The sequence below is a fragment of the Vigna angularis genome, chromosome 3 (genome assembly GCF_016808095.1).
Source record: "Vigna angularis cultivar LongXiaoDou No.4 chromosome 3, ASM1680809v1, whole genome shotgun sequence".
In the NCBI taxonomy this organism is placed as follows: domain Eukaryota; kingdom Viridiplantae; phylum Streptophyta; class Magnoliopsida; order Fabales; family Fabaceae; genus Vigna; species Vigna angularis.
In genome coordinates this window covers 20,238,856-20,295,780 of record NC_068972.1, presented here as the reverse complement: position 1 = coordinate 20,295,780, position 56,925 = coordinate 20,238,856, and the positions used below count along the sequence as shown (strand labels likewise).

At 32.6% G+C, this 56,925-nt stretch overlaps 2 protein-coding genes across 2 annotated transcripts; both read right to left on the bottom strand.

The window, feature by feature from the left end:
• Positions 1 to 19,677: 19,677 nt before the first annotated feature.
• LOC108323372 (CLIP-associated protein) lies at positions 19,678 to 41,650 on the bottom strand. Its single transcript, XM_017555807.2, has 21 exons — positions 40,968 to 41,650; positions 39,478 to 39,633; positions 39,316 to 39,378; positions 38,785 to 38,853; positions 38,494 to 38,659; positions 37,282 to 37,443; positions 36,306 to 36,403; positions 34,974 to 35,048; positions 34,830 to 34,898; positions 34,666 to 34,751; positions 34,476 to 34,593; positions 33,766 to 33,864; positions 33,332 to 33,686; positions 31,398 to 33,178; positions 30,496 to 30,597; positions 30,013 to 30,117; positions 29,777 to 29,851; positions 29,631 to 29,699; positions 29,447 to 29,515; positions 28,729 to 28,830; positions 19,678 to 20,077 (listed from the first exon to the last, which is right to left on the bottom strand). Exons 1-21 carry the CDS (start codon positions 41,298 to 41,300, stop codon positions 19,916 to 19,918), a joined length of 4,314 nt encoding a protein of 1,437 aa, XP_017411296.1. The 5' UTR covers positions 41,301 to 41,650; the 3' UTR covers positions 19,678 to 19,915.
• A 7,606-nt stretch (positions 41,651 to 49,256) lies between these two features.
• LOC108323370 (GDSL esterase/lipase At4g28780) lies at positions 49,257 to 53,746 on the bottom strand. Its single transcript, XM_017555804.2, has 5 exons — positions 53,408 to 53,746; positions 53,195 to 53,322; positions 52,746 to 52,988; positions 51,062 to 51,314; positions 49,257 to 49,706 (listed from the first exon to the last, which is right to left on the bottom strand). The coding sequence occupies exons 1-5, from the start codon at positions 53,724 to 53,726 to the stop codon at positions 49,471 to 49,473; spliced, it is 1,179 nt and encodes a 392-aa protein (XP_017411293.1). The 5' UTR covers positions 53,727 to 53,746; the 3' UTR covers positions 49,257 to 49,470.
• Between the last annotated feature and the right edge of the window lie 3,179 nt (positions 53,747 to 56,925).

The window sequence follows — 56,925 nt, the reverse complement described above, 5'->3', positions numbered from 1 at the left end:
GATCACAAAAATTTAATAGAAATAAATCTAAAGTAATAGTTAGAAAACATGACTAATAAGTTATGTTTTATTTTATCTATTAATTGTTAGTATTAAGTTATAAGAGGTATTGAATCCACGACATTTCTCCTCCTATTCCTTTTAAAAACTAACCACAAATTCCTAAATATTATAACGAAGAGTTAAACTTAAAACCTCACTTTATTTTCCAATTTTATTATTAAATCAATCTTATAATTTTACTTAATGATTTGTGGTAGTACGTCGCTTATATAATACTTAATAATCATAATTTAACCAATGATTTTAAAATTATTTTAATTTAATTAATAATTATAAATAACTTTGGTTTCTTGTTGGAGTGGTGTGTATGAATAGAAGAATTGAGGAAAGGTAATCAAAGAAAGTGATGACATGTGGTGTGAGGACATGATTTGACGGCACAAACAATTTTATAGTTTCAAGATTTAGTATCATTAACTATAATTTTGTTAGGTTTAATTATTGTTGCATCTTGGATTTGGTTTTTGATTAATTAGTACCGTATTATTAATTATAATTAAATTTTCACAAAAATCAAATCACCTATCCTGTGATTAGTGAACACTGAAAGTCTCGTACTTGACATATAGGTCCAGTAAGGTACAGTCTACTTAATGTTTTGTTTGATAGTAATAAAATAAAATAGGAAGAAAAAAAATTGAAAGAGATCTTGATTAGTATGAAATATATTAAAAAAATAAGTTTGAAACTATTTTTCTTACAAATGTTTTTTTCTGATATTTTTTTATATAAAATTTTCATTTTTATAATTTCTCTCTCTATCAAATGTACTTAAAATAACACTTTAAATAATAAAATAAAGTATCTTAAATAACATTTAGATTAAAAATAAAATTAGGAATGAATTTTTTTAAAAATTATTAATCAAAAATATTTTTTTCTATAATTTATCAAGGGGTATTCGGTTGAACTTTCGAAAAAAAACGAAAAAGTGTCAAGATAATATCTTCGACAAAAACACTCTTAAAGTCTAATTCTAAAATGCAAAAGAAAACATAACATGCTAAGCGCTAAGCGTTTCCATAAGTCTAGAAAATACCATGAGTTAAAAATGTTAATTCGTCCAATGATGAAGTTTTTACTCAACGCTTGGTTTCTTTATAAAAGATTAATTGTTAAACACTTTGTTATTTTGAGCAAACTTTAAATGATATTAAATGTTTAACGTTTAAAAACAACAAAAGTAATAAGATATAAGACATATCTGTTGCATGTACAATCTACTATATTATTTCCAGATAACCTACAATACATGCATCCACATACTTCATTTAAAAATACGAAGTGGATGTTAGAGACAAAAGAAATATTCACGGAATGTTTTTCACTTAAAGTTGTGTCTAAAAGGAAGTACAACCTACTTCAAGCAAAGAACTGAAAAAACAAGTCTACTCTAACAAGTTGACTTTAACCAACAATTACACAAAGAAAGAAAAGACACAAGAATCAAGGCTAAGAGCTGAGTCTAACAGACATTTTTCCAAGGGCCTATATATGGAAGATCATTAAGATAAAGAATTAAGATGATAACATACACCGAAAATATTGATCCTGAGAAAAGTATTCAAAAGAAAAACACAGAAAAGCTCAAGAAAAAGAAAACATCTGAGCAGAAGAAGAGAAAAAAAAAGTCTAGCAATACTCTCAAGCTTCATTGTAATATTTGCTTATTGTTGTAAGAAAGAGAGAAAGAGAAAAGAGAGAAACACTTGCGAGTGTTTAGACTGCATTGTATTGTAACTACATCATCTCTGTGAGAGTAATAGTTTGAACGACTTGTAAGCAATCATTGATTGCAATTCTGAAGAGAATTAAAACATATGTTGAACTCTATGGAGTTAAGGAAATTTAAGCAAGTTTGTCTATTACCAGGAGTGATGCGAATACTTATCCAGTTTAGGCTACAGGAAATTATTCACTGACTGAGCAGACCATGAGTGGTGCGAATATTCAATTGTAATCTTGCTGAAGATTATAGTGAAATCCTCTGCAGAGGAGACTAGATGTAACTCAGTTAGAGTAATCCAGTATAAAAATACATGTGCAATTGTTGTTCATCTTTTTGTCTAAAGGTTTTTGTTATAAAATATGTAGCTGCATTTTTATTTCCACATACAAGAAACTTCTGCACTAAACGATTCTTATTCAACTAAGGAAATCCTTATAAACACTACAGTATATGTTCGAATAACACGTTAAAACCAACTATCATTCATAATCATTTACAATGTCGAACGTTTAACTATTCATTTGTTAAATCCAAAACTCGACAGACATGTTATATTAGAGGGGTTGCAAAAAGAATTTTTCCATTAACACTATTCAACCCCCCCGCCCCTCTGTACTTCAAAAGAATAGAAATGATTAGAAATATTAATATTTAATTGAGAATGTACTTTGGTTAAATTTATTATGATTAATCTATAAAGTTCTTATTTTTAATTGAGAATGTACTTTGGTTTTGTTTTACTAATCTTTTGTATAATTTTTATAAGAATCAATTTTGTGTTCGTTGGGAGACGACTTAGGGTTGAATTTAACCTTTCTATTTTATTGACTAATATCTTATAAATACTAAAGTTGTTATAGTTTAATAATATTAATTTGATCATGTCAACGACAGCGTGTTATCAAATTTGGCACTACTGTCGGGAATTAGAATTTTTATCATTTTGGTTCTTATTTTATTTTTCTTATTTTAATTTTTTTTATCACTAACTTTTTCTTTTTCTCTATCAGTTATTTTATTTTATTTAGCTATTTTAGTTTATTAAAAAAACAATTTTTTTTATCATAATTTTTGTTTGAGGAATTTTATTGGGAAATTTGTGAAACCGGTGGGGGAACACTTTAGGTATGGAAAGATGAGGTACTTAAATTGTCCATTGAGACACATCTCTCTTTCCTAGAAGTCTACCAACAAACTTTCAACTTGTTTCTTTAAAAAAAAAAACTCTTTCAAAAATACAAAATAATTTTTCATATAAAAATAATCAAGAATGTGATTTTCAAATATATTACGATTACTATCCACAACAACCACATGACTCATATGGTTATCAACAAGTTATCACATCTACTGCTGTACTTGATATAAGTAAGTTGACTATACATCAACTAAATGATCTCAAATTAGAAATTCTCTTGAAGATATGAGTTAAGCAGAATATTGAATTGAAGAAAATGATTAAGGAATTGAATCAGAGGTTGGACAAAATTGAAGCTAATTTTACTAAAAGATTAAATCAACAACTAACTATAGAATCACATCGCACTGATATATCTATTGATGGACATACAAATTTTACTAAAGGTGTTATTGAATTTGTTAATGATGAAGTAGCAGAGTCACCTACTTCAAGTGTAGATTTTTGCTCAATAGATGAGATTATGAGGATTATTAATGATCCTATTAACCATTCTAATGCACTTGATGATGTTGAAATTGAGTTGAAGTGAAATGCTTCACACATCAAGTTTGTTGACGTGAACAATGAAAATAAATTTTCAGTGGTGATATTTGTTGACTTAGCTGTAGAACGAAAAGAAAGATCGCTACAACAAAAAAATAGATTAGACTTAAATTCATTTGATATCATTATTGATAAAAGTTTAAAGATGCATGCATGTTTATTTTCTGTTTTTAACATAAATAGAAAAATTGCTAACCTCGACAATAATCAAGGACAAAGCATACAAGCAAAATAACACTTTGCAGTACATGCATTAATGAGCATTTAATGTTTTAAGTGTTTATAAAAATTAAATATAATTTCTCATTCAAAAACATTTTATCATATGTCATGTCAATAATAAATGTATTTGATTTAGTTCAACGTTCAAATATTGACAGATGATACAAAGTGTTTATACGCTTGTGAATGAAAAACATTCTTAAGATTTGTTTTTTTAGCGCGCTTTTCATTAGATTGTTTCTTCTATAAGACATTTCTATTGAGAACATATTTAAGACTACATTTCATTGTTCAAAGCTTATATTCATTAGACGATATCTTTGCTTTAGCTCTTTTTCTCTCATTAAAATTGATTGAATATACAATGTTTAAGCTTTCAGTGTTTTGTTCTTATCAAGGATAGATATGTTAGTTTAAACACATGAAAACTTATCCTAATATGTTTGCATGTCTTCCTTAGACGATGCTTGTTGAAATTTATCTTTGTAAAACATATTTGTGCTTAATATCTTTTCACCTTTATTATTTTACAAGATTCTCTTAGACACTTTTTTACTCATCACTTTGTGAATGTGTTTATGTTTTAAGTACAATGTCTCACAATTTTATGTAGGATTTTCTTACTAATCAGACGTTTCTATTTTGTGATGTCGTTTTAACTCGTTTCTTTCTCTAAACCAATACCTTTTCATTTTCTTCTTAATCATTAAAGCCTATTGTTTTACAAGGTGTTCTTGTGAACTCTTCTTATGTTAATAAGACATTTTCACTTGATATTCCTTGTAGACTGGGAAAATATTGTTTGTTTAGATCCCTTATGATAAGACTTTCTAGATAAGTGTTTAAACGCTTTTAAGCTTAAGTCTTCTTAGACTTTCATTATTTTTACTAGACCTTTTTAGATGATTTGAGCCTAATCATTTTGGTTTCTATCTCTTGGTCGAACAATCATATGCATGATTCTGTTTGATAGATGTTGTTGATGATTATAAGATATTGTTTGTTGCCTAATATTCAAACTCTCTCCTTGTGATCACTCAGAGATATATCTATGTTTTCTTTTTGATGCATTTATGTTCTTTTTTCTCATACACCTATTTCCCACAAGGTTTTTTTATCAATATATTGTTTGAGTTTGTTTTCTTAAAGTAAGCATTTCTTGTATAAGAGTAAATTAAGCATTTAATCAGCATATTTAACATAGCATTTATGTTTGTATCAGAGCAATACTTAATTGAAAACAATTTAACGTTAGTTTTATCCAACATATAAGATGATGTATAACTTCCGTAAGTTGTACATAAACATTGAAAACATACTTTCTAATAATATAGCAATTTTAGAGCGTTTAATCATATATCATCAACAATTTCATTTTCTCAGTTAATTTTAATATATTAGATCAAGAAATATTAGAGCAACATATACATAATATATAGTAAGGTAAAGTCACTTGAAGCGAAAATAATAAAATAAAAAATATTATCACCACGTTAAATGTAAGATATTTTGAACAACCTACACTTTTTTCATATATTTAATTTTTTGATATTTCATTACAATAACATATACTCTGATAAGTAAATAAATATAATAAATTATATTTTTTATTTTAACAACATATAGCCTGAGAAATAATAACGTATGGTATAGAGTATTGTCACGTCTCATTTATTACTGTGCTGAATCACCTCTCTGCTTCCATTAATGCTCCGTGCCACGCGTCCAGTGCATTAAAAATCCACCACCGAGCCATGCATGCACGCCACTTGTCAAATTGGAAACTTCTGAAGTCAGTGGTGGGGTGCAGGTGTCGACGAGAGGGACGCTCGTCCGTCTGACAGTGGGATTTGAACAAAAGTGAATTTCTGGAAAAATCTCCCACTCTCTCTCACGCGCACCTTCTCCCCTTCCAAACTCAGAATCTCCATTTCTCCTCCTTCTCTCTAGAGCCCTTCTCCTTCTCTCTTCTGCAACTTACCACCCTTTTTCTCCGTTCACGTTTCAGCACCGTAGGAACGTTCCCTGCACCGTGAGCTTCATTTTAAACCGAACAACTTCCAGTTCTGGTAAGTTTCACTTGGACGCTCGTTTCTGGAGTTCTTGTAAAACTGTATTCCGTTGCATGCAATGGTGTGGATTAAGCCCTTCATTTTCTTTTGGTTAGTTTAGTTGGAGAGCTTAAGAGAAACGTTGAGAGAGCCTCTTTTAGACGAATCAAGATCCACTCATTTTAGGACGATCACTACTGAATCCGGGTAAGGGAAACTTATTAGATTTAATTCTTATGATGTTACTGTACTGCATGTGCGTTATGTGTTGTTTGAAGTATGATTTATGATATTGGATGTTGGGTATATGAGTATGATCCTGAATTGATGTTTGGAAATGATGAAATGTTTTATGGTTTGGTTAAACTGAAATATGAGCTGTATGATGAGATGAATGCATGAAAGTATATACTGAGAAAATGTATTTGATGTAAATGAAACTTTGAATATAAATTCTCATATGATATGGAACGTTCGTTATCGAAACGGTCTTTGACCGTTCGGTATTCTCAATAAATTCTTTGAAATAGTCGAACCCTTTCATTTGGAAAGGATTCTATTTGAGGACGAACGCCCTCTTATAAATATCTTTACGTTTGAGCGTTCGGCCAAACGTAGATATCCTGAGTGTTGTGTGAGGATTTGAGAAGCTTGAGAATACACATTCAGACACTTAGTCATATTGTCAAAAACATAACTTCACCATTTCTACTTATATAAAATCCTATTTCTATGATTTGGAATCAGCAAATGGTCTCGACCCATGGACGTACGTCCCAAAGCGTACGTGATAAGTAGCGCTCGGTCTTATATCGAACGCTCGTCCTAAAAGTGTAAATGATAAGTAGCGCTCGGTCCTATACCGAACGCTCGTTCTTTCCGTAATTAGCAACGAGCTGTAATAGCGTTCGTCCTGAATTCCCATAAGCGTTCGTCCATAAATTTAAATAGCGTTCGTCCAATAGATCTAATAACGTTCGTCCAAGACTTCAGTGACGTTCGTTCAAAACTTCATTAAATGCCTATTTTCGCGCTCGGTCATTGACTGGCGGTTGGTCTCCTAAATTATCTCGTGTCCGGTTTATTTATCTAAATCAGTTTGTGACGTATCTATCCATTGGATTCGTTCCAGAGTTATTGAACTTAAATTATTCTAAGTATTTTCCAGATCGTACTAGATTCAGTTCATCTAACTGATTCAAGTTAATATGAAGTCCGTCTAATAACCTGTATTGGTTTTATTCCACTCGTGAACGAACCTTCTTGGTATTGTATTAACGTTCGTCCTCTATTACAAAGAGGGTTGGACGTTCGTCCTTTTATGAAAGTGGAACTAAGAATGAAAATGTGAATAAGAGGAAAGATTAAGATGTGCGAATGTTGTAAGAGATGAAATTATGATTGTTGAATTTGAACGAGCGTTCTAGGGAGGAACGACTCTTGGTTGGAAATTGAGATTTGTAAAGTATGAATGTGGTAAGCTTAGCTGGCGGGTCATCCTGATATTCCGTGAGTGCTCGTTCTCAAGTAGAGAGGAGTATGTCATGTGTGGGAATGGCAGGAGGTCTTAGTCCATAACTGTAACTTGGACAGAACGGACTAACCTCAGGTGGCTGCTGATGAGTATTCCAGCTATCCCACCTGGGTGCACAGACGTCGTAGCTACACAGAATTCATACAATCCGGACAGTCGGTCTAGTATCAGGATTTTGATTGAGTTAATGGATGAATTGAATGTATGTGTTGTGATTCATTTGATGTATTTGATATATATGAAATGTATGTTTGACTTGAATTAAATTCAATAAGCTTATCCTTGCGTTTCCTTTGTGTTGTCTGTATATGTGTATCCGTCTTGTCCTTGCAATGATCATCCGTGTGGATGTGAGCAGAAGGAGAGGCTTCACTGGAGCAAACGCTTGAAGAGGAAATCATAGCTGAGGAGAATCTCATAGAAGTAGAAGTGAAGGCCGAACTGTAGCGCGTTCGGTTTTTAGTTAGTGTATTTAGGATAGCGGGCCGCTTGTGAGCGAGCGCCCTTTTGCTTGATGTATATACTTGGACGTTCGGTATTTTATTTTGTAAACCGTTCGTCCTCATTGTTTTGTAAACGCTCGTAACTTATATATGCAGGTAAGGCCGTTCGGCCATTCGCGAATTTAACCCCTCTTATTTTAGGACTGTTTTGCCATATTAATACATGTGATTATTCTAAGTATATAGTTGATGACTGTATAATTTTGGGATGTTACAAGTATACATTAAACTATATACTATAATAAATAACAAGCATATGGTGTAAATCATACGCATAATCATGAATAACATTCAAAATGATTAATTTGGTTTGATTGAAAAATAAAGAACAATTGGATATTAATATATTAGGTTTGTTAGTTTATAATGTGGTGCTTAATTTCTTTATTTTAACCTAATATATTAATATATTACTAAAAAATTTCATATTTCCTACATTTTTCTTGCGAGTTTGTAACAATTTTTTTAAGAAAAATACATATTTTTTCTAACAATTTTAATTAGCGCATAGTTTTTTATGGATAATTATTTTTATATAAATATATATAATTCACAAGTATTTTCTACCCAACTACAAAATTTTATGTGAAAATGTTTTGTACAAAATACTTTTTTTAAAAAAATGGTTGTTATTTCTTACAAATTATTTTTCGTAACAAAATTTGTTAGTATTTCCTTCGAAAAAATTTCAAAACAAAATTGACAGGAAATATATTTTTCTTTTAACAGTGATATAAATAAAATTTTCTTAAAATTTGTTAATAAAAAAATAATGTATAAATATAAATAATTTTTTCTTAAAATTTGTCAGTAAAAAGGAACCAATGTATAAAGAAAAATACCACATGTATAAAAAAATTAAATAAAAAAATATCGGTATTCTTCTTCAACAATATATTCTCTAAACATATATTCTTCAATGAAAAATGGAATTCTATAAGATAGAGAGAGAGAAAAAAACCATGTATGTCAGAAAATACTTATATTTAATGTCAATAACTTTTAAGTAAGAGTATAAGGACTGTCCTGTTTGAAATATTCTTCTTAATTAGTAAAAAAAAAAAGTAAAATGAATTATATCTGATTCATAAAATAAGATTAATGCCTAAATTATTTAAAAAAGTCATCTCATTAAAGTATTATTTTAAATCTTGAGCAAACCAATCTTATTTTTTTAAAAATATTTTTGTTTAAACAATTTTGACAATGATATAAAAGATGTGGATGTGCAAGTTGTACCTATCATGATTCTTACAATTGTTGGTGAAGAGGTTAAATGATTTGAACATTAAAGAGAGGATATTATGTTTATTTTTTATTTAAAGGTTTGAAAAGATTGGAAAAGGAAAATGTAGTGAATTTGAATTGGTTGACATTTGTGATGAAAAAGTATTATGATTATGCAATGATAGGTGGCTTTCTGACATTACCTAACAATAGCCAAATGCTTTTGGAATGAAGTGGACATGCCCAACCATTTATTTCACTCTCTCAACTAACCCTTTCACATGTATCATTCATTTGCTTCATAACATTCAAAATAGGAGAAAAAATAAATTTGTTTTGGGACTTTTAAACAAGAGAGTTAAAAATGTTCTTCTTTTTTGTTTTATTTTTTATTTTTCAAAATTTATTATTTATTATCTTTTCATTATTTTAAATTTAATACATTTTTTAAATGTAAATATGTTTAAGAAATAAACGTACTTACATGTATTTCGAATTACATTTGTTTCTTAAAGGTATTTTAAATCTTAAATTGTTATTTTTAAGTGGCTTAATCAATTAAGAAATAAAAAAAATTGATAAATAAAGAAAAAAGAGAAAAGTGAAAAGAATTAATTTAATAAAATATTAAAGGTCACATTTATAATTTTGAAAGTGTAAAATGAAAGAAGAACACTTATTATTTTATACTTTTAAACATTATCATTTTTTTCTAAAAGGTTTAAATGATGGATAATTTTGGGTTATTTGAATGAAAAGTGTATTTATTATGCAAACCTAACGAATTGGCAAAGAGTGAATTGTTATTAATTAGTGGAAAACACAATTATGAATGCAAGGTGATTGTCGTCTACAGAGGGGAAATCCAAATGATTCGAATCAATTCAGGGGCCGTAGGTAGGTTCTCTCAGCTACACTTATTTACACTACTTTCAATTCTTTAATAATTTTTTGTTTTATAAAATATCTTCACCGCTCTCTCTATTTATTGTGTCAAAAAATATTAAGTATCTTCAACTTTTAAAGGTTGTGCTTATTATTTATATTTTTATTTCATACCCTCGTATTAGAAAATTTATAAGAGAAAATGTATTATTATAATATTTTTATGATTTAATTCAACTATCACATCCTCTTCGAAGAGTGTTGGAGGTCAAACTTGACATCACTATAAAAAATGTCACTTGTAGTGATAGAAAAAAAAAAGTTGGAACTAGTAAAATCGTGTCAGTACAACCTTTATTTTTTTACAAATCTTTTGTTTGACAAGTAGATTAAGGAGTGAAAATGAAGAAAGAAATTCAAAAATGAAAAGTTGAATATTTTGAATCAAGAAAAAGTTAATGGACATAAGATAAATAAGTGCAAATGATTCAGTTTCATTTTACTTTTTAGTTACTTTTCTTTAATTTAAATAATATTTTTATTTTTTCTCTTTTTTATTCTCTTGTTTTCCGTTCTTAGTCCAAACAAACTTACATGGCAAATAGTATTTAAGCAATTGAGATTGTGAGATTAGTTTAGTATAATGCAGTGGTTTAGTGAAATGTATAGTATATATTTAAGTACATCTTGATTATTTAGATTGAGATGTACTCAACCTAAATATATTTTATCATAGCGATACCATATTGACCAAATTATTAGTGTTGGTGAAATGAGATTAAGTTAAGCAAAAGCTAGAACATGTTATCATAGTATTAAGCAAAATTAATGAATGTAATAGTAAGGTGGATCAACCTGATTTACCTAAAAGTCTATAAACATGATACAAATAGCACAATACACGAGATAAATTAATTACATTTAATTTATTATGCATTTAATATTATCTAATGCACTTGACTGACTTAAGCGTCAAAATATCTTCCACAGACCTATCTCAGTTTTCGGCTTTAAGGAGATGAGTGCTTGGAACATCCCGACCTAAAGGTATGTAGGTTTAGCTTGGAGTATACATGAATAGTCAAAGGATATCTTCATATAATATATTAGGTCTTCTAAGAACATGTAAAAACCTCTCACAAGGTTATATTAAGAGAAAATTAAATAGAATTTCAAGACTTTTTCGTAGATCGTTAAATAATTAAATAAAATTCCAATGACACAACAAATTTATGTATTCATCAATAATCCTTTGACGATGTCTACTTCTACTTTAAGTTAACATTCAAGACATTCTTCTAATAAAAAAAACATATAATTATAAGAAATGAGTATATAAATTCCTCTATGAAAAGTACATAAATTGTTCTTAATTATATAAACGAGTATATTCCTTCTTAATTTTCTTCCTGAAATTAAGAACTCAAATACTTTTACCATCATTTTTACCGTTATTTTTTTAGTAAGAAATAAAACATATTGTTCTAAGAAACATCATTCTAAAAAATAATGTGTTGATGATTTTCTCATAAATAGATAATTTTACAAAGTGATGATATTAAAGTTTTGCGCACTCTCGTAATAATAAGTATACCTACAAAGCTTTGAAGAATGCCATAAAATGATATAATTACAAGCTTTTATTATATAAATAAAATTTAGACAAAAAATATATTATTATTGATGAGTGAATATTTATGTTCTCATTTAGCTTTTAATCTTAGATTATTAATTGATTTTTGTACTTTAAAAGAATATTTTAATCAAGATTTGTTATAACTGGGTTTATTGACTATGAGATACAAAAACATGATAAAATAGTATTTTAGTTGCATAAATATTTTTTGGATATTTTGAGGTGTGTTAGTGCAACTACAACTAAGTTGAGTTTATTGAGCTGTGAAAATAAATTGGTTAAAGTTCCATGACACCTTAAAGATAAATCTAAGAATATAAAATAATAAGACCAGAAGAAGTCAAACCAAACATTGCATGAAGAAAACAAGAAGAATATGAAAAAGTGGAGAAATTTTGCTAAGCCAAAAACAACGAATAGACAACAAAAATTGAATCTTATGTTTTCTTTTCTATTTTTTTACAAGATGAGCTTTGATAATTGATAAATGTTTATGATAAAAGATAATTTGAGGAAAATATATCTTAAGATATTTTATTTGATATTGTTAAATAATTACCTTATTTAACTATATTAGTAAATATCAAAAGAAAATATTTGTCAAATCTTTTTAATCTAGCAATTATCTTCTTAAATACTTTTATATCTCCATAACAATCAAATATATCTTAAAGATATTGGATTATTTAGAAGAGAATTGGAGTAAATTACATTATCATAAAGAAGATTTTTTTAAAGCAATATTGTTTAGAGAATAGACCGTCTAAGCAACTCAGGTTTTGAGGTTTAAAAAAAACATTAAACGAAATATTGTTGTATCTGAAAAGTTGTTTAAAATAGTACCGTCTAATGAAGATAACATCTGAAGCCAAGATAATAAAATGTTTTCTAAACCAAGCTATCTAAATGAATTAAGAAAATCATAAACCGCGTATGATAGAAAGTATCTCTCTTTGAAATTATCTAATAAACTATATGAGCATAACAAGCTAATGTGTTATGAAAATAAAAGTCTATCTCTTATATAACACTAAAGCAAAAAGAAATTTTTATCAATACAAGTTTTATATCAAACAAAACTTGCTAAAGAAAACATCGTCTTATAAATGATTGTTAAATGTTATAGCCTTTGAAAAGAATCTTATGTTTATACGATATGATGTTTATACATGTTGTATGTCTAACCGAATGATGCATTTATGAATGAAATGACAAATGATAAAATGTCTTAAACAAGCTACATTGTCTAACATTTATCAATGTTCAAAACACTTAATGCATGTTCAAAAAAGTACTTTGATGCTTATATACTTTGTTTCTTGATATTTGTGCAGATCAATAAAGTAGAAAGATATACTCATAATCACTACACCTTAGAAAAAGACATTGTGAGAGAATAAGAAAATTCTAGGAATGTTTCCTTTGAAGCCCTTTACTCAGTCCCATCGTACAAGCTCAGTTTCGATTAAGGTTATGAGAAAACGCTTTGAACCCTACAAAGTATACTAAAGTCTGACTTCACATCTAAAAGCTACTTGCTTTCCTTATGTCAACTTCCATGTCTAACGGTCATCTTTCAAAACAAGCTACATATGGAAGAAAACTTGAAGAGAAAAAGATTAGGATAACGCAAGAAAGATAACATAATAAGAATAGCAACATGAAAATAGAATAGAGAGAAAAGCTTGTTGTGCTCTTATATCATCTAAAGCTCAATATCTTTTGAGAGAAAAGACTTAGCAAACACATAACACTTCATATTGTTTATATCCTCTCCTTGAGAGTTATCACCTGTATATGTGATCTTAACATTGTTTGTGCTCTAAATTCTGAAAAGCACTACAAAAGGGGGGGAGGGGGGGGAAGGTGAATAGTGTTAATGGAAAAATTATTTTCACAACCCTTCTAATACAGCACGTTTGTCGAGTTTTAGATTTATCAAATGAATGCCTAAATGCTCGACCTTGTAAATGATTATAAAAGATAGTTGCTTTTAACGTGCTATTCAGAACGTATTTGCATCACTCCTGGTCTTCTCAGTCAGTGAATAACCTCCTGTTACCTTAAACTAGATGATTATTTGCACCACTCCTGGTACTAGACAACCTTGCCTAGATTTTCTGAACTCAAATGAGTTCAACAAGTGTTTTAATTCTCTTCAGAATTACAATCAACGATTGCTTACAATTTGTTCAGACTATCACTCTCATAGAAATGATATGAATACAATGCAATGCAGTCTAAACACTCGCAAGTGTTTCTCTCTTTTCTCTTTCTCTCTTTCTTACAACAATAAGTCAATATTACAATGAAGCTCGAGAGTAATTCTTGACTTCTTTTCCCTTTTTCTGCTTGAATGTTTTCTTTTCATGAGCTCTTTCTGTGCTTTTCTTTTGAACGCTTCTCTAAGGATGAAAAATTATGTTGTATGTTATCCTCTTGATTCTTTATCTGAATGATCTTTTATATATAGGCCCTTAGAAAAATGTCTGTTAGACTCAACTCTTGGCCTTAATTCTTGTGTCTTCTCTTTCTTCGTGTACAACAGTCATTGATTAAAGTCAACTTGTCAGAGTAGACTTGTTTTTTCAGTTATTTGCTTGAAGTATGTTGTACTTCCTTTTAACACAGCTGCAAGTGAAGAACATTCCATGAATATCTCTTTTGTCTCTAACGTCCACTTCTGATTTTAAAATGAAGTATGTGGATGTGTGTAAAGTAAGTTATCTACAAAGAATATAGTAGATTGTGCAAGCAGCAAATATGTCTTATCTCTTATCATTTTTTTTGAACGTTAAGCATTTAATGTCATTTAATGCTTGCTTAGAACAATAAAGTGTTTTTCATTTCCTACAGTTAAGGTAGCGTTTAACAACTAGGTTTTTTTTTCTAAAGATATCAAGCGTTGAGAAAGAACTTCATCGTTGAACAAAGTAGTAGTTTTAGCTCATGGTATCGTTTAGAATTATGTAAACACTTTTTGTTATTTTGCATTTTCATAACAACAACATTTAACATGTTATGTTTTCTTTTGCATTTTAGGTTTTAGTCTTTTAGAGTGTTTTTGCCGAAGACACTATCTTGATGCTTTTTCGTTTTCCCGACAGTTCAACTGAATACCCATTGGGTATAGTAAGGTTACGCGTTTAGCGAAACTCTCTTAGACGCTTTGACTTATCAGACTTTTAGCACTGCGTCTGGGTATTTGATTTAGGTGTTTTTATGTTTTCTTCAATCCTAAAGGTTTTCCTAAGGTTTTTCTACGTTGGGGATTGTTGAGCCTAAGTTTTATGTTTCATCCTATGATCTTTTTAAATTCTTATTTCGTCTATTGTTATTTGGTTAAACTTCAAAACATGAGAGCGTTTAGACGTATAGACGATTTTGTCTCAACAAAGGCTTATGTTGTGATCTTTTCTTTGAATGAAATGTGAATTATTTTTATGATCTTGTATGTTCTAAAAAGAAAGCAACCATGAATTTATATTGTGAACCAAATTGTTGTTTGTACATCTGTTAGTTAAATTTCAAACTTGTTTGAGGGCAAACAAGGTTTGAAGTTGCCGTAAATCTTTAATCTTTTATTTATAATTATCTTCTTTATTATTTTGATTTTACTAACCGTTTTGTATAGTTTTTATAAGACTAATTTGTTAAGAATAAATTCTTTAATTGTTAGGAGACGACTTAGGGTTGAATTTACTCTTTCAATTTTGTTGGCTACTATCTTATCAATACTAAAGTTGTTATAGTTAGTAGTATTAATTTGATCCTATCAACAACAGTGTATCACGAGTCAGTTGTTCTTACAGTGTCGAACGTATATCCTTCAAAGACTCCAAAAGCACTTCAACACTTCAAGCCTTCAACCTTAGGAGTACTCGTTCTCTCTAAAGCGGATGGAGGTTGTGCCGATCGAAGACATTTCGACGTCCAAATCAACTAACAATAAATGTGGTAACTAATGAATGTAAATCACATACCTCATAAAATGAACTATTTATATTATTATTTATGGGCTCTTACCAAGATGGGCTTTGACCACTTAGCCCAATAAATTGCTAATCTCAAGTTATTGTAGTCAGTGAATGATAAATAATTGATGTGATGTCATCTTGGTCTAATAGATACAAGTCAAGTATATGTTGACTTAATAGGCCAATATGTATTCAACTACAAGCATGTTTTATACTACTGTGATTTAGGAGGCATTGGACATATACAATACACTTTAAATGGGAGGTGAACTTTTCTTCTTAGTCTTTGAACTATAATACTAATAAACAATGCAAGTATCCATGACAAATGAATTATCTTAATCATATTTTTTATGAGTTTCTCGTGCTTTTAATTGATTTTAAGATGAATTTATTTCTTATGGTTTTTTTTTAATACTGTTAACATTGTTAAAATAATTTGTTTCTTTATATGAAAATATGTTACGTTTATGTTAATTTGAGAATTCCACATTATCAAATATATATTAATATGAAAACAAATTAATGTGATTTTAATTAGTTAAAAGTCACCACTAATTGTTTGTAACCAAATATGGGTTGTCTAGGAATAGGTTTGATAATCATATAAGGTCGTAATAATTCATTTAATTTAATCACTTAATTATATTAAGATCCAATGAAGAATGATTTGGTGTTGGGTGAGTTTAAAAGTCTAAAGAATAACTTAAAGTTATGTTTAGACAATTGGGAAATGTAACAAAATTGAGATATTAGTGTGTTTTATGACATTAAAACTAAAAAATGCAGAAAATGTTGTAGTAGATGAATATGCATATATTATAAGAAGCATGGGAAAGGTAAGAGCGTGAGATGTTGGGAGTAGAGAGACAATAAAGGCTTAACTTCCATACTCATAAAGTGATATAAGATCTCACTCTATCTTCTTCCATTCTCACACCACCCAACTCCTCTTTTCTTTAATACTCTCACTCTCTCACCTAAGCTATTTATTGCCTCCTTCTTTCAACCCCATGTTTTCTTTTTCTTTTTAAACACTTTTCTCCAAAAATTACATTATTATTATTATTATTATTATTTTACAAAGTCTTTCATGCTTTCTTGTAACTTCAAATTTATGTACATGTAATTTCATGCTTTCAGTAACTTGTTTTTGTTAATAACATTTTACGTTTAGGACGAATGGTTTGTTTCAACAAATTCGACTAAGGTCTGATCCTACATATAGTATTTTGAAGATCTTGTCCCTTGGATGTTTTTTCATATAGTTGAAAACATGTATCACTGTCACAGCTCATCAAATTGAATAAAACTCGGGGTTCTGATTTAAATAATCACATGTCAAAAAATTAAAACTTAACCAATGCTAAATATTTTAACATTGTATGCACAGTGACGAAAGGGTTCTTAATTTTGAATACATGATACCTATTTTATGTCTGTGCCGAAATTGTTTGAATAAACCTATGGTTTAAAGTAATATCCAATGATGAATTTGTATCAAATAATGGTTGGGAATGCAGGTGAGTCTAAGTCTCACATTGAATAAAAATGAGAAAGTAGAACATTATATAAAGATGAAAGACTCATTAATCTATTGTCTTAAAGTTTTTGGTAGATAGTGATATTAATTCCTTATATATGGTTGAGCTCATATCTTATTGATGTTTGTATCTCCCCAGTGTCTCACCTGTTTCACTCTACACCTCCCAGATGGTTTAATTAAAAACCACAAAAAGACAATAAATTAAATTTAAATTAATAAACTAAAAAAAATACAACAAATAATTAAATAATAAAAAAATAAAAAAGAAATCAAATTCAAAAACATTATAGTAAATCAAAACGAAAAGAAGGAGCATTCTTCCAATGATAAAAGGAAACTCTTTTCAATCATAAGATAAAAACTATAAATATACCACTTTTAAATATAAAGTCCTGTTTAGTTACATTTTTTTCACATAGCAAATAGTTCAATGGTCATGTTGTCAATTAATTACCGTATTGATGTGAGTTTCAACATGACAATTGTTTTATATGGTGAATGAGTGATTTGTTTTATATTTAATGTACAATATATATTTTTGTGTATAGAAACGTCAATGAGAATTTACATCTGTATAAGTAAAAGATGTAATGCATAGTTGGATTACAAAAAGTAATAATGTATGATCTAAATCATATTTTGCAGTTCATGAGAGACAAATATTGTCAAATGATACTCTGATGTCAAGGTTTGATAATGATATTGTGTGCAACAGAGGCAATTGAAGAGTGGTAATTTTGTTGTAAAAACTTTGGAAGGGAGCCATCGTTGTTAATGTCAGAGGAGACTTGCCGACGACTCTACCAACATACATAGACATGGACTCGTGGAGTTGTAGTCAATATGGATAGCAAATATTTTCAAACTTTGGACAACATGTTATGCAATTTTAGGGAAGATTAGAAAGAGCAATACTACGTAGTAGGTACCAACTACTAAAGGAGCAAATATTGGATTACATAGGTCATAGGTCCAGCTTCTCTTTCTCTTCTTTTCTGGAAGAATAGGGTACAACATTTTTTGTGTTGCTCCACAACAGCTCAACACTTCGAACGTGTCTTTCGTTCCTTGTGTGTTTTAGTTATTTCATATCAATTAAGATGATAACAGTTTCATTATTTCAGTGCACCTTGCTTGTATCTGAGCTTTATTCATATTTTTTAAGTTGGCATGTTGCAATCGACATAAGAAATTCGATGAATCCCAGCATTAATAGACTCTTTTGTTAGTTTGGAAAAATATTTTGATCGGGTCTGGTCTCAGACCTGCGAATCTGGCTTGCAAAATTTGAATATATTTATCAACTACTAATATATTATTCTGCGGGGTGGCATATATTGAAAAAGGTATACATATTCATTCTTATGTGGGTCTATAGCATGGTTTCTATTAATATAATTTGAATTTGAATTTTATAAATATTAAACTTTGAAACCTTTTTCTTTTGAAAATTACAGCATGTTTAATTAAATGCAGCAACAGAAAAAAAAAAGTTGAATTATCACAATACATATAGATCCACAAGAACTTCAAGAATTTATGACATGAAATTTGCACTGCTTTTAAAGCAATCAAATTGTAATGTTTGTAATTGAACATTGATTCAACTTGCAAGCTTACAACAAAATTAAAATGCACTACAAACTTTCAAGATTGAACTAGAACAGATTTTAGCTAATTCAGAAGTATAAAAGTTTGAATTGCAATAACATCTAAGCTGAAACAAGTGGCAAACCTTGTAAGGGAGGGAGGTAATCTCAACCTCCAATCCCATCGTCAAATCTATCTTTTGCAAAGCTTTTTCTTCTAGAACAAAATCAGGACTCAGTTATAGTCATATCATTCATTCACGTACAAAATAAAAGTAATGCAATAAGAAAAATCAGTACCTTATATAATGTATTATCTTGCAACCAGTGAAAATTGAACTCTTTAGACAGATTAAACATTAAAATTATACTTAATTTAAATATATTATTTTAAACCTAAAAATTATTAATTAGGATCTATCACTAACTAAAACCTTACTTGAAAACAAAATCTGGCCGTCAGATTTCAGTAGACGTATAGATTTATCAAAATATTGGACTTGGTGAATTCATTTCGGAAATCCATCCTTACGTTCTGTAGTTTGATTGATGTATACAGTTTAGATATCCACTCCTCCAAAATTAGCGTGAACCATGGAAAAGCCAAAAATGCGTGTAGTCCTCTCGTTTCTCCTTATTACAACATAATAAAATCGACAACCTTTGAAAGAGCCTTACACCCTCACGCCCTCAGATACTTGAGATTACGTGCAAATCAAAAATAGTTCTTAAAAGTGCAGCTTCCAGCCATGAAGCAACCGTGCTCGATGATACTAGATTTGCTAAAGTAATGCACTGCATCACTCCTACCAACAGTTTTTTATTAAGAGAAAAAAACTAGCATGGTGTAAATGTGACATATATAACTCAGTCAGCCCAGAAAAAGAGTGACAAAAATCTCAAAAAGCTGCTGACCAAAATAATCGCATTAAATATAAAACATAAGCAACTGAACCAATGACAACGAGTCCTTATGGAAAACCATTTAATATAATCAAATAATGTAAATTACAATCGCACTGTATTCCACCACCACCACTCACCAAAACATTCATTGGCAGGGGAAAAAGACCAAAAATGTAGGAGAAAGGCGGGGAAAGAGACAATGAAAACCCACCTAAAAAAAATAATGCACACAATGTACAAAATACACAACAATGAATAAAACAAAGGCAATCAAAACCAACGAATTTTCATCTGAATGAACCACTAGACTTGAGCGGTATCAAGTGTTTTTCCTGTCCTTGCCTGTGAGATTCGATTTGCATAAATGGTGACCAACTTCAACTGTGTGCTGTTAAGCCCTTCCAAATATGGCAAAAATGCTTTCCCAAGCATGATATAAATATCCACTAGACAGAAAACAACGGTCTGTACCACCCACCATTAACATAAATGAGAATAATGAAAGAGACCAGTTATGAAAATGGAGAAACTTATCTTGCAAAGTCATATTAATCTTATTTGATTCCTCTCAAGTAGAAGTGTACTTTGGAGAATAAAATACATATATAGCCATTGATTGGAATATAGTTATGGCGATTTTAAAAGCTTAATAATTTATCACATGCTCAATTATTGATTTAAAAACTTGACACATACATATATATCATCACTGGGGAAGGGTTAAAAGCATGTTAATCACCTCTTTATACATTATTACTTTTTCATGTTGAAAACAACTAAACTAATGTTCAATATCCAGACCTAGAAAACAGCTTACTGACCAGATTTGCCACATGAAATAAATGTTATTGGTAAGTGCAATATTTGTGTGTAACTACAGTTAATTGAAGCGCGAATTGTATGCTTAAGAGTGTTGCAAGAGTAGAAGGTATAGAAATCCCGGAGGATTTTGTTAGAAGTTTGCTGTTGTCTCAAGAATACTAAGCAAAGCTTTTTTTTTTTTTTGCTGTCACCTGTCAATCATATAGGGTCCCAGGGTGTAGCTTTTCCTATCAACCTGTTGTATTTCGAACATAGATGCTTTCTCTCGGCTATTCTCATCATCAAAAGAGGTATTGTTGCTCTTCTCAAAAAAATAATAGTATAACTTGTTTGCTACAGTCTCTTTCTTGATTTGCATTGGCCAATTGTTCCGTGTAATGAATATTTGCATTGGCCAATTGTTTTTCGAAAAGGTACATGACATCCTCATTATATTTGTAACTTTTGAGAAATAATCTATTGTTCCTTTGATATGTATATTTTCACTGTCTTTTGTCTTTAGTTCATATTCCAAGAAATATAAATGAAGCACTTGTTCATCCTGAATAGCGACACCATGATTATTGAAATGGCATGATATTAGGTCCCTCGGAAAGGAAATTGGATGTCAATGGGTCTACATAGGCAAAGTAGGGCCCAATGGTCAACTGGATTGTCTTAAGGCTAGATAGGCAGTCAAGGTGTATACTAAAAAATATGGACTTCGTTATCGTAATACCTTTTTCTCTATGGTTAAGAATACTATTACATGATTCTTCCTGGCTATGTTAGTCGTTCACCATTGGCCTCTCATCAATCAAATATAAAAAATGTTTATCTCCATGGTGACTCAAAGGAGATCTATATGAACAACCTCTTGGCTTCATTACACAAGGGAGTGAGTTAGTCTGTAAACCAAATCAATTTCTCTGTGGGATCATCCAATCCCCCCAAGCTTGGTTTGGAAAATTTAGTCACATTGTGCAAATTTCAGACTAAAGTGTAGTGAGCCAAATCATTCAATTTTCTTGTCACTTTTCCTATTAAATGTGTTTTACTTAATCATGTATGTTGATGACAGTTATTAAAAAAATCATACTGCCCAAAATTTCCCAGGTGGAAATACATTTATGCAACCATTTCCAAACTAAAGACCTCATATGCTTAAAATATTTTTTGGGTACTAAAGTGGCTCAATTAAAGGAAGGTATCATCTGGATATCTTCAAAGATATAGGAGTAATTGAATGTAGGTCAATTAATAGCCATGTGGACCATATCATAAGTCAGACAAAACAAGGAGAACCTTTTCTAGATCCAAAGAGAACTATAGAAGACGTGTTGAGAAGCTCATTTAACTCATGATTACTAGACCTGGAATATTTTTTTTTTTTAATTGGAGTTGTTAGTCAATTTATGCAAGCCCCTTATTTCGATCACATAATATTGTTGTTGAAGTATAATGTCTTTATTATTATTAATATTTATGTTAGGGTAGTGTTAGGGGCTTCCAGTCCTTTTACGTTTCATAACTACTGTCTCCCATAAATACATAAATACAGTAGTAAGTTGTATCAGGTTTTCTAAGTGAAATATAAGACTTTTCATCTTCTCTCAACTCTTCAAGTTGGTATCAAGAGTCAGACCTTTGTGTCTTCCTGGTCTATGCGGCATCATCTCTCTGTCATTTCTGCAGTTCGCTCCGCTGTCCGCCGCCACCGTTGTTCGCCGTCACCATCGCTGCCGCTGTCCACCGCCGCCAAACGTCGCTTTCTCCAACGAAGTCAAGGGTTTGGTGCGCCTTGAGAAGCGCAACCCAACCCTGGTGGACCCGTCCTCCGAAGCCTCTGCACGAGTCGCCACGTGCCGCTTCTTTCTGGCCAGTCTCGGCCACGTGTTCCGCACGCGCCGCCTTCCTGGTGTCGGAGTTACACCGCGTCACTACAAATCGTCTCGTCGGGGCTTCTTGAGTGTGTTTTGGTTCTTGTTTCTCCGTTTCGTTGGCTTAGGCTCATACCTAGGGTTTCCTCCCTCACGTTTTTTGAAACCCTAAGTCCCATTTCTTCTCACAGTTTTAAAATGGGCTCTTCTACTGGAATTAATTCCAATTTATCTGCTACCCCTATCATTACATCTGCAAAATTGAATTGGAAAAATTATTTATAATGGTCCTCTGCTGTGGAATTGTGGTTTCTTGGTCAAGGACACCATAATCACCTTGAACAAGATATTTCTATGGTCCAAGATGAAGAAAAATCTCAGTGGCAGAAATTAGACTTTCAGTTATGTGCTGTTTTGTGGCAATCGGTTGAGCAAGAGGTTCTAGATATCTTGAGACCCTATAAGACATGTTCCTCTTTTTGGAAAACGGCCCAAGATATTTTTGCTAATGATGTACAACATCTTTTCAATGCAACCCAAAGAGCAACTTCTCTCAAACAAGTCAACCATGATATGGTTTCCCATATAGCAAAAGCTCGGGTTGCGGTAGAAGAGTTAAAGAACTTCTTTGTAGCTGATTCATTAGAAAATATCAACAAAAAGCTTGACAAGTTTTACATGGTCCTAATTTTGAAAAGTTTACACTCTGATTTTGATCATGTACGTGATCAAGTTTTAACTGGTGATCAAATCCCGTCGATGGATGGCTTAGTTACTCGACTCCTTCGGGTACCTACATTGGTTAAAGACGAGAATTTAAGTGATGCTATTGAAAAATCAACAAAGGTGACACCACGAGGAAGAGGAGGAGATAGGAGCAACCGAGGAGGACATGGTGGTCGAAGTGGACATCCTCAATGCTCATATTGTAAGAGAATGGGTCATACCCAAGATAAATGTTATTCCTTGCATGGCTTTTCAGACAAAGCTGCTCATGTGTCTAAAACTGATAATTCAGAATCTAGAATTTTTTATGAAGAGGAGTTTTTGAGGTACAAGTCTAAAAACTCTTCTAATCTTGGCCTGCATCTCTCAATCTGTGGAAGGTCATAGTCCATGGATTCTTGACTCGGGTGCCTCAGATCATATCTCTAGTAACATCCCTTCGTTTTCTTCCATGTCCTCTCCGAAAACTCCTCATTTCATTACTGTTGCCAATGGATCCGAAGTTGCATCTCAGGGGATTAGCAAAGTTTCCCTATCTCCTTCACTAAAATTGAATTTTGTTTTGTATATTCCTCATTGTCCTTACAATTTAATCTCTGAGTCAATTGACTCGTTCCTTAAATTGTTCTGTAACCTTTTCTGCTAATTCTTTTGTTATACAGGAACATGGTACGGGTCGTCTGATTGGAGAAGGACATGAGTCACGAGGACTTTATTTCTGAAAACCTAACTCCTCAGTTTCCTGTTTCGCAACTTCATCCCCAAAACTTTTGCATGATCGTTTGGGCCACCCAAGCTTATCCAAGTTGAAGATGATGGTTCCAAGTCTCAAACACATTCAAGTCTTAGATTGTGAGTCTTGTCAGTTAGGAAAACATGTTAGATCTTCCTATCCTAAAAAGTCTGAGACACGATGTAATTTTGCCTTTTCAACTATTCACTTTGATATTTGGGGACCAAGTCGTGTTACTTCTTTTGGTTTTAATTATTTTGTAATCTTCAATGATGAATTTTCTCGATGTACTTGGGTTTATTTAATGAAAGAGAGATCTGAACTTTTGGCAATATTTGTGTCTTTTTTTAATGAAATTAAGAACCAATTTGGGAAGACAATTAAAATCCTCAGAAGTGATAGTGCTAAGGAATACTTTTCTGCAGCATTTTCTTCATTCTTATCTTCCCAAGGAATTTTACAACAGTCAACATGTCCCCACACTCCACAACAAAATGGCATTGCAGAGAGAAAGAATAGACATCTCATTGAAACTGCACGCTCCCTGATGTTGAATACTAATGTTCCTGTTCATCATTGCGGTGATGCAGTCCTTACTGCCTGTTTTCTGATCAATAGGATGCCTTCTTCTTCTCTTGAGAATAAAGTCCCTCACTCTATCATTTTCCAAATGACCCTCTTTACCATGTCTCTCCTCGTATATTTGGGTGTACTTGTTTTGTTCATAATGTTTCTCCAGGTCTTGATAAACTCTCTACAAAAGCTATTAAGTGTGTCTTTGTGGGATACTCTCGCCTTCAGAAAGGGTATAAATTTTATTCTCCCTCAACCAAGAGATATTATATGTCTGCTGATGTCACATTCTTTGAGGATACACCTTTTTTGTTGTCCCCCATGGAGTATCGTTTATCTGTTCAACAAATGTTTCCTCTACCATCATGTGATCCCTTGGTTACTCCTGCTTCTTTACCTCAAACTCAAAATGCAAATGACATTGTTCCTCCACCTCTTCTTACATATCAGCGTCGGACACAATCTCAAACTCAGAACACTGAAGATCCTCGAGACTCAGATCCTCCTTCATCAGATTCCATAACCATGGATCCTTCATCCTCCTCACCCTCTCTTGACTCAAATAATAATTTGCCTATTGCCCTTCGGAAAGGTATTCGCTCTACTCGTAATCCTTATCCTGTTTATAATTTTTTGAGTTATCATCATTTGTCTCCTCCATATTTCTCTTTTGTTTCTTCCTTATCTTCCATTAAGGTTCCTAATAATGTTCATGAGGCACTTGGTCATCCTGGATGGCGACAAGCCATGATTGATGAAACGCAGGCACTTGAACACAATGGCACTTGGGACCTTGTTCCTCTTCCTCCTGGTAAGAAGCCTGTTGGTTGTAGATGGGTCTATCCTATTAAGGTTGGTCCTACTGGTGCAATCGACCGTCACAAAGCTCGTCTGGTAGCTAAGGGATATACTCAAGTCTATGGCCTCAACTATTGTGATACCTTTTCTCCTGTGGCTAAAACCAGTATTGTTCGTATTTTGCTTGTTATGGCTACCATTCGTCAATGGCCCCTTTACTAGTTGGACATTAAAAATGTCTTTCTTCATGGTGATCTAGAAGAAGAGATATACATGGAACAACCTCCTGGGTTTGTTGCTCAGGGGGAGTCTGGGTTAGTTTGTAAATTACATCATTCCCTCTATGGCTTGAAGCAATCACCTTGCGCTTGGTTTGGTAAATTTAGTCGGGTTGTGTAGAATTTTGGATTGAAACGATGTGAGGCGGATCATTCAGTATTTTATAGTCACTCTTCTCCTAATAAATGTGTTTATCTTATGGTCTATGTTGATGATATTGTCATTACAGAAAATGACATCACTAGAATTGCTCAATTAAAGAATCATTTGTTCAACCACTTTCAGACCAAAGATCTAGGTCAGCTAAAATATTTCCTTGGTATTGAAGTGGTACAATCAAAGGAAGGCGTCATCAATTCACAAAGAAAATATGCTATTGATATTTTGGAAGAAACAGGCCTGACAAATTGCAAGCCCATTGATAGTCCTATGGACTCAAATCAAAAGTTAATGAAAGACCAAGGTGAACTTTTCTCAGACCTAGAGAGATATAGAAGGCTTGTTGGAAAACTCATCTATCTTACCATAACAAGACCTGGTCTTTCCTATCCGGTAGGAGTTGTGAGTCAATTTCTGCAAAATCCACATGTTGATCATTGGAATGCAGTGATTCGCATTCTCAGATATGTAAAAGGAAACCCAGGACAGGGATTATTGTATGAGGACAAGGGAAACACTCGAGTTGAGGGATATTGTGATGCAAATTGGGCTGGTTGTCCAATTGACAGAAGATCTACCACAGGATATTGTGTTTTACTTGGAGGGAACCTTGTATCTTGGAAAAGTAAGAAACAAAGTGTTGTTGCTCGATCTAGTGCCGAAGCTGAGTATTGATCTATGGCTCTAACTACATGTGAACTTGTGTGGATTAGACAACTCCTTCAAGAGTTGAAATTTTGTGAAAATGAGCAGATGAAGTTGTACTGTGACAATCAAGCCGCCCTTCACATTGCCTCCAATCCAATGTTTCATGAAAGAACAAAACACATAGAGATTGATTGTCATTTTATTAGAGAGAAGTTATTGTCAAAGGATCTTGTTACTGAGTTTGTCAACTCTAATGAACAACTCGCAGACATTCTGACCAAATCTCTAAGGGGGCCTAGAATTCAATTTATATGTTCCAAGCTTGGTGCATATGATCTATATGCTCCAGCTTGAGGGGGAGTGTTGAAGTATAATGTCTTTATTATTATTAATATTTATGTTAGGGTTGTGTTAGGGGCTTCCAGCCCTTTTACTTTTCAAAACTATTGTCTCCTATAAATACAGTAGTAGGTTGTATCAGTTTTTCTAAGTGAAATATAAGACTTTTCATCTTCTCTCAACTCTTCAAGTATTGTAATTCATATTCTCAAATACCAAAAGAAGGCTCCTAAGACAAGGATTTTTTATAAACATTGTTAAGAAGTGGATTTTAAGACTAACTCAACCTTACAAAACCGACTTGTAAAGTAAGATTTGCACCCACTTATACTTTAAACTCGCCTTATCGCGATGTAGGATCTCCAACACATCCCCCTTACACTGAGACATATACTTCTCAAGCATGGAACTAAACATAAATAGATGGTCCAAGTAGCATGATAAGTCCAACAAACTCTCACTAAGATAAGATCTAACTCATGACTCTGATACTATGTTAAAAAGTGGACTTTAAACCTAACTCAACCTTACAAAACCGACATATAAGGTGAGGTTTGCACCCACTTATATACCTTAAACTCATCTTATCTCTAGTCGATGTGAAATCTATAACAAACAGAAAATACAAAAATTTCTAGGCCATCTGATCTTGATTGGGATGGGTCCTCTATCTATAAAAGTTCCACTACGGGGTATTTGTATTTATTGGAAAGCAATTTTTTCCCTAGAAGATCAAGATACAAAATGTAGTTGCTCAATTTAGGCTTGATGTTGAGTAAAAGGCAATGACTTCAATCACATGTAAACTTGTGGCTCAAACAACTTCCCCAAGAATTGAAATTTTGTGAGATTCATCAAATGAAGTTGTATAGTGATAATCAAAGAGCACATCAAATTGTCTCTAATTTTGTGCCAAGAAAATCAAACACAGATTGAATATTCCGTCCAAGTCTTTAAGAAGACCACAAATTGAATTCATAAGTTCCAAACTTGGTGAATACAATCTATATGTTCCAACTCGAGAAGTAGAGTTAGAAGAAGTTTGTTATTGTCTTTTAGAATACTTTGTAAAGCTGTATGTTTTTGCTATAGCCTATCAATCATATAGGGTCCTAGGGTGTAGGTTTTCTTATCAACCTTTTGTATTCCAGACTTGAATGGCTTTTTATATTTAATAGATCAGCTGAGAAGAGATGTCAAGCTTGATTCTTCTCTTAATTCATTATTCTAGACTGCTTTGATGTTTGCTATAGCTAGCATTTTGTAATTTTGTAATTATTCTCTCCTAGTAATAGGTTATTCACACTCTTCATTTATCAATCATTGCAGGGATGTTTGGAGTTTAATTTCGGCATTCTTCCACTTGAATGTGCACAAATAGATTACAATAACAAAATAGGAGAAGATATTTCTTCAAGCTAAGGATATATTAGTAACACCTTATACTCCCTACAAATATCCGTACCCAAGATATTTGACTTTGAGTACACCATTTAACTATTTTTGTCCCCACAATATATTTGGTTAAGCTCCACCACTGGCCATGCCCAAACCTGATACGGAGAAGATTATCATGTTTAGTGTGCATTGGCACACCAAAACTTAACATGGCCACACAAAGTGATAAGTAATCAATATTGAGGCGTTTAAGCTTGCATATTGCCATGCCAGGTATAAGCATTGTCATCCCAACAACTATCTAAAAATTATAAATAGCTAGATTCAATCAAAACAAGGAATTTTTACTCCTGTGAGGATAGGGTTTGAGAGAATTGAAACTTGGGGAATCAAGTCTTGATTCTCAATTTCTAATGAAGTTCGTGACACTATATTCTCCCAACTTCACTTCTTTCTTCATGTGTAATTAGTTCTCAAGGTCAGGGGCTGCTGATGACTCCAAATCTATATTTCTTATAATTCGGATTCTCTTGCTTCTTGATTCCAGTTCTTTTCTTTCGATTCATGTGATTGCTTCTCCCTTAATGCTTCTATGGCTTTTGATCACCTATAGATACATTCTATATTCACTCATAATTTTGAAATTGGTTAGCGGATTGGAACTGGGACTAAATCACCGTAGTCATTGATATTACTAGGAATTTTTTCAACAGCAAATATTCATTAAATATGTGAAAAGAAGGACAATTAATTCATGGATGCAAACAGAATATCTTAAGCACCTTGCGAACATCAGCACTCTGGTTTCCAAAAGCTTCAAACAAAGCAGGCAGAAAAGAGGGTAACTGAGCCATCAGTTCCTCTTGAGAGAGCCGCCCCACAAGCTGAAAAAGGGTATAATATGAAGTTAAATGCGATTATGTTCCTGAAGCAAATTTAATTCTTGAACATAAACGGAAACTTCGTAAGTAGTACCCTCCAATATGATACAAATTAAATTCAATATGTTCTGGTTGTATGATCTTTTCATTTCTACTAACTATCACTAATTGATATGATATTAGGTTTTTCCTGACACTGAAAATGACAGACTAGGATATAGTCAATATAAAGTATGACATCACAATTGCCATTCATCAAGGAAAGAATCAGGGTATCTGTATTCAGGACAATGTTGATTTAAGTTCAAAATTAAAAGAAATGACTCGTTTGCTGGAGTAAACAGAGGTACCTAAGCTATATACATAATTTAAAGTAATCATATAAGTAGGATACTTCCAGGATATGGCTTTATAAGCAATAATATAATAATATTGGATGAGTACAATGGCGAGTATTTCCCTCTTTTTAAGAACCGTTGCTTCACAGGTCACTACCATAGTAGAAGAAGATTTTCTAAGAAGTGTGTATATTAGAAAGTAGAGTTCACTAAAAATGAGGTTTTGCAGAAAGAAACCATCACATCGAGAAAAAATGAAAATTGATTCCTCAAGACAATACCTTCGTTAAGCAATTTATGCAAGTGACAAGAGTTTTCTCATCCTCAGTAACCAGTAGAGGAACAATAACCTGAAACGTTTCGAATTTTAACATCAACTTTATACAAATCCCTGCTCCCTCCTCCAACTAAAGAATTTACAAGCAGTAAGGATGGACAAAGAGTAGAAAATCAAGAAATGCATACACTTAAACATCTAAACGGATCATTCTGAGATAAAACACTGGTGAGGCAGTGCTCTGCTTCGCTTGAGACCTGAAGAAGGGGAGAAATTGCAGAGACTGAAAAGAAAGCAACTATATAAAAAAACAAAAAAGGACAAAGTTGCCTACCTTGGGAACATTATCCTTTGTAACATTAAGCAGTTTTTCAACAACAATCTCAACAGAAGTCTCCATGGCATCTTTCTGGAAAAAATAAACAAAACAACAAAATAATCTCTTATTATGCTACGAAAAGAATATGAAGAGACATACATGCAGTTTCAAGTACTCACACACACACATATATATATATATATAAGTGAGCGCATAATCCAACAAAAGATGGCACAAAATGGAGTAAGAACCTGGTTTTTAAGCATTTCAACTATCAGAGACAGAGCAAGTTCTCTGATTGAGGAATCTGAATCATCCAGCACTTCAAGCACAACTGTCAAAATCTGATTGAAGTACTGCAATTACACCATTTAACTAAATAAATATACAGACGCTCAGTGTTGTTTAATGAATTAGTGATTTGCTTCTTTCAATAATCAAAACTTCCCTAACTATTGATCTCATAGCTAATAGCAATCAAAGAATCAGAAGAACTCACTATTATACAATTGATTCTTTTTGGAGAAAAATGTCATTTAATATTTTAGAATATAAAGACAAATAGCAGTTTATAATACTAATATTAATCACCAAATAAATAAAAAGATATGACAATAAGAAACCATATTAGTTTTTTTATGAAGTTCATCAAATTAAATCTTTCATTTGAAGTACAATTGACAATCACATAATTTAGGGACAGGAAGGAGAGACAGCTGTTAAATTAAAAATACCAAAGTCCAAACGGAATGATCATTAGCTATAGACACTTCAACTAGCTGTTGAAGTGCAGTCCGCTTGCTCAAAATAGGGCTTCCAGCACCCTCACTGCATATCTACACAAAATCAAAACTATATTTTAGTGAAAAGAAATCTAAGATATAACACCCTTAATAAATTTAAAGAATGATCATTATAACATTAACCAAATAGTACTGTCTCTTCAAATAGGCTGACTGAACCAGAAAAATTTAAACAATAGTGCAAACACTAAGATAACTCTCTTAATAAATTTAAAGAATGATTATTACAATAACAAAAGAGTGTTGTCTCACTAAATAGGCTGGCTGAACCAGCAAAATTTAAATGGCTGCTCAATACATACTCATACACACAAATGTTTCAGAGGCAGCAAATTTCACTTATTTTAGGGGCATATAATAATCAGCAAAAATATTTGGTCATCACACCCATATAAGTGGCTCCACTACAGATCAACTAGCCACCACTTGTTCTTACACCGTGACATAACTTGACAGCTTGACACAAGCCCTTGACTCTTATCTTTTAGTTTTGGATATGCTCCACCACCTTAGAGAGCTTTTAACCCATGACCAAACTGATTGCTTTCTCACAAAAATATAGGGTACTGTACACATTACCCTGGTGTGTGTAACATCATTAACTCAGCATAATGCTAAGTTGCGGAGTTTGTATCTTTCTTTCCCAAAGCGATTTTGTTGACTTTTTAGGCTGATAAAGTTTTTGCTTTAAATATTTTTCTGATGTATATGTTGCTGCTCTTAGATGATACTTTATTCTCCCCCATAATTAACTACACTTTTCATTCTAATGAATTTATTTTTACAAAAAAAAAAATTACACTACCAATCCATATACTAGTTGCATAACTCACCATATGAAGAATCTGAGGAATACTGGGTCCAGTGTCAGTCTTGTAGTTTTCTTTCACACCTTCAACTGACTGATGATCATGGTTCAATTCAGAGGGATGTTCTTTGTCAAGTCCAAAGTCTTCAGCAATATTTAAATGTTCTGATGACATCAGACCATTAATATCCAGATCAGATGATAGACCTTCAAAATTCATGCTACTGTCCACATGTCCAACTTGGCTAGTTTGAAAGCCAAAGTTTTGACTCATTGAATTGACTGTGTAACCAAGATCTTTAGTTTTTAAACCAAAAATACCACTATTAGAATCAGTATGTTCCTCAGATTCATCAGAAGCTGCTTGGCCAAGATTGGCTTTAATCAGAGAGGAATCTTGGGAACTTGACTTCCTGTCACCATCACTATCCAGTGAGCCACCTGAATACCTTCCAAGGTAATGAGCTTTCCTGGAAAAACTAGTATATCCCTCTTCAGGGGATGCTCCCACTACATCAGAAGGATCATAGGAAGACTTGGAGCGTCGCTCTTTCTTATTCTGCAGATAATTCATTAAGTCTACTTCAATACGAGGGGTGTGCTGTTTAAGGGCTCGTCTCAAAGAATTTTGTTCGTCAACTGACAAACTAAGAATAAAATTCAAAACTGCAGATGAATCAAAGTGAGAGTACACAGATATGATGCATGTAATAGCCGCTTCTTTAAGTTTTGTATTTTTATCATGAACCAATGGAACTAACTTGGAAAGCCATAATTTTAGAATGCCAATATTAGCAGCGCCTTCCAGATTCATTGAATGCTTGTTAAAGGAACTTATTGCAAACTCAATAACAGCCAATTTTGCCTTTGGAGACCTTTGTTCATCTAGCGAGCGTAGCAATGCAGGCAAGAGAGAATCTATACTGTATGTTTTGCTAACCACTTCCAAATTCATTGAGCAGGCTTGCCTAACTAGCTCTTTGGGATCAATTAACCGAGAAAACACATGAGGTAACATCCGTTCCATGTAACCCTCAAAGGGCTTTCTACATGCCAGAATAATATCTGCAAGTGTGGAGAGAGCAGCCTGCGCAACTTTATGATGGGGATCATCCAAGTGCTGAAAAAACAACTTCATTACCTTCTCAAAATTCTGAACTATTTCTTGAATTCCCTTTTGACCTTGCTGCAACAAAGAGTGAAGATAATTAAAGGCAGCAACCCTAGCAGACCAGTCAGAACCTGAGCTAAGTCCTTCACTCAGAGCTTCATGAAGAGATGCTGGTCCATCTGCATAAATTGACATCTCTCCAACAGATAATTGGCTATCATCCAAACTCCTCCTGCTGCCAGCAGACACACGTCCAGCTACATTCTTTCTCAATAGTGGCCTCTGGAAATTAGGCACATAACTATTCTGTGAATCCCTAAAGTTGCCATCTCTGTAATGGGTATCCATATACTGCCTATCTACATTGGGGTTCATATATCGTCTAGTGTCCCTGATGTCACTATTTTCATCAACAGAACTTCTTTCTTGTAATTTCTCAGAAGCTCTCTTACTTGAGTATGATGAATATGCGGATAAAGGCTCAATACCAACATTAGTACTATATGCTAACCTACCAGAGTCTTTGGAAGCTTGAATTTGGGTAATTATATCAGACAAACCCAAACCACCATTGCGGTTACTACCTTTATTGGCACCAGAAACAGTTGACTCAGTCATTAAAGAGCTAGTCAGATGATTAGATGTTGAGACAGCAGCAGGGAATGGTGGATCACGAGACGAGGGAGGATCAACTCCTGCACTAAGGGCAATAAGAGATAAATTTATCCGCTCACAAAGTTTAAAAACCATACCATACCACTAACCATCATCATTTGTTGAATGGCAGGAAGTCCATAAAAATGAAGTGCAAAGAGTGTATTTATTTAACAAGTAAACTTATTTGGTACCTAGATCCAAACTCGAAGACCGGAGAACTGATGAACCATGCTTATCAGACAAATCCAATCCCCTAAGCATGCTTTCAATAGCAGTGACCTTCTGTTTGCTTGCATGCAGCACACTTTCCAAACTGCGTTCAGTACCTTTACCAAGTGGCTTGGCTTGTGAAAGAAAGCCAGAGGTAATGGAAGTCCCAGATGATAAACTTGAACTTCTATCCATTGCAACAATAGCAGAAGTTCCATAACCAGTTAGATTAGAGGGAGCTGAAGCTTGACTAGTTATTGATATCAATGCGCCTCTATCACGTACAGAAGGTGATGCATGTCTCCTATGCATTCCTCCATCCTCTTCATTTATTAACTGCATGTTACGCTCCTGTTAGAGAAACAAATTAAGCAACAAAATAAAGGACAAATAACACCTTCGATTAAACATATACCCTTTGAATAGCAGGGTCAAAGGACGAAAACAGATGACGGGAACGATCTGGCCAAGTCTTTGCAAACATTCTGTAACACATCCTGGCAGTTGACCGCACCTATAAAATTTAATACTGTAATTATTTTCATGCACACAGCTTGGTACCAAAATGAAGAATGTCAAGTCAACAAATACACTGACAATATTATGTTTTAAATTTCAAACCCACATAACTTTTGATCAAAAATAATCAAAACTGCATGAGAACTTCTAGAACATCCAACCAAACATCATTACACATTGAAACAGAGTAATGTAGTAATTATGTCATTTTGGACACCCTTCCTTCAAAGGTTAAAAATTAATATAATTTGCATAGCTAATGATAAATAATATATATATATATATATGCAAATCAGGATCCCAAAGTATCTGATTCCAAGTCCATAAGAAACAAGATGACTGAAGATGGTAGCAATTCAACTCAATCCCTTTTGAAAATACATCTTTTAGTACAGATATGTTGGTCAATTAATTATTTGACATTGCATTTTCAATAAATAAAATATAAATAACTTCATGCAACAATTAACAGATAATCATAACAGGTTTGCTCCACCGTAAGTTTTTTTGTGCAAAATTTCAGAAATTTTATTGGGCAAAGCCAACCAACAATTTCTTAATAGCTAAGGAAGACCAAAGACATAAGCCTAGAATTATAGGGGTTACCTCACTCATTGCATCTGAAACACAACACCTTATCATATCCTCATATAAATCAGCCAATCGTTGTATTTCCACTGCATCAGGCCAATGTTCTAGTATCAAAAGAGCATAATCACAACACCTACAATGCAAAATTGTATTAATTAAAAACCAAAACTCTCCCACATCTATCCCCAAAGTAGATAATCCATACCTTGCACGAAGTACAGCACTACGATCATTTTTTGCACAATCAGCTATCCGAGGAAGCACACGAGCAACTTTGCAGTTGCGTAACATCTGGGAAGTAGAGGATAAAAGTCACAACAGCATACAAAGTCATATATGTGCAGAAAATTAATAAGCATACCAAATTACCGTTTTTATGCAGTTATCTGCAGATTCTGCAATTACGAGCACAGTAATCACAACTAGCTTCAGAAGGACCTGATTATCAGATAAAGTAATAAGATTTTAGAAATATGCAATACATGATCATCATAAACATAAAGTTGAACTTACGGGTATGAACAATTCAACACATGCTTCAAAATCACCCAAGAGGTCCTTTGACAAAAAGCATAATAGATGGCAAGCCTAGAACAAAGTAATAGCAAACAGAAAGTATCCATGTGTTAGTAGTAAAATCTAAAAGAGATCGAGCAGCAATTATCATGCTTACTTCCAATAAAGCATTCTAATCTAAGCTACACTACCCATTCAAACATAAGGAGTGGAAAACTAAGAAACTTCAAGCCAATATTCAGGGTTTTAAGTGTGGGTAATGCACAATCCCAACTACCTTGTCCATAATTTAAATTTCTCTACCAGTACAAGAAGAAAGATTTTGACACCTTGGCCATAAAAGCTCTGGCACCATGTGCAAACTAAAAGCATATTATGCCAAACTCAGAGTAGGGAACAGGGTATTAGCCCAAGCAGTATAAGTGATAGGAGTGTTTAAAGGACTTGAATAGAATTAAATTTTATAAAAACTGAACTAAACTACAAAAGAAGCTTGCCTAAATTAACTGAACCAAAAAATAGTTCAAACAAACTAAACTATTTTTTAGCTTGGTTGACTACATTCTACATGTTTTTAACTGAACTATTTTTTTTCTTGAGAAATTGAAGTAATTTAATCATATGAATTGCATTTATATTACACACAAGAGAAAACAGAATTATTACTCTATTTCTTTAACTCAAATTCATACAAGAATTCGTTTACTAATGATGTATAGCCCACCAACTTTTTATAGACAAACTGTATCTAATAGAGTAAATAAATATCAGAGCCTTTTATTTTAATATGGAAGGAAACAAATCATTAGTGAAAGGTAAAGTTTTCACCATATGAGCATAGAAAGTACTGCCATTTGTTCCAAACCGTGAAATGTAGTTATTAAATTATGAGAATGCATTCTTAATGTTGAAACAACTTTTAACAAATAAATTCTATAACAGATAGTTTTACTGTTAAAAAAATCAGAGTTAAAAATTCACCTAAGAGAATGGATACTTCAAGAAAAGGTAATGAATGGTTACATAAAGTTTGTTTTCAAATTTCATGATAATGTAAGTAGCACACTGATCTATTCTTTTAGCAGTCAAGTTTCTAAAAATTGAACTGGAAAAGTTCAGTTTAGTTTATAATAAAAACAGATCAGTTTTTTATAGTTTAGTTCAATTCAATTAATTATTTTATTCATTCAATTTAGTTCTTTTGAACACCCTAAGAGGTATTTTTCACATCTACCCAGCCGATACGGCATCTTAACATCCTTCCTGAAAAAAATAGTTGCCATTTCACTTTAAGATGGATAGCGATAACCAATGAAAATGTCAATGAACCTGCTTCACAATGCTAGACCTTCGATCTGACAATTGTGTGCTTAAAGGCCCTACAAGCTGCTTCAGGAGTCCAAAGAAACATGGATAATCAGTAGCACCTGGTATGCAAAATATTTAAGAGATATTGATCATTCATGCCACAGACAAACAGAATAAGTTGCATTGCATTTTAACATCTCAGTGAAAATTACAATACAACAACAGCCTAAAGTAACAGTAAAAAAATATTTTAAACAATAAAACAAAGCAGAGACTTCATATAAATAATTGAAATTTAATAATGCCAACATTAAACTCTTACTAATTTATAGTGCAACAACTGTTTAAGGCCCCCTTCCTTTCTGCAAATAAATATAATCTCAAAAAATCACAGCTTTAAGCTATTCATAGAGCTATACTTTCTGGCCCCAAAATACAATTTTCAATCCATACTTAAATTAGAATTTGTGAGTCTAACTCAACACCATAAAACATATTTGGATAGTGAGGATGTCCAAAACTTTATAACTTTTTTTAAAGTAATAATAGAATTCATTGTGGGATGTAAATAAGCTGAGGGCCAATGTCCCAATGGCTGCACAGTACAATGCTTCACTAAGTTTTTTCTGATCAACCCACCGTTAGTAGTCCTTTATGTGTCATTAACAACTAACTCTAATAGGCCATAATTAATGCAAGCTAAGGGTGTTGAACATTAAGATGGCTTTCCAACAGATATTTATTTCCATTAATGTAATAGTTCAGTTTAACACAAACTCCTTGAATTCACCACTACAAGTAAAAGCTATACCCCAAATTCATGAAAGATCACCATAAACACCCTTCACAATGACATCATGTTAAAGATATACCTACAACAAATGTTCTTTCCCTTTGAAACACAAATAGCAAAAAGAATTCAAGATTAAATTCTGAGTACATAAAATTAAGTACATATATATTATTTACTCCTGAAAAGAGGATGGAAAATACCAACCTCCCAAAACAAGACCTTCAATTCTTTGCATGGCAGCAATACGAATTGACCAGTCCTTTTCTGGTACAAGGGTAGCAGCAATCTTATCGATTTCTCTGATTAACTCCTTCTCTGAATACACCTTGATGGGGTCTATGACTTTCACTGTAACATCACCTTCTCCTGTCGTATTTATATTTAATACAAGAAAATGAGCATTATGTTGGAATATGAGAAATATATTATGTTCATTATAAGAATAATATAGAGTATATCTTGTGATATGCTTCCCTGTTTAGCTAATTTAACTAGTGCTGTAGTCCAGTATTAGAGGAAGAGTAAGTACTTTATGTTTTTTATCATATTCTTTATTCTCGCTGTTTCCTCCCTCAATAACTATAGTTTCCACACATTTAATAAAGCATAGAAAAATGTTAAATATATGGCCAATAAGATAATTGTAAGTGCACATAGCATATTTGACTGATTAGACACAACAATAAAAATATATATTGTTCAAACTTTTTCAACATTCAAACAAATGAATTTGGAGGTTACTTGTCTCTTTGAATCATATAAATTAATCTTCCTGGATCATTTTTATTTCCACTACCAAATTCAAAGAACTTTTCATATTGCATTTGAATATCATGTAAGTCATCCAGTGAAGTGAAAAATAAAAGCCATTTGATTATTAAAAGCAGTCAGATCCGAGAACCACCATTTGATCAAAGGTGGTATCCCAATGATCATGCAGACTAAACATGTGAAATACCCCAAAACATGCTAGCTAAAATATCCCAAAAGTTCTGATAACTGATCAACAAAAACCGTAATCACCACATATTGTTGATTGGAATAGCATCTTTATAATCAAATTTTGAAACTTTAACAATTCCAGCATGATTGAAATGTTCTATTTGATAATATCACATATAGTACATCAAATTATTATAAATGAAAGCACAATTTCTTATGCAAAACATAAATCTGTTAGTCTTCCTTGATTTCAAACCAAAATTTAAACATGTGATTAAATACTGTTCTGATCATAATAAACGGAATATAAAGAACAATTAAAGAGCAATTATAAGGCATGTAGACAATAACAAAGCAATTACGCAGGAGAGAAGAAAAATTTATAGATAAGGTATAAGCCATACTACAAAAAATACATTGATATTAAATTACAAAATAAAAATTTTGCAATCCAAAAACTATAAATATTCTAACCTCCAAAAAGAGAGCTCTCCCTTGATGAACTTTTAGCCTTTGGACTACTTTTTTTGGGATTAACACCCACAGGCTTGATTTCCCCAGCAATATAACCACTAGAAATACCATCTGAAGATTGAACTTTTGGTTGAATTCCCTCTAGTCTGGCATTAATAGCTTTCACCTGAAATCATTGTAATTCCAAGAAAAAAGAAAATTAAAATCTCATAGTATATGAAAATGTTAAATTACAGAAGTGAAACACAGACATTCATGATGACAAAATATTAAAAATAAAATTTAAACTACCAGAGATGAAGGAAGATTGTGGCGCTGAAGTTCATCACGAAACTGGGACCCAGCTTGTGAATACATCTCCTGTAAGAAAAGAGACATAATTTTAAAGGAATGTACTGAGATCGTTCTTAAATTTTAAACTGCTAACCACTATGCTTAAGTATACATATAATATTATTCAAGCGGCCTTCGCCTAATTTGTAATGATACCAATATCAATCACCTAGTCAATTAAACATTAAAAATAAAACAAAACTAATCCATTTATACATAATTTTTGACAATTGAAATAAAACAGCACTCCGAATTCTCAAAGCACAAGGTTGCACCAATTCTTAAATTTTTAAGCCATGTAAAGTGGCAAGATGCAGGAGTAGAAAAGTATGATAAGCATCAGCCACTTAAGCACTCCACCAAACATTCAATATTACTTGTGGGACATAGGCACTCAATAATATCCATGCCCTGTTGTAGTATCACACTGAGTTCCGATACAAACGTGTAAGCCAGTTCAAGCAATATAAAACGGCAAGACATACTTACCTCAATGCACAAAGTAGCAGCTTCCCTAACAGCAGGATTTAGATCATTAAGCAACTGCAGAATCTGATATTGATCAATTTTGAAAAGGAGTTATATCACGTGCATGAAATATTGAATAACTAAAGGACATATACTGCGTGTAGAGAAATTCAATGAACATACAGGAGGAAGAATAGCACGTTGAAGAGGAAGCTCGGTTGCTGAAAATAGACCAATAGCAGAAGTGACAGTTCGTGCAAATTCCTCTCTGATTCTCCCGCTTTTGCACGTCCAAGCAAAGGACCCTGCTCTTTCAACAATTATTGTGGGAGATGAAACCTGAAAATAATAGTGATAAAATCTGAAGATAAAAGGAAATTCAACCAAACACAGATTAAATCTGCAACAAAATCAGCCCATTGGAACATTAAAATTTCTTCAAATTTGAATGGATATAAATAAATACCAAAACTTAAAACATAATCATTGTAAATGTACTGAAGATTTTGCTGTTAGGGTAGACATAGAATTGTATTCCGATTTACAAAAAGAAATATTCAAGGTACAATAAGGGCATAAAGATAAATATATTCTGACCTGAAATTTACATGGATTAGCCATGCAAGACTTCATTTGTCTGGCAATATATCATAATAACCAAATGCCAACACCAACATTTTGCAATGAATCAAGCAATATGTTCAATGCATAGCACTCACCTACTCTAACAGCTTCCAGCTTAACTTGTTAATTGTTATACTATCCTCGTGCATAGGTTATTTTAAAAAGTATGCTTTGTCTACAGCATTTAACATTGTGGAGTGTTAAATTAATATTGTGCACAACGAACTTCAATGCATATAAACATGTCAATGTTTGGAAGAGCTGATTCATTTTAGCTTATTTCAACACGCTATATTTTAATCTTGTCAAAATAAACTATTTTTAGCTTATATAGATAAGAATTACAGGACTCAAATTATCACTGACAGTAGCTACTATCATGTCATGAAATTTACTCACATGTAATTGTCGGCACCACAAGCTTGAATATGGATTGGCTCGTTAACAAAATAACCGAATGTTATAAATCTCATGTTCAGGATATTTCATTCATCGAACAACCTACTAGGACAACATAAGGAAGCTATGACACTGGCATTGGACTCCAATGACACTAAAACAAAAACGCTATATGACCACAACAAACACATGACAGATTCTCCAGTTAAGCGCAAAATTCTGATCAAAGATCTAGTGATATATTTAGAAGTAGGAAGTCAAGTAAGAGTCAATAAACCAGTACTAACCTCAAATCCAAGAAATCAATTATCCCCACTCATCAGATTTTTCTTTTGCCAGAAATGAAGAGTGAAACATTAATGCACAACTGCTAAGATTTAAATACCACGAGCTTCCCCTTCGTACACTCAAAGTCTTATTCCCCGATCTCACTTTTTCAACCGACAGCCAACTTTATCAATTAATTATTATTCACTCTCATCTCTATTCACTCATAGCACTAACTTTTCACTTTCCTTATAACAGATTCGAGATTCTCTACTTTGCAAAAACCTTAGTTACCAAACTCTCTTCCTTCCGAGACTCAGGATTCACTGACAAATACAGATACAGATACATAAATAACAATCCCAGGAATCGAAGATATTTACCTCCATGAGAGTGAGCAAGAGGCGTCTGGCGGCGTCGCGGACGGGCTGTTTGGCATCGCCTAACCGTTCAACGACGGCGGGAACGAGTGCATTGAAGTGGAGCTTGAAGTGGTCGCCAGCGCGGACGGCGGCGGAGTCGAGCGCCTGAAGTGCGCCCTGCGAGACCTTGAAGCTGCTGTCCTTCAAGAGATCCAGGCAGCATTCGATGAGCGAAGTGACTTCCGCGGAACTGAGGCTCCTCCTAGAAGCTTCGAGAACCTCGTGGAGGCGCTCCACGCCGGCCATCCTCTCCTTCGCGTCCTTGGCGCGTGCGAGTTCAAGCGCTTCATCCATCGAGGAGCGTTCGGATCTGGCGCGGCCGCGTGCAGATCTGAAACAACCGTTCTCGGATTCACCACCGCATGAAGATCAGTAACGGTGCCAAGAAGCTGCGAAATGCAAATGAAATGAAGATGCAAGTGTAAATAAATGCGAATGCGGGAGTTAAGAGTGAGAGTGAGACGATGGATTGAGGAGTGGAATTGAGAGAAGAGGTTGCGGTAGGACAGAGAAAGAGAGTGGAAGGGAGGAGTGGGGACTGGAATTGACGGAGAAGGAGGTGGTGGAAGATGATGACGCAGAGAAGAAATGAAAATGATTCGAAAACTATGTTTATGGTTTCTGCTGCTGCTTGCAAAATTAACCATTGGCCTTCTTATAATTTACCATCTATACCACTGTTCATGCTGAGTTGGGTTGCTTTTAAGATTTATGTTTTTTTCCTTTTTTTTTTTACTATTTTTATATTAAGGTAAAGAAAAATGTAAAAAAAAAAATATATATATATAGACATATATAAATATATATATATATATATATATATATATATATATATATATATATATTACAGAACTCTTGCTTCCCTCAATTCCTCAAGAATGTTATAGTATGGTTTTTTTACAAGGTTAATTTGTTTATGAAATTATTATCTAAGTCGAATTTTAAAAAAAATTATGTATAGGTTTAAGTTGTGTTTTGTTGACACAATTTCGTTTTGAAAAAGTTCTCAGATAACTTGTAACTTATAAAGATGAAGTTGTAAAAGTAAATGACAATTTTTTTTTTGTTAATTTTCAAGTTGTAAGGGTTAAAAAGACAACTTTTATCTTAATTAACTTTAATTAATCATACATCCCCTAAGTCATGCTAAGTAGATCAACATTTTTCAAAATAACTTATAATCAAATCGTTCAAGAGTTAGTTGACTTCTGCCATAATAATGTTTACTAAGTCGTGTCATGGATATGCATCTTTTACCAAAACCTAAGTTGTACTAAAGTCATGCATGGGATGATGATTTCTCTGTTATTGTTGAAATCGTGAGACTAAGATAATTTTTATGATTTGAAAAAAAAAGGCTAAATTTGTCAATTTCATAGACAGTTTTCATCTTGTTTGGTAATTGCCATTTTGGCTTATTCTGGTATGCATTTTGTAGATATGGCAATTTGGAAAGCATAAGTGAGCTAGTTGACTAGTCACACTTGAAGAATGATTGTTATTAGCCTTTTCCAGTTTTGAATTTTTGAATTTTCCCTTTCTTTTCTCAAGTTTTTTCAATTTTGGTCGAGAGATCCTTCTAACGGCAGCACAACCAACATGAGCATCAATCACCTCCTCCACCTAGGCGTTCAACACTAAGTTCACTTTTAAAGCCTCGTCGAGAGTACTCTAAGACCAAGCTAACTCTCGATTCAACCGAGCATATTTGATTGGGTCAATGTCCCTCTCCCCATTAGATGTTAGCTTTTAGTCAAGAAGGACGACACTGGCACTTAATTCCACGAGCACATTTAGGATCTTGGCACAAGAAAGCCCCATGTATAAGTCTTTCTTGGAGTTAGTTAAATCGAAGATCTTCTCACCAAGGCGAATATTAGTCACAAATGTACGCCTGATCACAGGAGTGGAGCTCTCACCTGCACCTCAACGACTCCTCTTCAGAGATTGCGTGGATGGAGACTTCTCCCCATGGTGGTAGCGGGAATACATGTCCTTCTTCCAATTCTTGTTGTTATTAGGAGGAGGCCAGCTGAAACATGCGCCAAGGACCATTTATTTAGGGTCTCCGTAGTAATCATAATGTCAAGAGTCTCCTCAACTTTCTCAATTGAAAAGGGCTTGAACTTTTGCAACATCTCCTTAAAATAGGCTTTGTTCTTCATATTGGTCAACCCCATAACATCTGAAATAAAAACAACAACTTAGCTAAGTTAAACTGATTAAAACTGGAGTTACGAGAAAACACTAGAAGGGAGTTGAATAGGTTTTCATAACCTTTTTCGCGGCTAGGGGACTAAGCATGATGTACGTAACACTCATGAGTTATTTGTACTTTATCCATAAACGTAATTCCGTGAAGATCATTTACAGAACTAACTCAATACTCTCCAAAAGATATTTAAGTGATAACATGTTGGCGATGTAAACGCTAGCTGAAAACTTGATGTTAACTTGAGTGCCTAAAATGATTGCCTTCATCAAGAGCCAATTGTTTACAGAAAAGACTACAACGCACAAACAATTTTATAATGGTTCACATATTAGAGCTATATCTAGTTCTCCTTTAAGTTAACTTAGAGGGCTTCATTAAATATTTAATGAAGTACAATTGAGTGTTTTAAACCACTCTTGGTGTTCCCAGTCGTATTGAGTAATCATTGTTACTTCTGACTAATTGAGTCTAACTCACTCCTAATTGCGTAGTATTATTCACCACTTTTGGTATCCCTCTACGCTTCTAGTATCATTGTGATACATCGTCTAGTTGAGTATCACCTACTTCTTGTTGGAAAGTATTTTTCACCACTCCTGGTATCCCTTATCAGCGAATAGCTTCGAGTTACCCCAAACCAGTTGAGTATTCTCACCACTCCTAATTTCTCAGTTAACAAGTAGTTGTTAGTTACCCTTGACAAGATGAGTATTCGCACCACTCCTGGTATCCTCAACCAGTGAATAATCTCCTATTACCCTAGACTTGATGAGTATTCGCATCACTTCTGGTATCCCTAGGCACTCCTGGTATCCTCAGTCAACGAATACTGGTGTATGTGGCCTGTACACCGGTTAGTGAACCTTTAAGGCCAAAGCACTGTGAGCAGGCTATTATTGGCTTACCATGGAAGAAGATTACAAGGTCTTTGTCCAAAAATGTAAAAGTTTTTAGGAGTATGGGAATTAAAGTAAAGGTGTCACTAGTAGAGCTACACAACATTATCTCTCATTGGTCATTCGTGCAATGGGAAATGAACATCGTGGGTCTGTTCTTGACCGATCGTGTGTAGAAGAAGTTCCTTTTGGTTATCATTAACTACTTCACTAAGTAGGCGAAGGCTGAAGCTTTGGCAACCATCACGGCCTAACAGGTGTAGAAGTTTGTGTCGAAGATTATCTGTCGCTTTAGACTTCCCCACATGATCATGACTGATAATGGTCAACAATTCATCGACAAGAAGCTTGACGAGTTCTACAAGAATTTGGGCATCAAACATGTCACCAACTCTATCGAGCACCCTCAAACGAAAAGTCAAGCCGAAGTAGTCAACGAAACCATTGTGGCTAAACTAAAATGGCGTCTAGGAGAAGCAAAAGGTGCCTAGGTTCACAAGTTTCCCAAAGTCTTGTGGGTTTATCAGTGCTTAACGCACATAACCACAAGAGAGATACCCTTCAACCTTATGTATGGTATTGAAGCCATGTTGTTAGTAGAAGTGGGTGAACCCATGCTCGGAAGGCAAATTCAAGACATGAGCTTAATGACGAGCAATTAAGGATAGAACTTGATACTTTGCAAAAAAAAGGAGAGAAAGGGAAGTTGTTTGGGTATAGGCCTACAAGAAGGTGATTACACGAAGATACAACACCAAAATCAAGCCCACAAACTTCAATAAAGGTGACTTAGTGTGGAAGAAGACCTGCGATGCTCCTAAGAAACCAATGCACGGGAAGCTCGCAGCAAATAGGAGTTATCGAAGATTTGAAGAACGAAGTTTATCTCCTGGAAGAGTTGAATGGGAAGGAAATTCCCAACACATGGAAGACATCCCACTGAAAGTTTTATTTTAGTTAGAGTATGTCAATTATAAATTTCCCAACAATTAATATGACAAGAAGTTTTGAATAAATTTCAAGAAATTTGCAAGTGCAAACCACGCGACCTAAGCCAACAAACTAACGAGAAGAGGTTGGTGAAGGATGAGTTCACATATGAACCCCTGCCAACCTCGTTGAGTCGATGAAGGAAGAGTTCGTTCATGAATCCCAACCGCTTGGTCTAAGAACGAATGTGAAGAGGTTAGTGAAGGATGAGTTCACTCATGAACCTCTGTCAAGCTCGTCGAGCTAGTGAAGGAAGATTTCATTTGTGAACCCCTACCGCTCGGTCAAAGAACGAACGGGAAGAGGTTGGTGAAGGATAAGTTCACCCATGAACCCTTTCCAACCTCACTAAATCAGTGAAAGGAAGAGTTCATATGTGAACCCTTGACACTTAGTCAAAGAATGAATGAGAAGAGGTTTGTGAAGGATGAGTTCACCCGTGAACCCCTACCATCCTCGCTAAGTCAGTGAAGGAAAAGTTCATACGTGAACCGTTGCTGCTCGGTTAAAAAATGAACGAGAAGAGGAAGGTGAAGGATGAGTTCACCCATGAACCTTTGTCAACCTCAACACACTAGTGAAGGAAGAGTTCATCCATGAACCCCTACCGCTCGGTCAAAGAACGAATAAGATGAGGTTGGTGAAGGATAAGTTCACCCATGAACCCCTGCTAGCCTCGCTTATTCAGTGAAGGAAGAGTTCATCCGTAAACCCTATTGCTCGGTTAAAGAATGAACAAGAAGAGTTTGGTGAAGTATGAGTTCACCTATGAGCCCTTACCAACCTTGCCGAGCCGGTAAAGTTTACTCGTAAATCATGGTTGCTTGGGCGACCCTGGGAGGGATCAATGAAAGTCAAATTCTCCAATGAGTTCATTCTAACCTCATCAAAATTAACCCAAAAGCCATAACCGCGCAAAGAGATGATAAAGGGTAAGTTCATCCGAAAACCCCTCTCATTGGGTCAAAAATATCTCATAAAGAAGAAAATTTTGATAACCAATTTTAATCACGTAGTAATCCCCAAAGTGTTTAGGAGATTTTAACCGAATGTTACGTGAAGAATTGATAACATTAGAGTAGCAAGTCACAAGCGACAAAATTAGGTAAATAAAAACAAAAATGGGAAATGTGATTTTATTAAGTATGGCAAATCATGTACAAAAAATCTGAAGGTCGACGGTTACATAGTCCTTTTAAAATCTGACAAAAAGGTTGTTTGTTTGTTGGCCACAAAAATAATAGGTGAAAAGCCTACTCATGGAGATCCACTTGAGCCTCGCCCTCGTCCTCTACGACCACCTCTTCTACCGACGGGTCATCAACAACTTCAATGATCGGTTCAGCCTCAACATCCTTTTCTTTTGAGATTTCCTGGATGTTCATTAGCTGATTGTCATAGACGTCCTTGTACACATCGAACTTACCCTCGACCAAAGGGATTCCATAAAAGAAGGCCGCCTAAAAGAGGGTCTTTTCAAAACCTATTTGGTGCTTGTTGAAGACCTCATCTTGGGCCTCATTCAGCTGAGCAGTCAAGACTTCCTCCCTCTTGATCCATTATCCTTTTTGTTGGAGCAACTCAGTGTTTTGAGTAGAGAGCTCCTCTCTGGCCATCTTTAGCTTTTGACAATCTAAGGTAAGATCGTCGTTCTTTCTTTGAAGCTAATAGACAAGGGTTACGACATCCTTCTCAATCGTTCAAAGTTCCTCGATATAGAGGTTGGCCTCTTCGAGCTACTTTTGATAATTGACCCGTGCAATGGTGGCTTCATTTAATTACACTTGTAGGTTAGCCATCTTAAAAGAAGGGCGAGGAGAGTGGCCCGAGCGTTTAGATCGAAAACAATATTGAACTTTCCATCTTAAGAGAGCTCATACACCACCTTGATCTCCTCTTCAACAAGCTTAAAGTTTGTTCGAGCACCCATCTAGAAGTCGATGCTAAACATACTCTCTCGTAGGGTCCTCGACGAGCCAACTTCCTTACAGTTATGTTTATGAGAATAAGATTTATGCCCTTCATGAGAAGATATCTTCTTTCCCTAATTCGTCAACTGTTGGGGAGAGATAATCAATATAGGCTTAGACTGAGGGGTAATAGTAGCTTGGGTGAGAGGAGAACACATTTGTTGCCTCTTAGGGGTAAAGCGTTCAGAAGTAAGATGGCGAGGAACTTGACGAGGTAGGATTTGATCATTTAAGCTTCGCACTAAGATATTAAACAATTGATTGAAGACTTCACCGTTGGATGAAGTAGATCGTCTAACACACATGGTATCGTCTAGCCTATGTAAACGCTTTAGATTTTTCTTTGTTCAATTCAGCAAGTGCATTTAGCAAGGTGTTTCCTAGCATAAGTTTTTGGACTATCATTTAGGACTTTTCAACATACTTTCCAAAAACATATTTTGACAATTAAGACATATTGAGAGTTTGTTTAGTTATCGTCTAGTGATGTATAACCTTTGCATTTAGCAAGACTTTCATTGACGCATTAATTTTAGAACCGTTTAGTGATGTGTCTTGTTCATACCTAAATTTTTCACTAAGGCTTTGCTTAAGGTAATTCAGTTTCTCATTATATTCATCAATCACTTGTATTTTACCTATGTTGTTATTCTGATGATAACACCGTCATATACTCATTTCGTTTAATGTTATTTATTAAACTTCAAAACACATGAGAACGTTTAGACAGTTTAGTATTATAGACAATCTTGTCTTAACAGTTAGTATTTGTGGGAGTTGACCTCGATCGTACTCTCCAAAACAACTATCAAGGTTTTAGCTACCAAAGGAATTGGCCTCTAAATTAATCTCTAATTAGGAAATTGGTCTCTAAATTGGTTTCTAAACATATTTTTTTTACTAAAATTGGTTATTATTTAAGAGCTTCCTTGTAGTGCATAAGCCTTGGTTTACTCTTAGAAGATTATTGAATGATTAGAACCGCAATTAAACCTATTTAAAAGTAAAAACCTATTTAAAAATACTATAAATAAAAAGTCCAAATAAAATAGTTGTAATCTTTTTAACCTACATTTATTACAAACTTTATTTGTCAATAATTTACTTAAACGCTGAAGTATCTTATACAAATATACTCCAAAAGACTAACAATGCCGAAAACTCTAAATTAACCAAAACCACATGAGACGAGGGAAACTAAGGAATCAAGAAATAATGAACAATTCCTATTTTCATCATCACTACTATTATTATCCCTTTAACCATGAATCTTAGTAATTATTTTTCATAATACATTAAGTATAGCTATTTTCGTTTACAAAATTGCATGAAGGTTTTGTTACTGTTAGGTCAATTCACGTGTCTAGTCCATACAAACTTCAGGTGCCGTGATTTTTTTTTTCTGTTGTTTGTGTTTTAATCTTCAACTTTCAATATGTCCTTGGATCTCGTTAGAGACTTCATTATCATCATATCACTATACTTTAGATTTCTTAAACATTATGATGTATTTTAATTTTTTATTAGGAAATTAGTTTATAAATTATACCTCATTGTAAAAATTGATGTACTCTTCTAGAGATGATAATGTTCGATACATCTGGCCTATAATAATATTTGATATAAGATAGTGACCAATAGTGATTTTCGATAAATGAAATTTTTAGAATAAAATTAACCATTTTGCAATTCTTCTAATCGATTATCATGGAGTGAGTTTAACTCTAATTGACATTTATAAACTCGGTTTATAAGGTAATAATTTTCTTTACTTATAAATTAGTATGATATTTAATTGATGTAAAATTTTGGACATTCATATATAAGAAATGTAAAGTTTCTATCTATTGTATCATATCATATTAACAAACATATTTTGGGAATTGCAAATAAAGGAGATGGTGTGGGATTGTTAGAGCACAAAAGGCTCAAGTTCAGATGGGTTCAATCTTGGATTTATAAAGGTGTTTTGGAAACATAATAAAGGGAATGTAATGGAAGCAGTGCATGATTTTCAGTGTGCTATAGGAAGTGGCTTTAGGGAAAGCAATCCATCTTTTGTAACACTAAACCAAAAAATCCACAAGGGCTAAAAGAGTATAGACCCTATAAGATTATTTCTAAGGCAATGTCAATAAGACGTTCTGTATAAGTGCCTTAAGTCTATGCAATAAGTGGATTCATCAAAGCATAAATTATTCAAAATTTACTTGTAGATTTTAGAATTAACTTACTTATTCATTCCACTGTAACTACACTAACTCTAGAAGTGATGTTGCACTTGCACATACACCAAAATAGAAAACACACACAGCACACTACAATTACAATGATAATGAAGCTTTTGCCTCACTAGCTCACACTGAGGAAATAAGTAAATTAATTGAGGGCTCTTAATAGAGGTTGGAGTCTATGGCCATGATGGTGCTAAGGTTCATTGGAGTCATAATATCAGAAGTTCCGCTGAAGATGTCTCTGACAATAAACCCTAAAGCACGTTCAGATGGGTGATAAGGATCCCAAAATGCATATGTGTCACGATTTGGGCACAAGTTTGATGCTACAGTGCACAATCCTATCCCATTGAAACGACCTTGACCGCAACATGCTATTTTTGATGTAACAAAACCTGCTCTCACACCAACAATTCAAAATCAGGATACATGGATTGCATCTAATTCAAAATATATATTCAATATCAATAGTAAAATAAAATATTTTTAAAAAATTTATAATTTAACATCAATATGGTAAGTCTTGTTATCCCAAAAATAATATGTATTTATTAAATATGTTACATATTACATAAAATTCTAAATTTAATTTTAAAAAATGGTAAAATAACATGCATTAGCATTAATTTGATATACACTACAAAGATAAAATGATTATAAAATAATAATTTTTTATATTTTAAAGGAAAAAAAAGATAATGTTGTATAAATGTAAAAAATTTCTATATCAATTAAAAAACATTACCTCCATCACTTCATGAAAATATCTTAACCATCTACCTTTTTTTTCACCCATTTTAAATTAGTTCAGATTCTTACACTTTGTTCACTTAAATGGATTAGGGAGAGTGGTTGAATGAATTTCAGAGCATTTGAAGATAAATTTTTTGTTTTTATTTGAGTGGATTTGGAGGTAAGTAAGACTCATTTGGAAGTAAATTTTTTTAATTTGTCGTATCAATCAAATCCTACACTAATTCTCGCAAACTTTACCTCCAAATCCACTCAAATAAACAAAAAAAAAATTATGTTCAAGTTCTGTCAAATTCATTCAATCACTCTCTTTCAAATCCAAATGAACAAAACCTTAGTGAAAACTCCTGACTGTCTAAACTTTTATTACATTGTAGGGAACTTTTATTACATTGTAGGCAACTTTTATTGAAAAAATATATAAATACAATTTTATAAGTATTTTTCACTTTTTTAATATTAAATATGTTTACAATTCCTTATATGTAAAATTGAAATTTATACCTATTCCAAATTTTAAGTTTCGAAACTTAAAAAATAAATGAATATAAATTTTTTAATCCATTGATTTTAATTTTCTTTTATATATGAAATGGTATTCAAAATTAATATTTAAACTAAAATATATCAAATAATGTAAACCATCTAAATCTATACATTAACATGAAACATTTCTTGTTAAATTAGAAAAACTACTTTTTAAAATTAGAAAAACAAATTATATCAAAGGTTTTGTAAGATGTACTTTCAATTTCATAGTTTAAATAATAAAAACGTATTTAACTCAGATGTAAAAAAAATTAGAATTAGAGTTTTATAGGAGTGTCCATTTATATACTTATTGAATTTAAACTCGAAACTAATTAAAATGCACTTAAAGAAATTATTAATAATTTGATTGTTTTTAATTTGAATTGCAAGAAGTGATTTAAAGTGGGTGGAAGAGTTAAAAAATGAATAGGAGTATTTAGTGATAAAAAAGAAGAATGAGAGAGACCAAATCTTTGAGGGTTGGTGATGAAGTTCATGTTCATTTGGAAGGCATTGACAGCAACAAAAACGTCAGAGCCCAGTTGAGAGTTGAGATCTCTGATCATTTGGACCAACAGTGGGTTGAAAATTTGAACAGCTCGTTGTAACTCAGCTACACACTCTCCATTCCTACTCCTCGTAGCAAGCTGAGCAGGAACACAACCCAATGGACCAGTTCCAGTCACTAGCACCCTTCTACCTCCCAACTCATACAACCTCTGCATTTTCATAAATACATCATTTACCAATCAAATTAAATCACCCCACATCAATCATTTTCATCATTTTTTTCACATGAAATTGGTAGTTCCTCACTTTCTTAATTACTCGGTAATCCATCTCCTAGAAAATCTTAGGTTCAAACTTCTTATACATTTATTTAAAAAGGAACTTCTTAAGTAGGAATAAGTCATGTTTAAATAGTATTTTTTTTTTCTATACAAGAAAAATAAGTCATTAACAGTTTAAAATAAACCAGTACATCTATTTTTTTATAAGTGAAAAAAACAAGTACAAAAACAAATCGATTTAAATTAAAAAATATATATACTTTTTACTTTTTCTTAATTATTTTTTCCTTTTAAAATTATTAGATATCACAATATAAATAAAAAAAATTGTAACATATAAATAGATGAAAATTTTATTTACAAAGTTGATTTTGTAAGATTGACTTAATCTTAAAATTTATTAACATAATATTATAGTCATATGTTAGAATCTGTTTAATAAAATTTTTTATTTATTAAATTTATTGTTTTATCTATTAAATTTTGGACTGGAGATGTATATGTTTTCAAATTTATTGAAAATTTTATATTAAATAAAAATAAAATAAATTTATATGGTATAAATCAGTCAAACCTTGTCTTATAAATAAGTTTTATAGGCTTAAATTAAAATTTAATTTTACTTCTTCACCAAAATGTTCAGAGAAAAAGAAGTTTTATAGGCTTAATTTAAAATTTAATCCTATTTCTTTACCAAAATGTTCAGAGAAAAAGAAAAGGTATATAGAGAGGATTTGTAACTTGACAACTTTGCATTACTCCTATGTTTTAGGTCATGAGGATGAAGATTTTACTTGCGAGCTACAAATGCTTGTTAGAGCATACTTCAACCAATTTATTCAATAATTAAAAATGTAAATTTTACAAAAAGAATAATAATATAAAACTATCACTACAGCATAACTGGCACAAAACTCACAACCTATAAGACGTGTTTAATTTTTGTAAAATGAGAGAAAGCAGCCCTACGTAAAGAAAACTAAAGGGAAAGAAAATCTCTATAAACGATAACTTTTTTCTCCACGCTGCTCCACAGTCATCTCTGTTTCCCTTTTCGTTTCTTTAAAATAATTAAAATTTATAGGTAAAATACTAAGTTATTTTTTATTTTTAAAAGATATATAATATTTATGATTAACCAAACAAATTGTAATAATTTCTGGAAATTATGAATTTTAATATAAAAAGAAAAATCGCACATAAAAGGTCTTATATACACATAACTTATGTTTAATATTATAGAGATACTATATTATCGCCATCACATGAATTGGTGCAGTTCAATCAATACAGTAACTGAATATAGCAGACAGGAAGAAAGTGAAAGAAAGAAAAGAAGAAAGTGGAGAGTTCGTATACCATAAGAATTTTTCGATACTCAGAGATTAGGTATCGGCAGTACTGAGGGATAGTAAATTGGCGAGACCTGGCTGACACAGGAGTCAGAAAATAGTTGTTAACAAAGTCGTTGCCGCCAAGCGTCATCAGCACCAGCGCCCCATTCACCACGCGCTGCGCCTGCGCCGCCCCCACCTCCGCACTCAACCGCCCCTGGTACTGCTGGAACAGCGCAAACTGCTGAAACATTCTCAATATCCCCACCTGCACCGTCTCACGCACCTCAATTAATTCTCAATTATGCTTCTAAACACTAACAATTAATGTAATCAATAATACTTAATTTCGAATGCAACGTGAAGACTTCAATTAATTGCAAATGTCGTGGTTAGGTTAGGGTTAATTTAACTGCATTAATCAATTAACTACTACATGAATGTATAGACCGAGAAAAAGAGAGGTGGATTTACGAATTGAAAACCAGTGTCGTTAAGGATTCCTATCCCTGCGGAAGCGAAATTAGCCCCAATCAAGAGCCTCTGTCCGGTTAATTGAGGGCTCAAGTATGGTAACGTTGGTTCGGATCCTATATGCTGGCCTGTGTGTAACAATGTTGGGAATTAGTAATTCCACAGAATAAATAATATGCATGAAGATGGTGGAATGTGTTATGTGAATAGTACTGATTAGGTCAGGGAGGTTGAAGCCGTTGGAGAAGCGACCGGTGGGGCGGTGGGTGGGGTAGTCGATGCCGTAGGGAGGAGAGTCGGCGCGTGCGGTGGTTGGGAGGTAATTGTTGTTGCCACTGTCAACTAGTGAGTCTCCGAACACGAAGAACGTGCGAGCACCTTCTGCTGTCTTCGTGCTCGTGAACACTGTCACCACCGTGAGGATCAGGATGATGAAGATGGTTCTGGAAGTTGACATGATTTTGAATGGGTTGTGGGTGATGGTGCATTCTAGGACTGGGGGAGCTCCTCTTATATAAGATTCTCGTGCCATGCTGTGCTCCGTTATACTCTTAGTTCGTTATCGCTGAGTGTCGAAATTAAGCAGATTAAACAACTACATGTTTAATTATTTCTAGTTTTGGTTTCAAATAATGTTTAATTAAAGAGAATATATGTTTTCCTCTCTCTACTTCCAACAACATTCATTATAACATGGCTTCTAACTTCCAAAAATAAATAGTTATATACGTGTGTGTATATATATAACATTAGAATATAAGATATAGAATTTTTTTATTTTATTAATTTTATTATCCATAAGAAACTATTATTAACAAATTCATAAAAATTATTTATTTTGTAACTCTCTTTTATGACATTATTTTTATTTTTCATTTTAATGATTATTATAACAATTAATTTTTAATTATAGTTTATTATACATTATTCAAAGAAGAAAGTAGAGAGAAAAATGTTAGCACATATATAAATAGTATATATGAAAATTTGAACTAAATTAAGGAATGGTTAAGAATCCACTTATTCAGGATTAAATAATTGGGTTGGAAATTTTAAGATAGATGGAAGTCTCCATTTTAGGGTTCATTAGGGTTTTAATTTTCCCCCATAAAAAGATTCTTTCCATTTCATATGTAAGGTCGATTTCAAAACTTTATCATTCTTTCTACTTCATCATACTCTCCCTAAATTTTTTACTATGTTTCTCATATATTTCATGATCTAATCATATATATATATATAGCTGAAATCATTTTCTTTTAAAATTTTTGTTCTTTTGAATTGTAGCTGGAATTGTCAAATTAATTTATGCTATCTTTGTAATATGCATGTCCTTTTATACATTTTAAACTTGTTAATAATTTTGAAATGGTTTATTTTGGTTTTAGAACAAATTCTAGAAAATTATGTAGAATTTCAAAAGGCTTAACAATATTCATATTTATCAAATTTAATTATTCCAAAAAATATTTATATATTTTAGAGTTAGAATATTCAAGATATTACTAAAAAAAATAATATATTTTTGTAAATCATCAATATTTATAAATTTATTTTTCATAATTATTATGAAATTAAATAATTTTATTAGTATTTAAATAGAGAGACAATAACATCTTTCCTTCAATATGTGTCTGTATTAAAAATTGGAAAATAGTTTGTTATAAAGTTTATGATAATCTCGTTTTTTTTTTTAAATTTGACAGATTTTAGTTGAACCAAATGAACATATTTAAAACGTCAATTTATAAAGTACAAAATTGAAAAAGTAATTTTTCATTTAGTGGCAATATTTGTATAAACTTTATTCTTTATTTTTATGATTTAGATTATTTATTATATGTGTCTATTAACAATATAAAACATTAATACAACTGTGTTGCATTGAAGTAAAAATTAGAAAAACATTTTCTAAGAGCTTAAGTCAAACTGGCTACTACAGTAGTCATTTGTTGAGTTATTGCTAGTATGCCCCCAAAAAAGATTTGTAGTAATTGCATTGACAAATGAGGAACATATTGTGCAGTGTTCCATCTTCCATGGGACACTTGGTCAACGAAATAAAAACTGGTTAAATTTAATGCACCAATCAGTGTTCCTTTCCAATTTTCATATTCTAGTGTGTCTTTTTTGCTCTCTTTTTTAACCAAAACAAGATTTGTTGATATTATATATGTTTAACTTATAATAATCTTTAATAGAATCTCATTTTAATAATTGTACTATTTAGTTTGACTTAAATTTAGAATCCTATTCCAATAATTAAAATTTAATTTCACTCAAACCAAGTTGAAATTAAAAATGTTTTAGCAAGACTATTTCATCCCTTCTGATCTTGTCTGCCTTCTATATATATAAACAAGTTTTTTTTATCCAAGGAAATTGAAAACATGGGAAAGAATTCACATTTGTTCGAAACTTTATGGAATCGAAGTTTGAATTTCTTAAAACCGAGAAGTTGATTTTTCATTGAAATTTTAACTCACATTTTATATTTTATAATCAATATCCGAGTTACAACACAAAAATATTGGAATTATTTTAATAATTTAAATTATACGTGTATGCAAACTAAAAATTATATGAAAGTACCCATCTTCTATATCCATTTATGTATTTTTTATATTATTAGGAACAATTCTCACGTTAAGTATAAATTTTGTAATTGATATTTACTTAAAATATGTATTTCAATTATTTTGAATATTTTACATTACGTAAAACGGAGACTGTGTGCTTATTTTCCAAACACTTAAAATCAATTTCTTTTATCATACATCGCACCTTTTAATGTAAAATGACTATATTTTTTTATTCTCTGAAAACCATGTTATGAGCTTATGCTTTTTATAATGTTTAAGTTTTAAAGAATTTTTTTTTTCTCACACCTACATTGAAAATTTGGGTTAATACATTGGTATACACATTTGATAATATATTAAAAAGTAGCAGAGGGAACACGATTGTCCTTAATTTAAAGCTATTTAAATCACTTCAATCAAAACTAATAAGTCATAAAACTGATACTAATTGGAATAACCTACTTAATGTGCTCTTAAAAGCAAACAGGTAGCCACTATAAACAGACATATTCCACCGAATCCTTTGTTCATCCTTAAATATGCTAAGTAACATGATTAGCTTCAAGAAAAAAAAAATCTACTCTTCAACATCGTGTCACAATCATGTCCCTGTATTTTCGTAACACGATGATTGAAGGCCAACACTCCCAGTTCAATTTTTTATTTAGTTCTATATTGTGAAAATGTATTTTATATATTAATTTTAATATTTTAAAATATGTTAAAATTATTTTAATATAACAAAATAAATATACTTTAAAGACACAAAAATAACACAAAATATAAATTAAAATGCTTTTACAACGAAACAGAGTGTTTCCATATTACGTTAATTAATGGCACCAGATTTTCTGGGCATTAAAGTTTAACGTATGTGATACTACTGAGTGCAGGAAGTTTGGGTCACTTTCTGAATTAATGACGAAATGCAATGGTTGATCAGCGCCACCAGCAGAATCCGAGAGGCTATTATTACGTATCTGTTTTATTTATTGGGTCGGTAGAAAACAACACTAAAAGGAGTTCATCATGCATGTAAGTTGCATAAATGGCTAAGGTTTTCGACAAAAGAAACAAATGACTAAGGCTAAGCCGCGAAGGTAGTTCGTCTCACTTTTAATTTTACATCAAATCACACAAAACAAAAAT

What these genes read in the sequence shown, in the direction of transcription:
- LOC108323372 (XM_017555807.2), bottom strand. Translation starts at nt 41,300, where the DNA reads ATGGATGAAGCGCTTGAACTCGCACGCGCCAAGGACGCGAAGGAGAGG. An exon ending in GGTCTAGCATTGTGAAGCAG is followed by an intron (nt 35,049 to 36,305) that starts GTTCATTGACAT and finishes ACTTTGTTCTAG; the next exon opens with GCTTGCCATCTATTATGCTT. An exon ending in GTCTTCGAGTTTGGATCTAG is followed by an intron (nt 33,179 to 33,331) that starts GTACCAAATAAG and finishes CCCTTAGTGCAG; the next exon opens with GAGTTGATCCTCCCTCGTCT.
- LOC108323370 (XM_017555804.2), bottom strand. Translation starts at nt 53,726, where the DNA reads ATGGCACGAGAATCTTATATAAGAGGAGCTCCCCCAGTCCTAGAATGC. An exon ending in CAACCTCCCTGACCTAATCA is followed by an intron (nt 53,323 to 53,407) that starts GTACTATTCACA and finishes TGTTACACACAG; the next exon opens with GCCAGCATATAGGATCCGAA. An exon ending in CACCAACCCTCAAAGATTTG is followed by an intron (nt 49,707 to 51,061) that starts GTCTCTCTCATT and finishes GTGTGAGAGCAG; the next exon opens with GTTTTGTTACATCAAAAATA.